This window comes from Tamandua tetradactyla, chromosome 10, assembly GCF_023851605.1.
Source record: "Tamandua tetradactyla isolate mTamTet1 chromosome 10, mTamTet1.pri, whole genome shotgun sequence".
Taxonomy (NCBI): domain Eukaryota; kingdom Metazoa; phylum Chordata; class Mammalia; order Pilosa; family Myrmecophagidae; genus Tamandua; species Tamandua tetradactyla.
The window spans coordinates 1,443,115-1,515,203 of NC_135336.1; the positions used below are offsets into that span (position 1 = coordinate 1,443,115).

A 72,089-nucleotide genomic window follows, 5' to 3' on the forward strand; every position below is an offset into this window, starting at 1 on the left:
ATATATTTCTGTGATCATATTTCCTTGAAGAAATTGCTTCAAGATATTTTGACTCTAGTTACCTACCTGATACCTATCAGGAAAGACAGACATCAGGAAGGATGAAATAAACATGATTTTGTTCATCCTAGAAACTCTAACCTATTTCTGAATTTTTGGAATTACAGAAAAATTGAAAATTTATCTCTACTCTTTCTCAAATTTGACCTTTTAGTTTTGTATAGGAATGCTTTCAAATGCATATTTCCATGTTGAAGGTAATCTAAACTATATATATGACATGTACACAAATGCCACCTCATAAACTTTTTATCAAATAATGGCATGTTGTATTAGGGAATCATTATGATTATTACATTCATATTGGTACCAGGAAGTACTACTATAGATGATATTCTCTAATAAGAAAGGAGCAAGTAGAAGTTCATAAGTAAATGAAATATCTTAGTCAAATGAAGGCAAAATGTCATTACCTCACTCCAAAAGATTCCCAAAAATTTTTTGGGTGATATAAAAAATATTTGAGTCTTAAAGAGGATATTTGTCAGAGCTGTCAGTACCATATTCAGAACTGCAATTTTGCTTCATATACCTCTAAATTAGCATTCACAATCTTCTAAATTTAAGTCTTAAAGTTCTGTTTTTAAGATTTTTTAATTTAGTCCTATAATGAATATATTTAAGTATAATTCATTCTTAAGTAAACAAGATAAAAATTTTAATTACTGTTTCCTGATACTCCTTCAAGCTTGATACAGTACAAGACAGTCTATCTGTCTCAATAATTAAGATAATAAAAATATTTGTGTCTTAAAGGGGATATTTTCTGCTTTAACACATTGTTATATAAGAAGCATTAAATCAGAAATAATTGCATCAACAGTGGATTTCAAGATTCTTCATTTTAATTTAAAATGTGGTTGTACTTTACTCCAACTGCAGAATCATTTGTTTGTATGCATTCATAAAAATATTTACAGGTAAAAACCTTCTAAAGCATGGACATTTTCAGAGTAAATTACACTGTAAGATCTGATCATGGAGTTCCAGTGGTTATTGGCAAAGACTGGCCTTTTGAAAGAATAATGCGAAAAGGGCAGAAAGGAAACCACCAGGGGCATTGCAAATAAGGGAAGGAAAGGAGGCCTGAAGGAAAGGAGGGAAGGAAAGGACTAGGAGGTCCTACCTAGTCTCTGATTAGGTAGGACCCCAGAGACCTCACAAATGATATAAGACATTTATTATAAAATCCATTGTGATTTATTTATATGGTGAGGTCTGCCATTTTCAGGTATCCCATCTCTGAATTCATGTCTGAGGGTTCAGGCCCCAAGAAGAATCACAGGATGTTTGAAAGAATCATCAGATGTTTGAAAAAATAGGGTTGCATTTTGTTTAAGGAATTGTGGTAACCATAATTTCTAATAACCGCAATAAGCATATAATTAAATGTCCCAAGAAAGTGACAACTATGTTTAGGGCTCAAAGAGATACCACAAGGGCTTTTCTCCACACCCCACTATACCATGAGACAATGGGAGTGGATCAGACTGTAGCACTGGAGCTAGATTGTCAGTGTTTGAAGAACTTGGACTCAGCTAAAGAATTATATCTGGTCTTCTATCCTAAATATTCCCTGGGCCCAAACTTTAGCTTTTAGTAGAAAAGTACCAGGTACATCTGGATGAAAATTTATGTGTGAATAAAAATATCACATCAGGTCAATTCTTAGCAGAGGCTACACATTAATGAGAATATTTTAAATCTTGTACCAGGAGAAAGCTAAATTTATGATAACTTAAAGTATTCTGAGCCTGTTAGTATCCTTTATCCCTAAACAGTCTTTTGGATACAAATAGTTTTGGAAATGTTTACAGTTAGAAGGTATCAAATCCCACTCAGGATCCATAATTTCACATTTCTTAACAATTAAAGAAAAGCATAATAAGGGGAGCCAATTTTTCCCAACTGGAAAATATTTGTACTTTACTATATTTTTAATTTTGAACTTTTCCACAAAAAGCAAGATCATAGATATTTATACAAATATTTAAGTTTTTGTAGTCTGCTCCTAAGTCATCTTCTTTCTAACACCTGTAAGAACCTAGCTAATTTATTTGACTCATATACTTTTGTTTCTTTTTGTCTGTTTGTTTTCTTTTCATTATTATCTTTGGCCTATATATATAGGCCAAAGATAATATTTGTTTTTTTGCATGGGCAGGCACCAGGAATCAAACCTGTGTCTTTGACATGGCAGGCAAGAACTTGGCCTACTGAGCCACTGTGACCCACCCAGGCTCATATATTTTTGTCATGAGTTGAGTTAAGAACATAGATATACAGAGGTAGCTGAGTGAATAACTTGAAATCTGGTTCTTATTTTTAAATATTCTGCATGATATCTACTGCCAAAAACTTGTTAAAATAATTAATAAGTAAGCTTACATTTCTATTTATAGGACCAGCCCTTTTTGGGGGGTATTTTTTGGTGATGTTTTAAACCTGGGACATATCAAGGGCTTTGAATTTTGTACAAAAGTGTGTGTGTATTTTACATTGAAATTATTATTGGGATAACAGTGGATTCACATGCATTTGCAAAAAATGATACAGAGATATATATCCTATGTTTACCTTGCTTAGTTTCTTCCAATATTTTACAAAATGATGATATAATATCAAATGAAGAACATTGATACTGACACAATCTACTAATTTTACTAATATTTTCCAATTTTTATTTGTACTTACTCATGTGAATATACTTAGTTATATACAATTTTTTAAAAATATTTTTATTGACAAATCTCCACACATATACTGTCCATACATAGTGTTCAATCAATGGCTCACAAATCATCACATAACTGCATATTCATCACCATGCTCATTTTTAGAACATTTGCATCACTCTAGAAAATGTAATAAGAAGAAAAAATAAAAAACTTATACATTCCATACCCCTTACCTCACTCTCTTGCATCTCTTTTATAACCAAATCTTTTTACCTGCCCCTTGCAACCACTAATCTGTGTCCCATTCTTCTATTATTTCATAACTGGAATCAAACATATCTTAACTTTGATGATTGGCCTTTTTTCCTCCAGTAAAATGCCTTATAGATTCACCCAATTTGTTGCATGTATAAATAATTTGTTCCTTCTTTTTGGTGGGGTATGAATGTGTATATTTTTATTAGAGAATTTGTAGATAAAAAATGCATAAATTAGAGAATGATATTTAACTCCCCCACACACAGATTTTCCTATTGTGAACATTTTGCATTAGTGTATTAGCTTTATTACAGCTGATAAAACAGTATTATTGTAAATCTATTATTACCTATATTCTGTAGTTTATGGAGTTCCAAGTTTGCATTTTATAAGGCTATGCTGGTTTTCTTAATTTTTATTCTTGTGCTCTAAAATTTTCTTATGTAACCACTTTCAACTATATAAATCAATGATGATAATTCCATTCAAAATGCTGCACTACTATTACCATTATTTTTCATATAGATTTTCCATCAACTCAAAAAGAAATGATAGACCAATTAAGCATTACCTACCATTATCTAGCCCATTTCATCCCAGTCCCTGGTAACTTGTATGCTAGTTTCTGATATCAAATTTACTCATTCTAATTGTTCCATGCCAGAAATATCATACAAAATTTGTCCTTTTGTGTCTGGCTTATTTCACTCAACATAATGCCATCAATTTTCATCCATGTTGTCACATGTATCAAAACTACATTCTTTTTTTTGTGACTGAATAATATTCCATTGTATGTATACAGTGTAGAGAGCACATTTTGTTTATCCCCCATTTGTATATTGATTATCATGTGGGTTGTTTCCATATTTTGGCAATTGTAAATAATGTCACTCTGAACAACTGGATAAAAATATCTGGCCAAGTCCTTGTATTCAATTCTTTTGGGTACATACCTACAACTGGTAATACCAGGTAATATGGTAATTCTGACTCAATCTTGCCACTCTCTACATGGATCATTGTTTTCTATCTACTGTTGCAATTTATATTGCCTTGAAAATGTCCAGAGTTTCACTGTGTATTTTCTTTACCCAGAAGAGTCATCACATGAAGTTTTCCTTCTGAAAATTTTCATCAATTATCAGTGCTTTTCATTTTCATTAATCTTGTTAATTAATACTTTGGGTCACAACAAAATTCATAATCAGAAGGAAATCAGATTATCTGCTTATAGAATCCTTCTCTGACTGCAGAATATAAAATAATCTCCAGAAATAATCACACCACTTCTTTTCCATTAACTGCTCTATTGATCTCTTGCAGACCTTTTTGTTTAACTGATTTAAAATTGTCTCATTTCCAACCATTTCTGTTTGGGTGATAAAAACAAAACATGTATAAAGCACTTCGTGGATCCTCTGATGAGCAATGTATATTTAGATGTTGCCACATAATTTCATTACCAGATAATGATTGCTACTATGCAGACATCAACCACTAATATTCTCTGTTGCAAGTATAAGAAGTAAGTGGACATGAACTTGGCAGGTGAGGAAAGAATTTGTGTCACATATCTATGAAATGGCTATGGAGAATGTGGCAATGGCTTTACAGTAGTTTCAGTAGAAAACATGGGTAATAACAGTGATGTGCCAAACTCAAAATTACCTTTGCTAAATCTCTGTGGAATATTCATGTATACATTTTACTATAGCATCACAATATTAACTATATTAATAGTTATGCAATATTACAATATTAATTTTAATGTATATGATATCACAGTTTTGTTTGTGAATTTGTTTCATTTTTGTATTCCTCTGTCTTATAAGTTACTGATAACTCCTTATGTTTATAAACATATATATTTGAGAAACATTGTGCTGTAAACCATCATATTCAAACAAGGATTCATGAGATTTTTTTCCTTTAAAAGTGTTCTATAAAATATTGAAAACTAAGAAAATCTCTTTTACACTTTGTAAAATAAAAGTAAGTGTATTAGGGTGGTGCAACGATGGCTCAGTGGGAGAATTCCTGCCTGCCATGCTGGAGACCCCAGTTCAATTCCTTGTGCCTTCCCATGTGTATTAGTTAGGGTTCTCTAGAGAAACAGAATCAACAGGGAACACTTGCAAATATGAAATTTATGAAAGTGTCTCACATGACCGTAGGAATGCAGAGTCCAAAATTCACAGGGCAGGCTGCGAAGCCGATGACTCCAATGGATGGCCTGGATGAACTCCACAGGAGACGCTCACCAGCCAAAGCAGGAATGCAACCTGTCTCCTCTGAGTCCTCCTTAAAAGGCTTCCCATGATTGGATTTAGCATCACAAAGTGCAGAAGACACTCCCCTTTGGCTGATTACAAATGGAATCAGCTGTGGATGTAGCTGACGTGATCATGACCTAATCCTATGAAATGTCCTCATTGCAACAGACAGGCCAGCGCTTGCCCAATCAGATGAACAGGTACCACAACTTGGCCAAGTTGACACCTGTCCCTAACCATGACAGTCCACCCCTTGTCAACTTGGCACATATATATATATATCACCTTAGACCATACTAAATTTCCAAATGAAAACAAATAAGCACACATTTTTTCTTTTACCTGACAATACTCAACTGTCCTGCATATAACTGGAAACACATTAAATCTCTCCAGAATAGCGTGCAAATCCTTGGGCAACATTCATTCTTAAACTTGATATCTTACAACTTAAATAGTATAACACAAACAAAACAGCATTACAATCCTCATTTCTGTAACTGATCACATGGTCGAAGTTCATATTTATCACTACCTTCTTCCACTACCCATTCCATGTTCCCTTTCCCCTCAGCAAGCACTTCAGCTGGCCGTGGTTCTTTGCCTGGTGGGGTGACCCAAACCTTCATTCCTGAAGTCTCAGAGCCATTAGTGGTCCTGCCTGAATTGTGTTGTTGCAGTTTTCCATTGATTTTAATCACAGGGCATGGTAGTACTAATAGACGCCCCAGGGGATCTCCTATATTCCAAGAAAACTCTTCTTTGCCTCCATTATGTAGTTGTAGTCCTACTTCCTTCTGATAGTCAGGGTCAATTACCCCAGGCAATAATATAATCCCCTTCTTGGTGTGTTGATCCAGAGGCATAAGTAGCCCAAAGTGGCCAGGTGGCAATCTTAACTTCCAGTTCAGTGGTATCACTGTTGTTTCTCCTGGAGAAAGCACACCCCATTTTGGAACTAAAACCTGTAGACCAGCAGAACTCAGGGTAGCAGGGACAGGAAGCAAAAATTTTCCTAGTGGATCACTAGGAGTAATAGTGAGTGGCACCACACCCATTTCCACCCCTTGGTTCCTGGACCCATGGATCCTGGCTATGGGAGAAACAGCACCATACAGTGGACGCTGATTCAGAGCATACACAGCTTCCTGGAGAACATTACCCCAGCCTTTCAAGTTTTTGCCACCTAGTTGGCACCGTAATTGAGTTTTCAAAAGGCCATTCCACTGTTCTATCAATCCAGCAGCTTCTGGATAATGGGGAACATGGTAAGACCAGAGAATTCCATGAGCATGTGCCCATTCTCGCACTTCATTTGCTGTGAAGTGTGTTCCTTGATCCGAAGCAATGCTATGTGGAATACCATGACGATGGATAAGGCATTCTGTAAGCCCACGGATAGTAGTTTTGGCAGAAGCATTGCGTGCAGGGAAAGCAAACCCATATCCAGAGTATGTGTCTATTCCAGTTAGAACAAATTGCTGCCCCTTCCATGAAGGGAGTGGTCCAATGTAATCAACCTGCCACCATGTAGCTGGCTGGTCACCTCGGGGAATGGTGCCATATCGGGGGCTGAGTGTGGGTCTCTGCTGCTGGCAGATTGGGCACTCAGCCGTGGCTATAGCCAGGTCAGCCTTGGTGAGTGGAAGTCCATGTTGCTGAGCCCATGCATAACCTCCATCCCTACCACCATGACCACTTTGTTCATGAGCCAATTGGGCAATGACAGGAGTTGCTGGGGAAAGAGGCTGACTGGTATCCATAGAATGGGTCATCTTATCCACTTGATTATTAAAATCTTCCTCTGCTGAAGTCACCCTCTGCTGTGCATTCACATGGGACACAAATATCTTCATGTTTTTAGCCCACTCAGAAAGGTCTATCCACATACTTCTTCCCCAGACCTCTTTGTCACCAATTTTCCAATTATGGTCTTTCCAAGTCCCTGACCATCCAGCCAAACCATTAGCAACAGCCCATGAGTCAGTATACAAATGCATCTCTGGCCAGTTTTCCTTCCAAGCAAAATGAACAACCAGGTGCACTGCTCAAAGTTCTGCCCACTGGGAGGATTTCCCCTCACCACTGTCCTTCAAGGACACCCCAGAAAGGGGTTGTAATGCTGCAGCTGTCCACTTTCGGGTGGTACCTGCATATCGTGCTGAACCATCTGTAAACCAGGCCCGAGTTTTCTCTTCCTCAGTTAATTCACTGTAAGGAACACCCCAAGAGGCCATAGTGCTGGTCTGGGAAAGAGAAGGTAATGTGGCAGCAGGAGTGGAAACCATGGGCATTTGGGCCACTTCTTCATGTAACTTACTTGTGCCTTCAGGACCTGCTCTGGCTCTATCTCGTATATACCATTTCCACTTTACAATAGAGTGCTGCTGTGCACGCCCAACTTTATGGCTTGGTGGATCAGACAACACCCAACTCATGATAGGCAACTCAGGTCTCATGGTAACTTGGTGGCCCATGGTTAAGCGTTCAGTCTCTACTAAGGCCCAGTAGCAGGCCAAAAGCTGTTTCTCAAAAGGAGAGTAGTTATCTGCAGCAGATGGTAAGGCTTTGCTCCAAAATCCTAAGGGTCTGTGTTGTGATTCTCTTACAGGGGCCTTCCAAAGGCTCCAGACAGCATCTCTATTTGCCACTGACACTTCCAGCACCATTGGATCTGCTGGATCATATGGCCCAAGTGGCAGAGCAGCTTGCACAGCAGCCTGGACCTGTCGCAGAGCCTCCTCTTGTTCAGGTCCCCACTCAAAATTAGCAGCTTTTCTGGTCACTTGATAAATGGGCCGGAGTAGCACACCCAAATGAGGAATATGTTGTCGCCAAAATCCAAAAAGACCAACTAGGCGTTGTGCCTCTTTTTTGGTTGTGGGAGGGGCCAGATGCAGCAATTTATCCTTCACCTTAGAAGGGATATCTCGACATGCCTCACACCACTGGAAACCTAGAAATTTTACTGAGGTGGAAGGCCCCTGTATTTTTGTTGGATTTATCTCCCATCCTCTGACACGCAAATGCCTTACCAGTAAATCTAGAGTAGTTGCTACTTCTTGCTCACTAGGTCCAATCAACATGATATCATCAATATAATGGACCAGTGTGATGTCTTGTGGGAGGCAGAAATGATCAAGGTCTCTGCGAACAAGATTATGACATAGGGCTGGAGAGTTGATATACCCCTGAGGTAGGACAGTGAAAGTATATTGCTGACCTTGCCAGCTGAAAGCAAACTGTTTCTGGTGGTCCTTACTAATAGCTATTGAGAAAAAAGCATTTGCCAGATCAATAGCTGCATACCAGGTACCAGGGGATGTATCGATTTGCTCAAGCAATGATACTACATCTGGAACAGCAGCTGCAATTGGAATTACCACCAGGTTGAGTTTACAATAATCCACTGTCATTCTCCAAGACCCATCTGTTTTCTGCACAGGCCAAATAGGAAAGTAGAATGGGGATGTGGTGGGAATCGCCACCCCTGCATCTTTCAAGTCCTTAAGAGTGGCAGTAATCTCTGCAATCCCTCCAGGAATACGGTATTGCTTTTGATTTACTATTTTGCTTGGTAGGGGCAGTTCTAGTGGCTTCCACTTGGCCTTTCCCACCATAATAGTCCTCACTGCACGAGTTAGAGAACCAACGTGGGGATTCTGCCAGTTGCTCAGTATGTCTATGCCAATTATACATTCCAGAACTGGGGAAATTACTACAGGATGGGTCCGGGGGCCCACTGTACCCACTGTGAGATGGACCTGAGCTAAAACTCCATTGATCACCTGTCCTCCATAAGCCCCCACTCTGACTGGTGGTCCAGAGTGATGTTTTGGGTCCCCTGGACTTAATGTCACTTCTGAACCAGTGTCTAATAATCCCCGAAACATCTGATCATTTCCTTTTCCCCAATGCACAGTTACCCTGGTAAAAGGCCCTTCAGTCTCCTTGGGGAAGACTTAGAGGAAGGTTAACAGTATAAATTTGTGGCAGTGTAACAGGTTTCTCCCCCATAGGGACCTGGCCTCCCCTTCATTCAAGGGGCTCAGGGTCTGTAAACTGTTTCAAGTCTGGAAATTGGTTAAGGGGCCGTGACTCTGTGTTTTTTAAATTCAGGTTAGCCTTCTGTTCCCTTGACGTAGAATTCTTTTGTTTATATAGCTCCAACAAGAATTTAGTAGGCTGCCCTTCTATTGTATTTCTAGGCACCCCATGATTTACTAGCCAATGCCACAAATCTCTGCGTGTCATATAATTTTGATGCCTCCTTTGAGTTTGTTGTCTATTATAATACTCACGTCTACCCTGTCTTTGGTGATTAAGTGCTGCCACCTGGCTTCTGCCAACTCGGGATCCTGTCATCCCCATTGTGTTTAAGGATTCCAGCTCAGTGACAGCAGTTCCTACAGTAATATCTGACCTACAGAGAAGTGCAACCACAGAGCTCTTGAGGGATGATGGTGCTAGTCTCACAAATTTATTTCTCACTGTTCTGGTAAAAGGTGCATCCTCTGGTCATTCCTGGGGTGTAAGAGCAGGCTTTGCATGATAAATCCACTCTAACATCCCAATCTCTCTAAGCCTCTGGATCCCCTCATCTACATTATACCAGGGCAGTTCTGGCATTTCAACCTCAGGTAATGTTGGCCACCTTTTGATCCACGTTTCAACCAACCACCCAAACAAGCTGTTAACACCTTTTCTAACTGCTCGAGCTATAACATTGAATGCAGAATCTCTGCTTAGTGGGCCCATATCAATAAATTCAGCCTGATCCAGCCTTATATTCCTCCCACCATTATCCCACACTCTTAAAATCCATTGTCACACATATTCCCCTGATTTCTGTCTATATAAATTGGAAAACTCACACAGTTCTTTTGGAGTATAACGTACCTCCTCATGTGTGATACTTTGTACCTCACCTTTAGGGGCCTGTTGGGACTTTAGTCTAGTTATAGGTCTAGAAGAAATGAGGGGTGGTGGGGGTGGGTCATGAAAAGAATTAGAAATATCTTCCAAGCCATTTGCTTCAGGGCTTTCACTTGCAGTTTCATCTGGTGAAACAGGATTAATAACTCTAGGGCTAATCCCTTCAGGAGGAGGTTGGGTGGCCAATTCCTAAGGCAGGCTGGAGGTGGGGTGGCTATGTCCTCAGGGCAGACTATTACAGGGTTATCTAAAGAAGGCTCAGCATGGTCTAGGGTTTCAACCTCACCCCCAACATCATTATCAATCCATATGTCACCATCCCATTTTTCAGGGTCCCACTCCTTTCCAATCAATGCCCTCACTTTAACGGCAGACACCATGCAAGACTGAGATTTCAGTTTACGTTGTAAAGTTGCTACTCTAACAATAAGATTCTGAGTCTTATTTTCAGAGATCTCAAGTCTACAGCTACAGGAAATAAAATTTTCCTTCAGGATACTCATAGAAACCTCTACATCTTTCAGACGGCACTTAAGCTTCTTGTTTGAAGCCTTAAGCCCATCCCTTTCACCCTTTAATGTAGACAGTGTATCTAACAACAACCAACCAACATCTCTATAACTCTTATTTCTACAAAACTCTGTAAAGGTGTCAAAAACATTATCCCCCAGAGTCTGGCTTCGTACAAGTGAAGCATTAGGAGAATCGAATGATGATATTTTGACTATCTCCTTTGACAACTCAGTCCATGGATTGGGAGTGTCATTCTGATTATGGGAATCAGAGTCCTTAGTGTCTCTGAGCCCAGTCAGAGTAGAAAACCATTCATAAAAACCCATTTTTAAGATTCTGTTCCTTAAGAACCACTCCTTGTACCAATATGTATTAGTTAGGGTTCTCTAGAGAAACAGAATCAACAGGGAACACTTGCAAATATAAAATTTATGAAAGTGTCTCATGCGACCGTAGGAATGCAGAGTCCAAAATGCACAGGGCAGGCTGCGAAGCCGATGACTCCAATGGATGGCCTGGATGAACTCCACAGGAGAGGCTCACCAGCCAAAGCAGGAATGGAACCTGTCTCCTCTGAGTCCTCCTTAAAAGGCTTCCCATGATTGGATTTAGCATCACTAATTGCAGAAGACACTCCCCTTTGGCTGATTACAAGTGGAATCAGCTGTGGATGTAGCTGACGTGATCATGACCTAATCCTATGAAATGTCCTCATTGCAACAGACAGGCCAGTGCTTGCCCAATCAGATGAACAGGTACCACAACTTGGCCAAGTTGACACCTGTCCCTAACCATGACACCTTGCAAAAAAAAACAAAAACAAAACAAAAAACCTAAAACAGTAAGTATAATAGAAAACCCATTTCGTTATTAAACTGTGCATGCACATAGGAAAATAATAATGAAATGCAAGGCTTAAAGTTTATGTTAATATTTTGGGAGTGGGCAGATTTTCTAGACCAGTAAATTAGGATTGCCTTCACCCCAGTAATCACTGAAATGTTTTGAAATCATCTGTAAAAGAGGTTTTCTTCAGCCAAAGAATAAATTTTCCTATGGTAATTTTTGTTTTTGAGGACTGTTCAGGTTTCTCATATACCAACTAGGGTAAGCATGAAGAGAATCTAAAATACTCAAGATTCTTGTCCCTAGTATTCACACCAATGCAATTACCTTCCCTTGAATAAGGGTGGGACTGTGCTTTTCATCTAACCAATAGAATAAAGTAAATTTAGGGGTCACTTTTATAAGTTTATTACCTAAAATCATAATTTTTGTCTTGCTCACAGTCTCCATGACTTGCTGGCTTTGATGAAGGAAACTGCCAGGCTGTGAGCTGCCCTTTAGAGATACAAACATAACAAGAATCTGGGGGTGGTCTCTAGCCAACACCCACTAAGAACTGAGGTCATCAATCCAACAACATAGAGTAAAATGAATTTTGACAAAACCACATGAGCTTGGGAGCAGATGATTTTCCAATTGAGCCTTAAGATTTGATCACAGATATGGTTGACACCTTGATTATAGCCTTCTGACAGACCATAGAGACATAGAGCCACCCAATGCTTCATGGAATTGAGTTGTGTCCATGCCCCTGACCCACAGAAACTGTGAGATAATATAAGAATAGTTTCAAGCTACTGAATTTGTAGTATTTTTATATAACAATAGATAACTAGTAATGTACATATTTAGGCTTGCTCTATCATTTCATATTCCCACCAAATTACTAATCTCATATTCTGGTTTATATTCCAGGAATTTCTTCATTTTGCCAAAATAAGAAGACTATGCAAGGAAGTTCATCTGTGGGTATTAACAGATTCCAACTTGTCCTACAAATCTGAAGATCTTATCACTATCTGAAGTTATTCATGCTGAATGAGGGAATATGTGAGCTTTTCTCCTCATCTATCTAATTTGATGTACTTTAAACTCTAATGCTATACATTATTATGGTCAATAAAACTATATCATTAGCAAAAAATATGCAAAATATTCAGAAAGGAATTTCAACTTTGAATGTGACTGTGCCAATTTGAAAGGATGTATGTTCCCTAGAATAGCCATGTTTTAATCCTAATTCCATTTTGTAAAGGCAGCTGTTTCTTCTAATTGCTATTCAGTATGTATGTTTGAAACGCTAATTAGATCACCTCCCTGGAGATGTGACTCAATCAAGAGTGGTTGTTAAGTGGATTAGGTAGAGCTGTTCCTCCACGCATTCAGGTGGGTCTTGATTAGTTTACTGGAATCCTATAAAGAAGAAACATTTTGGAGAATGTGAGAGATTCTGAGAGAGCAGAATGGCATAGCCACAAGAAGCAGAGAGTCCACCAGTCAGTGACCTTTGAAGATAAAGAAAAATGTCTCCTGGAGAACTTTGTGAAACAGGAAGCCAGGAGAGAAAGCTAGCAGATGATGCCATGTTTACCACATTCCCTTCCAGCTGAGAGAGACACTCTAACTGCGTTCACCATGTGCCTTTCCACTTGAGAGAAAAATCCTGAACTTCATCAGCTTTCTTAAATCAAGCTAGCAAACTAGAACAGTGACCTACAATAATGAAAATCCAAGTACCATCTTATGAATACAATATTTTACATAAAGAGGAGTGTGATCTCATACATGTTTGAGTTATTTATTATTTTAAAGTACTATTCGGAAGCTATAAAAGAAAGACCCAATGATAGAGTTGTTTAAAACATAGGAAGTTTATAGTTGGATGTGGCAGACTCACATAAATGGTCCAGGTGGACAGGGCAGTATATCTCTCCTCTTTATTCATGGATGCAGCTTCCTTTCTTACATCTTCCTGGTCCTGCCTAATGCTTTCATATTAAATGAGCAATCCATGCTTTAGCTCATTGTTGGAATTACCTGGGAGCTTGTCATAAATGCAGAAATCCGGATTGCCCCAGAACTAATGAATCATAATTAGAAATTTAACCCTAGGTTACTCATATGCAGACCATAATTAGTAAAGAATTTTCACAGGGCTGTTATTTACAGTTGTGACACCACCAGCCTGGTTTCAAGTAACAAGAAAAAGAAATAACCTTGAAGGAATACACATTCCACAGTGTAGATTTAATGTTGGAAGTCATGCATATGCCTTCTGCCTACACTAAATCAACAAGAACTTACATAATTTAACTTGGTAGCAAAGAGGGATGCGGTATTTTGAAATTTATACATGCATGCTCATGCTGCTAGGTTCCTCTGTCAGAGACTTCTAGAAATTCCCTAACAAGTGGGCTTTGATGATGTTTTCCATTAATGGAACGAGTTCAAAGTGAACATCGAGAAAAAACATTTGAGTTTGAAGCTCACCAAATAGATATATGGGAGAATCCAGAAATTTGCTTGCAGGATTTCCATCTCATGGTTGCTCCACCCAGGAGCTCTGCATGGAGTGCCATGGACTCAGGTAATACTCTTCTGCTGCTGAAGAGGGACATGAATTTTAGTGGGCATCTAGCATCCTCTGACTCCAGCATCTGACATCAAGAACACCCACAGATGCATTTTTTCCTCAAAATTCATTTCAGTTTGCCATATTTTTACTGTCAACTAATATTCTGTTGTTTTCTTCTGAGCTAGATCCTAGTTGATTATGCTATTTGAAACAAGTTTAGTAGGAAATACAGGACTTTTGTGAGTTCACAAATCTTGAAGAGTTTGAATACATGTTTCTCAAACTAGGGATACTCTCTCACTTATGAGAATGTTTAAATTTGTAATTTTTACATTATTTATTTGTCAAGCCCCTTTTGAATATGATTCTCATGCCTGAACATTCTATTTCATTGTACTTCTGGATCTAAGGTCCCTAATAGGTAGAATTCCAAACATTCTCAACCTCTTGCAAAAAAATTCCATTTATCTGCTGTTTTCCTGGTTCTCCTTGGGTACCACTTCCACTTATATCAATGACACTTTCTGTTATCATTTTCATGCCAAAGGAAATGGAATAGAAGTTTCCATTATGATAGTTTCTCATTGCTACTTAATCTCAGACAAACTATACCACCTTCAGCCCTTCTTTGTCAATCATATACTGTATACCAGGTCATTCCACTTCATTCCTTGAAGTTGTTGACTCCTGTATTACTGTAACTCCAATATATTTCTGTCATAATTATTGACTATTTTAACATCCACAAAGATTATACTTCCAATATTGCAGTCTTAATTTACTGATTACACAATAACCTTCCAAGAACATTTAATCTATCTTAGATGCTCACTAACATAGTCATATGCTAGACCTTATCATTACCTTTCTAAGATCTCAACTGTATGCTCACTAATCTCCAACCACACCTCTATTTCTAGTTGGAGCTCAAGTCTAACAATTCCTAGATGCCACTGTGATAATAAAACCATTGATTCTGCCAAATTCTTACAGGACAAGAAGCATGCTTTTGCTCAGACACTGCACAAATTTTTCCCTGTGTCTTAATTATTCTTAGTTCAGTTATCTGTCTAGCTTAAAGCCTCATTTTGTTTGCCTTATAATTGAATTGTGTCTTTTCAATATGCTTTCCCTGTAAATCTTACAGAATTGCGTCCCTCATTCACTAACGTTTTGCACCCCTATTAAGTTGTGACTAAAAATGCTCTCATTGTGAACTTAAAATCCAAATAAAATAGAGAAATCAACTGGGTGAAGAAATCAGATTCCAGCAGTTGTGATCAAAACTGAAAATAATAAGACTCCAGAGACACAAGCACTTAGATGAGGTGATTTGAATTTAAATTCAGTGACCACTTTTATCTTGGGGCATTTGCTATTCTGGGCAAGAACAGAAGGCTGAGAATTTGGGTTCTGGAAAGGGAGAAGATATCAGCAGAGACTTTAGAGAAGTTTTGGAGAGCCTTATTCATGCAGTGTTGTATTCCCTCATGACATTTCAATGATTTTAGGGTTTGATTGGGGTGGAAAACTAAAATCTTATGAGGTAAATCTCTGAAATACAGAGATGATTTTTTAACAATATCACAAAACAATGACTTTCTTGTTAGACTAGTGAGGATGAGAGGTCCAGAAGAAACTATCAGGTTCTCAGTTGCAAGAGCTGGGGGTGAACAAAAGATAGACTGTTATCAATGTTGTAACCCAGCCTTGATTTGTAAAATATTAATTTTGATTATCTGCTTAGAAGTAAGAAATGTGAAGTCTATTTGGAGCATAATATTTTTAAGTGAATGATGACAATGATATGGCATATATCTGTGGTTGGCAGATAAAGAACGCTAAGATTAAAACTTATTATCTTAATGGTATATATGATAGAAAAGAGTGAAAATCAATTTCTTAAATTTTCTTCTAACTCTCTGAAGACAACATAAACTCAGAATTTAAAAGGAAGAAAATAGTAAGGAGAATAAATCATGAAATAGAAAACAAACATGAAGAGAAAATGTACAAAGCCAAGACTTGATTCCCTGAATAACTGCATAAAATTGATAAATACCTACCAATAGTGAGTATATACACAGGGAGAAACACAAACTACCCATATCAGTAAGGGAAAGTGAACACGACTTTCTTCCAAATACATATTGAACGGAAAGGTGTTTTTGACAAATTTACATAAAAAATTTTACAGTTTAGAATAAATAGATGAGTATAATGATAAATAATTTTTCTGCAAACAGAAGTAAGAGTAAAGAGAATATCTGAACCAATGGTACGTGAACCTCATCTATGCTGATTACATCTGTAGTCAGCTAGGAGGCATGCCTGCTGCAATGAATCATGTTTGATTTAATTGGCTGGTGCTTAAATGAGAGAGCTCCACGTAGCACAGCCCAAGCAGCTCATTGAGTTATTTTGCTTTGTTAGAGTTTCCAAAATGCAATATACCAGAAATGGGTTGGCTTTTACCATGGGGATTCATTAACTTACAATTTACAATTTTAAGCCTGTGACAATATTAACTTGAGACATGAAAAGAAAAATACCTGGACTCTGAAGGCAAGCTGTCAGTATCTGGGTTTCCTCTGACACATAGTAAACACATGGTAATATCTGCTGCTCCTTCTTTCCCATGTTTTATTGCTTCAGCTTCTGGCTTCTCCATCTCTGACTTTTTCTCTCAGTTTCTCTGGGTTCTTGTCTGAATTTCATCTCTTTTAAAGGACTTCAGTAAAATGCTGAATACCCACCTGGGGCAATGCCTCAATTGAAATCACCTAACCAAAGGTCTCATCTATTACCGGTCTCTAATCAAAGGAATGGATTAAAAGAACATAATATTTTCTGGGGCACATGACTGTTTCAAACCACCACACTCCACCTTCTAGACTCCCAAAAAACCCTGCTCCAAGGAAAAGTGAGAGAACGGGCAGGAGGGCAAATGAAACAGCAATGATTGAGTGCAAGTGATCTGGGAGAGTCTTCTGTGGCATATACAAAGGACGTGGTTGCAAAACTGAAGAACTAAGAAATAGAGAACTGGAGACCATTGGGCTGGTGCAAACAGCCTAATGCAGAAGCCCAAAGCCCTCAGGAGTGCATAGATAGGGAAACAGGGACTAAGAAGTAAGCCAAGCCACATTCCTTGAATGCACTACCTTCACCAGTGCAGGCTGGCAACCTGCAACCTACTGCACACCCCACACACCTGAACACTTTCATTCGCCTCCATTCCCCACACTCCAAATGCCCACACCACACCAACTGCTCATATGCACACTGACCCCATACCTTCACCCCAAGTACAGCCTAACTCATCTCCCCTGCACCCCTCTTGACCACTACCTCCACCTCCATGCTCCCTGCAGGCTGTCACCAAATCATAAAGGCTGCCAATGCTTACATCAATACCTAGGCTTTACCCACTCCTGCCCATACATACAGTCACACAGCCCTACACCCCCTGAGCTCTGCACATGGGTACACCAGTCTATGGCATTCCTAAACCTGCATATGCACACAGCCACTAGTCACACCCCTCAGCTCTAGAAAAGTGTAGATTTGTGCAGAAAGGTCAACTCTGCTCCCAGCCCATGCAGGCATAATGCCAAACACTGCCATAGCTCTGCACATGCACACAAAGGGCCCCATGCCCTAAGACCAGTGCCTACCAAGGGTGCAAGGACTCCTGCACCCACACAGCCACATCCTTCTCCCATAGCTGGGCAGTGACATTCAGAGAAACCAGCATATATCCACAAACTGCACCTAACCTACGCTGCAATGCATCACCATACTTTTGTGACCAATCCCATGACATGCATCCTGCTACACATCCATCCTGTAAACATAAGACTTTAGACTACTGAAGGAATTCAACTTAAAAAGTAAATAAATCAAGATATTTATATGTATATATCTATTAAATAAAATTAATGTGATGGCTAATGATATAAAAGAGATCAACAAGACACTAGAAGAGAATAAAGTGGATTTGAAAGAATAAATAAAAAATAGCAGATATCACAGAGGTTAAAGATTCTGTACACCAAGTAAAAACATACTAGAGACACACAATAGATTTGAAGAGGCAAAAGAAAGAATACATGAACGAGAGGAAAAGACAATTGATTTTGAACACTCAGAACAGCAAAGAGCAAAAAAAAAGAAAAGAAAAGATGGAAAAATTTGAATTGGATCTCAGGGAAATGATGGACAAAACAAAGTGCACAAATATAAGAATCATTGGTGTCTCAGAAGAAGAAAAAAAGAGTAAAGGGCTATGAGTATTAGTTGAGGATATAATGGGGCGAAACTTCCCAATCCTCATAAAGGACATACTTTTTAAGTCAAAGAAGCTCAATAAACTCCAAGCAGAATAAATCCAAATAGGACTTCCCAAGAAATATATTAATCAGTCAGTCAAATTTTGAAGAGGAGCAGAAATTTGGAAAGTGGCAAGAGAAAAATAGTTTACTACATACAAGGGAAATTAACATAAGACTGAGTTCAGACTACACAACTGGCACCATGGAAGTGAGAAGGCAGTGGTATGATGTATTTAAGATGCTGAAATAGAAATACTTCCAGCCAAGAATTCTGTACTGAGTCAACATGTTCTTTAAAAGTGACAGAGAGATTAAGATTTTCACAGAGAAACAAATCATGAAAGAATTTGTCACCAAGAGACTGGCCTTGCAAGAAATACTAAAGGTAGTTCTTCCTGTTGAAACTTGATATGTGAATTAGACCTAAAGGACACATAGAGGTCGTTGCACCCCAACACACCAGGATATACATTCTTCTCTTGTGTTCATGGAACATTTTCCAGGATAGAACACATGCTATGGCACAAAACAAGTCTCTATTAATTGAAAAACATTGAAATTATTCAAAGTAATTTCACTGATCACAGTGGAATGAAGATAGATCTCAATAACCATTAAAAAATGAGAACATTCACAAACATATGGAGATTAAATAAAATATTTTTAAACAACCATTGAGTCAAAGAAAAATTTGCTAGAGAAATCAGTAGAGATTTCATTTCATTTATCTGGAGACAAATGAAAATGAGAATACAAATTATGAGAACTTATGGTATACAGCAAAGGCTGTGCTGAGAGGAAAATTTATTGCCCTAAATGCCTATATTACAAAATAAGAAGGAGCAAAAATTGAGAACTTAGCTGCTAACCTGGAGGAACTTGAGAAAGAACAGCAAAGTAACTTCAAAGCAAATAGAACAGAAATAACAAAGACCACAGCAGAGTTAAATTAATGAGAGATCAAAGGAACAATAGAAAGAATCAATAAAACCAAAAGTGAGTTCTAAGAGAAAATTAATAAAATTGATGGGCCACTAGTAAGACTGACAAAGAAAAAAAAGAGAGAGGATGTAAGTAAACAAAATCAGAAATGAGAAAGGGTGCATTACTACAGACCCTGAGGAAATAAAGGAAATCATAAGATACTATGAACAACTATATGTCAACAAACTAGTAACTTAAATAAAATGGGTAAATTCCTGGGAACACACAACAAAGTTCCACTGACTCAGGAAGAATTAGAAGATCTGAACAAACCAATTGCAAGTAAAAACAGTCAATCAATCATCAAAGATCTGTGTAGAGGGTAGCCCATGGTGGCTCAGCAGACAGAGTTCTCACTTGCCATGCAGGAGAACCAAGTTCAATTCCCAGTGCCTGCACAGGCAAAAAAAAGTCTCTGTAGAAAGAAAAGCCTAGGGTCAGATAGCTTCACAGGGGAATTTTATCACACATTCTAAGAAGAACTAGCACCAATCTTGCTCAAAACTTTCCAAAAAATTGAGGGAAAAGGAACACTACTTAACTCATTTTATGAAGCTATTATAATTTTAATAATAAAACTGGGTAAAGATGCTATAAGAAAAGAAAACTACAGGCCAGTCTCCCTAATGAACATAGTTGCAAAAATTCTCAACAAAATATTAGCATATTGAATCTAACATAACATTAAAAGAATTATACACTGTGACCAAGAGGTGATTATACCAGGAATGCAAGGATAGTTCTATGCAGGAAAATCAGTTAATGTAATACTGCACATTAACAAATTGAAAGGGAAAAATCACATGATCATCTCATTTGATGCTGAAAAAGCATTCAACAAAATTCAGCATCCTTTTCTGATAAACACACCTCAAAAGAGAGCGATAAAAAGTAACTTCCTCAATATGATAAAATGCATATATGAAGAACTGATAGTCAGCTTAATACTCAATGAGAGAGATGGAAAACTATCCCCCTAAGATCAGGAATGAGCAAATAATGGGATAAGGATTCCCACTATCACCACTATTATTCAACATTGTGCTAGAAGTTCTAATTAGAGCAATCAGGCATAACAAAGAAATAAAAGGCATCCAAAATGGAAAGGAAGAAGTAAAACTTTCATCATTTTCAGTTGACATGATACTATACTTAGAAAATCCTGAGAAATCTACAGTAAAGTTACTTGAGCTAATAAACACATTCAGGAAGGTGGCAGGATATAAAGTTGTGCAAAAATCAGTAATGTTTCCATACACAAGCAATGACATAACTGAGAAGTCAGTTATGGAAAAAAATTCCATTCAAAATAGCACTACAAGCAACTAAGGAAGTACTTAAGAATGAACTTAACTGGGGATGTAAAGGAATTGTACACAGAAAGCTACCTAACAATGTTAGAAGAAATCAAAGAAGATCTAAATAGGTGGAAAGTCAATCCCTGCTCATGGATAAGAAGGTTAAATATAGTTAAGATGTTAATTCTACCCAAACTGAGCTACAGATTCAATGCAGTACCAATGAAAATTTCAAACACCTACTTTGAAGTCTTGAAAAAGCTAGCTATGACATTCATTTGGAAGGGAAAGAGACATGGAATAGCTAAAAACATCCTAATAAAAAGGAATTAAAGGAAGTATTGACAATTCCTGACTTTAAAGCTTATTGTAAAGCCACAGTGGTCAAAACACTAGGGTACTGGCACGAAGATAGAAGCATTGACCAATAGAATTGAATTGAGAGTGCTGAAATAGAGCACCATTTCTCTGGTCAACTTATTTTTCACAAGGTTCCAAAGCCCACTGAACTGTGACAATATAGTCTTTTCAACAAATGGACATGGGAGAGTTGGAAATCAATGGCCAAAGAAGAAAGAGGACCCTTACCTTAAACCATATACAAAACATAACTCAAAATGGATGAATCACCTAAATAGAAGATCTGGCACCATAAAAATTCTAGAAGAAATTATAGAGAAACATCTTCAATACCTAGTAATAGAGGTAGCTGCCTAAAGGTTACATCCAAAGCACAAGCAACAAAAGAAAAAACAGATAAATGGAATTCCTCTCAATGAAATGTTTCTGCACCTCAAAAGACTTTGTTAGAAAGGTTACAAGGCAGCTGACTCAATAGGAGAAAATATTTTGAAATCAAATATCAGACAAAGGTTTTATTTCCTGTATAAATAAAGAGATCATGCAATGCAACAAAAGAACAAACAACCCAATTATAAGATGGGCTAAAGTTATGAATAGGCATTTTTTCTGAAGAGCAAATACAGAAGACAGTTTGGTGGTTCCTTACAAACTTAATATCAAGTTGCTCCATGACCCAGCAATAACACTACTTCATATATAACCTAGAGGGCTGAAAGAAATGACACAAACAGACATTTGCACACTGATCTTCATAGCAGCATTATTCATGATCACTGAAAGATGGAAACAAGCCAAATGCATCAACAAGATGAGTAGATTATCAAAATATAGTATATACTTATGATGGAATATTATGCAGCAGTAAAACAAAATGTCCTCATTAAAGTCTTGAGGGCATAATGTTGAGTGAAAAAAGCTGGATAAAAATGGACAGATGCTATATGACTCCACTTCGATGGCCATGGTTAAAGTAAAATCAGAGGCTTATAATACTGAATATAGGGGACTTAGAGATATATAGAACCTAGAGATGGGTGAACAGTTAGGTAATGAGGTAGAACTCCAATGTAAGGGAATAGACAGAAGTGAATGTGGTTCTCTATTGAGTCTAAAAGTAATATTACCATATTGAAGGTGAACAAGATTGAAGGGGGTTGTATTGACCTATGTGTCCCACTGATTAACACTAGAAATATAAATTAGTTCTTGTAAGGTCTACTTCAAAAATATGATTCATGTACAAAAAATGTTTAAGTTCAGGGTACAGGAGAAAAATTGTTATTGCTGTTTAAGAAGAAAGCATCAGTAATACCACAGCAAGAGCAGAGGGTAAATAATGGGTGGAGGGACTAGGTTTAAAGGAGGTTTAGATTTCCTAATTGGGAGATTTTGATCATTCATTATCTTTCTCTGAGGAACAATGAAATGATCTAAACTTGAGAACATTGATAGATTGTGGACTTTGGGCATTATACATGATGTGCAATGAATGCAGGTGTCTGAAGGATGTATTGACTGAGAAGCAGATTTGCAAACACTGGTGTATACATATGGTGGAATATTGTACTGCTACAAAAAAAAGAATGAAGTTGTGAGGAATGTGACAATGTGAATAAATTTGTACATTTGGTGAGGCAAAATAAGTCAGAAATGAAAGCACAATTATTGAATGATTTCATTAAGAAAATGCTGATAGGAAAACAGAGGCCTAGATTGTAAACTCTTATAGCAGAGACATTGAGTCCAAAGGGATAATTGTTATTTCTGGATTTTGAGAGGCTGTTGTATATAACCTGGCATTTAGAGATAAGTATGAAGCCAATCAGGTCAGTGTTAAAGTAATTCCGAACACAGGGGCAAAGAAGACACTGTCTATATTTTAGAACCACACATACTCTTTGAGATCAAAGGAAGAAAGTTTTATTTTGTGTAGAACCTAAATTTTCTGTAGCATATGATCCAATTCAACCCATCTGTATAGCTCATTTGAACAATTGAAAGAGGTCATTTAATACTGTATAGCTTATTATAATGCCCGGATACATCCTACAATATATTAAGCCCATAATCAAAAAGTATTGCCAAGTCCCTTGAGGGGTGAGAGAAAAATATATAGAACTATTAAACTTTACCATCTGGGAATCCCCTGACACATGTCAAATTTCAGGGACACCCAAATCTATATGCCAAGCCCTTGATCTTGAGGCTTACTCTTGTGTAAGGAGAAGCTCAGGCTATCTATAGTTATCCTAAGAGTTACTTCTGGACGTCCAATTTTGTTGGTCAATCTCTTTAAGCCCAACTCTACAGGTGAAATCATTGCTCTCCCCCACTATGTGGGACATGACATCCAGGAGTGAAAGTCTCCCTGGTGGTATGGGAGATGACTCCCAAGTGTGAGTCCAGCCCTTGCACTGGGGGACCAACAATTCCATCCTGACCAAAAGGGGGAAAAGAAGTATAACTAGTAAAGTATTAGTAGCAGAGAAATTTCAAATAGAGTCAAGAGGCTACTCTGGAGGTTGCTCTTATGCAAACCTCAGTTATACATTGCTACCTATTATAACTTGCCAAATCCCAACCAAAACCATTCCTGCCAATCCTAAAGATCACCCATGGCAATATATAAAATTCTACAAAGTTTTCATGCACTAGAGTAACTTTCCAGAAACCTACAATTTCCAGATGTGTCCTGGGACCTGTTAAGTCCTGAAACCTAGAGGGCCCATCCTCTGCAGAATATCAGCTAGTTCCATCTTCCTATCCCATTATTATTGACAGCTCCTTCCAGCATGAAAAAGTTAGAAAGGGCAGTCCACAGTGGCTCAACAGACAGAGTTCTTAGCTGTCATTCCAGAGATTGGGTTTGATCCCTGGTGCCTACCAATTGTACAAAAAAAAAAGTTAGAATGGCCATAATCCATAAAGTGGCTTTCACTTCATTTGATAACCACCATAACCCACTGTTACTTTTCAAATATCACATAAAGTGATGACTTATGTCAAGGTACTGACAGTATTAATGGCTTCCTTCTTTAAATGTTTACGATTCTAACTTTTTTTTTTGTACAATTTTTCCACATTTCACAGAAGCTGAATGCCCTTTCCTCTCCTATCACCTCAACTCCCTTTCTACCTGTAGAAAATTCAGGAATTGAGCCTGAGTGGTTGAGTACAAGTGTAACTCTTGCCTGTTGAATGCTTAAGCAGAAACATCTGTAGAAAAAGTGGAAAGAAAGATGAAGGCAAGGAATTAAGGGTTCTGAAAGTCATGGAAAGTATCCCAGGCAGAAAGAAGTTAGAGTGTTTCATAGCTGAAATAAGCAGAAGGAAACAATAGACAATAACAAATAAGGAAGAAAGAAAAATTATAAAGATAAGTGATTATTTTGCCCAGGGGAGATTAAGAACTTTATTTTCCTTATATTTCAGGACTCACTTTCTTCTCTGATCATATTTGCTGGAAGAAATGAAGCTTTAAGATATTTCTCTGCTGTGTATCTGGAGCAGCATAGTTTCCTCCTCTTTTCTGTTTGTTTCAGGTATCAGGAAGGATGATATAAACATATTTATATTTCTAATATAAACTCTAGCTTATTTTCTGATTTTTTAGAATTACTGAAGAATCAAAAATTCATCTCTGTTTCTCAAATTTCAATCTTTTAGTTTTATATTAGAATATTTCAAAATGTTTATTTCTATTTCAAAGGTAATTGAATTTATATATTGCATACATATACACCACCTTGCAACCTCATAATCAAGCAATGGCAGGGCATATCAGGATTTTATTGTGCTGGGCAGCAGCAATACTATACGTGATATTGGCTAATGAGAAAAGAAAAAGATAAAATTCATAGGCAGAAGAAGAATTTTAGTTTACTGAAGGTAAAATCTCACCACATAGCCCCAAAGGATTCTCAATAGTTTAGATATTGTATAAAAACTAATGATATAATATTTAAATTTTTAAGAGGACATCGGCCAAAGCTGCCAATATTACATCACAGCTGCCAATTTTGCTTCATATCCCCTTCAAATGAAATGTCCCCTTTACAATTTTCCTAATATTATGTCTTAGTTCTATGTTTCTTAACATTTGAATCTAGTCTCATAAAGAATTTTTTAAGTGTAATGGTTCTTCTTTTTTTTTTGGCATGGGCAGGCACCAGGAATTAAACCTGGTCTCCAGCATGGCAGGTGAAAATTCTGCCAATGAGCCACCATCACATTGCCCTATAATTTGTTCTTACATAAGTAATACATTATCAAAACCAAACTTCAATTTTTGTTTCCCAGTGATCCTTCAAACATAATACAATAGAAGAGAGTCTATATTTGTCCTGGAATAAAATCTCAGAAAGCTTCATGAATTTTCTTCAACCTGACATTTCGCATCTACCATGTTAAGTCAAAGTTTCTGTTTTAATGCTTTGCTTTATAAAAAATGTTAAATTATGAATAATTGTGTCATAGGGGATTTCAAGATTATTTATTTTAATTTAAAATGTTTGTACATTACTCCAACTGTAGAATTATTTGTTTGCACAAATAAAAGAAACATTTTGGGGTAAAACAACTTCTAAAATTATATTTTATCTCTAAACATGGAAAATTTCAGAGGGAATTACATCTATGAGATGTGATAATGTAGTTCCAGTGGTGATGTGCAAGGCCTGAGCTTTTGAAACTGAAATAGGGAAAGTGAAGTAAAGGAACTACCAGAAGCATATTAAATGAGAGAAGGAAAGGAGACCTGAAATTCAACCTCTGATTTTGTACAACCCTAGTGATATTATAAACCATCCAAGACATCTATTATGAAATCCCTTTTGACCTATATGGTCAGAGGAATTACTTGCAGTTACCTCACCTCTCCATTCATGTCAGAGTCTTTGTGCACAGAAAGACCCACAATTCCCTTGAAAAAAATCACAAGGTTTAAAAAATATTTTTCTTAATGTTTAAAGAGTTTTAGTACCTATTACTGCACATAACCTCAATAACCATGTAAATAAGGGTTTTTTTTAGGAACCAAAAGTATGACAACTATCTGTAGGCTTCACTGGAATCCTTTGGGGTCTCTCTTTACAACCCATTATACCATGAGTCAGAAAGAGGATCAGACTGTAGCAATGGAACTAGACTGTGAGTGTTTGAAGAAGTTGGACTGAGCAAGGAATTACAACTGGTCTTCTAAGCTAAATGTTCCCTGGGATGGCAGTTTACCATGCAGTAGGAAAGTAGTAGATATATTTGACTGAAAATATATATGTTAATCAAAAATTTAATCATTCAATTCTGAACAAAGGCTATTCTGTAATGAGATGATTTCAAGCCCTGTAATAGAAGGAAGATAAATCTATGATGATATCAAGTATTCTCAGTTATTTAGAATACTTTAGCCTTAAATAGTCTCTTGGATGCAAATAGCTATGAAAAGGCTTACAATTAGAAGGTACCAAATCTCACTCAGATCCTATAATTTCATATTTCTCTCATTTTTATAACAATAAAAGAACAGCATATAAAGGGGAGAGATTTTTCCCAAAATGAGATACATTTGTACTCAATTGTATTTTTCAGATCCAGCTTTTCCATAAAAGACAAAATGCTCCATCTTTAGATGAATATTTAATTTTATAATCTGCTTCCAAGACATATATTTCCTCACCTCTGTAAGATTCCAGCAAATTTGTTTAGCTCATGTATTTTTAGAATGATCTGACTGAAGGAAATATGTACGTAGGGGAATAATTTGAAATCCCATATTAATTATTGAATATTCTGTACAATATCATTTGACAAAAACTTTTTAAAATAATAAATAAGGTGAAGTTCCTACATATAGGATCAGACTTTACAAAATGATGATTTAACATCAAACCAAGGTATTGACATTGACAGAATATACTAATATAACCAATATTCCCCATTTTTTCTTGTACTTATGTGATTATATTTAGTTATATGCAGTTTTGCCACATTTTGTGAGTTTATCACAGTCACAGTAGTGCACAGTTCTAACATCACAGGAGTACCTCCTATTTCTCTTTCATATTCAAACATACATACCAAGCCCCTGTAACAAATAATCTGTGTGCATTTCTACACTTGTTATTTCAAAACTTTTATGTAATTGGAAGCATACAGTAAAGGAACTTTGATGATTGGCCTTTATCTATCAGCATAATGCCTTGGGGATTCACCCAAGTTATTGAATTACCAATAGTTTCTTCCTTCTTTATAAGGGGAAGGTAAATATTGATATTTTTGTTATGGAAGTAGGTTTCCAGAAAAGCTATGCATGAAATAGAGTGTCTGATATATCCTCTCAAATTAACAGATAATGAACACATTGCATTAGTGGAGTAGCTTTGTTATAATCGACAAAACAATATTATAACAATTCTAATATTACCTATAATCCATAATTTACATTAGGCTTCCCTGCTTTCATTGTATGGATTATGGTTATTTCATTTTAACTTTAAAAACATATTCTTAACTAAAAATTTCCTCATATAACTACTTACAAATAATTAACTCAGTGCTGATAATTTCATTCCTAATGTTGTGGTACTGCTGTGAACTTCTATTACCCAAATTTTCTATCACCTCAAACAGAAACTTTGTATGATTTGAACCCATTCTCTACCTCTGACTCAGCCCCTGATAAACTGTATTCTAGTTTCTGACTCTAAGAATTTGCTTATTCTACTTATTTCATAGCAGCAAGATCATACAATATTTGTCATTTTGTGTCTGGCTTGTTTCACACAACATGGTGTGTTCCAGGTTAATGCAATTAGAACTACATTCCTTTCTGTGGCTGAACAATATTCTTTGAATTTATATTGCACATTTTGTTTATCCATTCATATATTGATGGACATTTGGGTTGGTTCCATATTTTGACAGTTGTCAATAATGCCTATGAATATCTATGTGCAAATATCCATCTGAGTCCCTGCATTAAATTCCTTTAGTATATACCTACAAATTGTATTGCCAGGTCTAACAGAAATTCTGACCCAATCTAGCCATTCTACTTAGATCATTATTTTTATGTACTTTGGTCTTTAATAGTTCCTTGAAAATTCTGAGGCAGATATTCTCAGGTTTCCCTGTGTATTTTCTCTATCCAGAAGATTCAATATATGAAGGCTTCCTTCTGATCATTTTCATCAATTATCAGTGCTTGTTATTATCATCAATTTTATTGATGAATACATTTGATCACTTTTCATAAGAAATCAAAACAAAATTCAAAATCAGCTTGAGAGGTTATATGCTTGTAGAATCCCTCTGAATTCAGAATATGCAGTACTGTAGCAGAAATAATCACAGAACTTCTTTTCCATTAATTGGTCTAAGGATAATTCTTTGATATTTTTGTTTAATTTTATTCTTAGTGAATGTTTTGTCTTCCCCCTAATGGTCAAAATTTGGCTATTTCAAAGCTAAAACAGTGAATTCTATAATCATTCAACAGAAACCTAATAAGTGCCAAGCATAAATAAAACAAAAATACTTCCCCACAGAATTTCAGTCTAGAGGGAAAAATATAAAGCAACAAAGGTAGACAGGAAGAGAGATGAGTAGATACAAAGGCACTGAGTTGAGAAAGGCCTTGTCTATCTCTTGGGACATGTGAAAATAATAATATTGCAGGAACATATTGAAAAAGGGGTTAAAGGGCTCAACATATGGTTGGAGATGTAGCAACATTAACCAGATAAATGAAGGAATTTTAGGACAAGGTTAAGGTTTTGCAAAGGCAATTGGAAACCAAAGGAAGAGTTTAAAACAGGAGAATATCATAACTGCTAAATACCATAAATCATAAATCATGTTAATATATTCAATGATTCTCCTGGCTTCTATCAGAAAATGGACAGTTTTATTTCTCCTAAAATTTTAACAGTATATTTTCTCTTTGAGGGAAACACTTGATGTTTTCAGCATGACAGTTACTTGCCAACCTAAGAATCTAGCTTCATCCAAAGTCTCCTCATGACATTTTTCACTCCCACATTCCTCAGAGTATATATCATGCGGTTTAACATGGGTTCTACAATGGTGAAGGTCATGACCATTACCTTGTTTATGGGGTAAGTGGCCACAGGCCTCATGTACCTGAAGATATATGGCACAAAGGATAAGGAAACAATGGTGAGGTGAGAGCCACGGGTGGAGAGTGCTTCGTGCTGACCTTCAGAGGGGTCAGAGGGTGACCATGTAGGTGGCAATGAGCATAAAGAAAATCATCACATATTACACCACCATTGACGATTACAGGAGGCACAGGGTGTGGGTATCCATGCAGGTCACTTTCAATGATGGAAACAAATCACATATAGAGTGATCAATGACATTGGGGCCACAGACTGGTATTTGGTACATAAAGAAAAGTTATTTCATTGTGCGCATAGTTCCACCTGCACAGGCTGCTCCCAGCAGGACACAACACACCCAGGGACTCATAATGGTCTGATAGTGCAGGGGCTCACAGATGACCACGTTGTGGTCATAGACCATAATAACAAGAAGATGATTCCCACACCAACAAAGAAATGTTCTGCAAAGAGCTGAGTCATGCAACCTTCAAGAGAGATGGTTGTCCTTTCTGAGAGGGAGCCCACAACCATCTTGGGGACAATGATGGAAGTGTAGGTAACATCCATGAAGGAGAAGGAAGTGAGGAAAAATATACATAGGTGAACTCAGACTGTGACTTACTTGTGATCATGGTTACCACAATGAGTAGGTTTCCCATCACTGTGGCCACATACATGATTAGAAACACAACTGCCAATATTTTCCACAGTTCTGGATTCTTTGTAATACCCCAAGAATGAATTCTGTCCCATTGTTTTGATTTTCCATTTTTTCTAATATGACATGATATGAGTTGATAACACATAATAATATATGACTTATAATAGTGCTTATTTGGCTATATTTGTTTCTAGAAACTCAGTAATTTCTAAATTTTATTCATTAATTCATCCAATATCCAAGCCTTTACCTTTAAGTATTTGTTAAGCTTAAAAGACCAATAATTCACAATGCATTTTCTCCTCTTTTCTTCAAATGATTTATTCCATGTGAAATAGTTTTTCTTCTTCCTTCTCCCTTTATGAATGTTATTATTAATAGGTAACTTTATTGAGTATCTACCAGGATCCAGGCACCAGTGACCCTATGATTAGCTCTATTTTACAGATGAAGGAACTGAGTCTCATAGAGTTTAATACACTTAACAAAGCTTGCATAGCTGGTAGGTAATGAAGACAGAACACGGACAATATTGTCTGTCTCCAGAATAAGTGCCCTAAATATCAATCATGCTTCTCCAGTAGTTAAGTTATGAGTTTATTATTTACCAATCACTGTGCTAAGAATGTTACAATTGTCCCATTTTATCTTCAAAACCATTTGGTGAAGTTGGCTCATTTTCCAACATTCTTCAAACAATACAGTATTTATTCAACAAAGCATTAGTTATTTTACAATTTTGTGCTATACTTCTACTAAATGGTCAAAATACACCTGAAACTAATGATTATATTATTGCTGATTAATATGTTCCTCAATGATGAAGATTATTGATCATGATAAGCTGGAAAAGACCCAGATCTTCAGTATAACTGAACCTGAATCAACCAAAGTTATTTCTTTCAGTTGCCATCATTCCCTAAATAGATGTAGAATACAGGAGCAAAATAATTACAACTATTAAGCAGTTAGCTTTTAAGTTCACTGTGTTGGTGGTCATGGTGTTAAGCATGATACCTGTTTTATCTCATGTAGTACTTATGATCACTTATAAATTAAAAACAACTATCCTTCACATTTTAAAGAAGAGAAAACAGGCCTAGAGAAGTCAAATGCCTTGTTTAATATTATACAGCTAGTGTGTTGGGGTACTGGTACTTTGATTGCACAGTGCAGAGTCTTAACTACCCTGTGGTACACCTGGAGAGAAGAACAGTCTACATGGTGTTTCAGAGAAGTTTCTACTGCAACAAAGATGAGAATCTACAATGAAAACTCAGTTTAAATTGCCGGTGGCTTTTATGTGAGGCTGGCTCTCATATGGTAGGAACTTTGCAAAGAGTGTAGCTTCCAGTTGACTTTTGGATTGTACCACTCTTTGAGTGCAGAGAGATCACACTTGCTTTTCACCAACCCCAACCTTCAGCTGCACCCTTACATAAAGTGGAGAAAGACCAGAGAAGATTATGGAAGTGTCATGATATTCATATATCTCACCCATCCTAGCCCTAGCACTGAAGTGTTTCTTGCAGAGGCAGTTGAAAGAATAGGAAAAGAAATGTGAGGTAGATTTGTTTCAGGATTGTGTCACTTAGTCTGTTATTTGGGCATGTTACCATCATCTCTGTTCTTCAGCTTCCTCATCTTCAGAGTGAGTATGACTCACTAGAAGAATGGTACCCTGAGACCATCAGCTCTCTTCAAACACAAAAAGTTTTTATTTGCATTATTTATTTATGCCTCTGCATAAGATTTCCTTGGGGGGGTGGTTCATTTCCTAGTAGAAAACAGAAAAAGAAAAATAGTTTGATATCTGCAGCTCTGGATGGTATCTAATGCCCTACCAGTCCTTAAGTGTTGGACCTTAGAATGAGTTCTTATTGACACAAGACCAAATTAAATATTTCCATCTGATATTCCACTCTTCTCACCAGCCCCACCCCTCCTTACACATTCAACTGCATTTCTCTGTTCTTTTTTTATTTATTCCACTGTCTATGCCACCTGCTTCCAACCACACTCACACCCAGTTTCATTCCATGGAAACCTTTTTACTGGAATCACATACAGCAAACTCACCTCAAATTCACAGACATGCAACTTGATTGCTTTGTTATATCATCTTTCCAAAACCTTCATTCATATATATTAAATATGGATTGCATGGTGTATTAATTAAACCGTTAAAATAAATAATAGTAGGGGGCAAAAGGATATAGGATATTTCAAGCTTTTGAATTTTTATTTCTATTTGTGGATTAATGAAAATGTTATATAATTGATCGTGAAGATGAAAGTTCATCTGTGTGAAGACACTCTGAGCCACTGATTGTATAATTTGGATGGACCATATGGCATCTGAATATATCTCAATAAAATTGCATTTATAAAATAAGGAAAAAAGAACAGTTTGTGCAGTTATTTCATGAATATGAGCAAATGCAGTTTGTTCTTAGATTAAGAAAGGAAAGAAAAAATGGAAAGTAAAATTAGGTGTATGCATTTGTAGATCAATTACTTCAGGTACAATTTCAACAAAAATCACACAATTTTAAGCATTAGATGCATTCCTATAGTCAGGTGAACTTTTATAAATGTATAAATCAATGTAATCACCACCACAATCAAAATGTAGATTATTTCCATCATGCTAAAAGAGAATCTTCCTGCCATTTGCAGCCACTCACTTTTTGCAGTTTTGACAATCACTTCTTCTATTCACAGTAAGTAATCATTTTTTATTGCTCACTTTGAATAATGAGCAAACATAAAACAACTCTGGAAATTATTTTCCTACCAGGTGACATAAATATCTTTCTATCTAATTCTGTAATTCTCATTTGTCTAGTAGTGTTGAAAAAATTGAAGAAAGATGTGTTTGAGATGAGCAACATCCAAAAAATAACACCCTAGTAACTGTGATCAGCTCAAGGCAAAAATGAGAACTTTCTCCAAGGACACTTGACATAAATCCTTGCTTTAAGCCCTAATTATGCATAATCCATAATAGAGTGACCTAACAGTTGGAATATTTGGAGTGCCACATCAAAATAAACTTGACCCTGAAGTAATGTAATTCATAGTACCTTATTCTCAACTCGTAAGCAAGAAACCCCTGAGCTGGATGCAAATTTGAATGAATGAAATAGTTCTACTCCCAATTCCACCCACATCAGGGCCTGCCCTCCCCAAATATATACTGTGGAGACTTCAGGCAAGGATCATTGGCTTAGGGTTTACTGTCTGTTTCCTTTTACCTCTTTTTACTCCAGTGCCTTGTCTAATTAGGGACTGAGTTTCATAATTCTTTCTCATCTCTAAATCTTATATTTGTGCCATCTCACTCTTTTCTTCCTTTTCTTTTTCCCCAAATCACTCTTCTTTTTCATGTAACCCACATTAGAAGAGCTCAAATATTAGGCCAAAAGCTTAAGCTTCATTTTTAACTTTGCATTTGTTTAGGAAATTACAGAAATTTTAATAAACATATTTGATTAAAATAATTTACATTATGACACTTAGGATCAACAACCATTATTCTAATTAACATTAGTAGAAAACTAGGGGAATTTAATAAACTTGTCAAAGTTCCAGAATTTATGGGATCATGTTAGAATTAAATGATATTACATTCATTTTTCATGATTCCAGGTTTTGTTTTACCAGTCTTTGGTAAGTTTGATGTCTCTCCCTTCCTAGGAGATTGATAGTATCTTTCTCTTGAGCAGGGTATATAGGTGAAGTGGGGGCAGAGATTTGGTGACATGAGTGCCATCTCACTGAAATGGAAGATGCCCATCAGGGTAGAGAAGAAGAGAGGAGTATTCTGTAGATGAAACCTGTGTTTGGACAGTCTTGCCTGGAATTAATTGGCCCTGTGCTTTGTTTTGCTTCTAACTGTGAAATAGCTCATTGAGCAAATCCTTCAGGGATAGAAGAGAAAGGGTGTCTTTCTTGGCCCTCTGGAGTCTGAAAAGAAGTTCTGAACATTTGTGAACTTTTGTGGAATCCCTATATATATGCAGTGAAGAAGAAGAAATGTTTAATTCATCTGTTCTGTAAGGGAGTATTTTGGGGTAATAAAGCTGGTAGTAGAGATGTGTCTATCAAAGAATACTCGCAATATCATCTATTTTTTCTAGAGATTTCTGAAAGAAAACATACCAAACTTACTTTTTCCTATCAGCATCACAGATTCTTTCATCAGATCTAACTCAGGTTTTCTAGAAAGGGTGTCCACTCTATAGCTCCTGAAACATAAGTCAATAGTGACTCTTTCTGAAGTATAATTTGTTTCTTGCAAATGTAGTTAACATGGTTTATCCTCTAAGTAAACCAGCATTGAAAAAGAGAAAACTATGAGCTCTCTAAGGATGACATCTTTTTGGCATACAGGAAGAAAGGTAAGTTTATAAGAGCAATTGTTTCCTCTTTGTTGCCTCTTTAATTTTTAACTTAAATTTTAATTTAAGAAAAGGTTTCAGAGAAGTTGCCATCACCTAGCTCCTGAGGAATCTGAAATTTCTGGGAAAATTTCTCGCTGTGTTGTGATGATACCGATGTTTCAGAAACCCACAACTTTCACTTGCCTTTGCTTGATTCAAAAGTGTTTCAAACCAATTTTGATTTAAAAAGAGAGGAAAGGAAAGGAGAAAGGGGTACAACATTTGAAAGGTGCAGATTCCTTATTTGCTAAGGTTAAGGTCAGGAAAAGGAGAGACATCCATCTGGTGTGAAGGTCCTACTGTCACACATGTATGAGGCCAAAAGCACTCAAAGAATTATTTTCCAATAATGGTTCTTTCTCAGCTTTACACTCTGTGTTTTTTCTTGTTCCATATCCTGATTATTGTCTTTTTTGACTCTTGCTTACAGTGACAGCTTTTTCCATCTGGCTCTGACTCCTTCCATCATTCTCTAACCACTATCCTCACTAATACTTTTCAAATATACATTTAATATGCTGATTTTTATCCATGTACTGACCACAACAAAGGCTTCCTTCTTTGTCTGTTTATATAATTGATTTTGTTTTACTTCTGTCTATATGGTTGGAGTATGATGTCTTGAATGGCAGGGTGGGGTGGGTGTTTAAAGGAAATGGCCATGGTTCATGAAGGCTTGAATTGTGGTCCTGGAAAAACTGTCATGACTCATTGCCAACTGTCTCCACAATAGCCTGAGAATGAACAAAAGTATAGTGTAGGCTCAAATGAATAAAAATGCTAAAGCAAAAGTGAATGGTTATAATTAGGGATCATATTATTTTCTTAAACAAACTTTTTGTTGCTGAACAGTGGTTGGCTGTAGGAAGAGAGTTGTTTTGGGAAATTTAGGAAGGCTTCTCTGAGAAGTTGCAGAATGAACTGGGTACTGTTTCTAGAGGCAGAAATGGATATTTGAGTCTATAGCAGATGAAAAGACAGTCAGCTACTGTGAACTGTATTGAACTGTGAACTAATTCAAGAATTGATACTGAGTGTACTCAAGTGTAAGTTTTGGCTAGCATATGCTTAAGAAAAACACCTGACAGAAAAATGAAAAGAAAGTGATGACAAGGAATTAAGGGCTTTGACAGTCATGGTCAAGATCCCAAACATTAAAGAGAAAGAGGAGAGAAAGGGAGAAATGAAAATAGAGAATCACTGAATGAATTTTTAGTCTTCTTTCCTGTTTAGAAACTTATAATAGGTATCTCAAAAAAGGCTTCTGAGGATCCATCACAAGAATTCCCAGTGATTATTTGTGAAAATGAGATTCATGAAACTTCAAGTTAAATTTCTGATATGCATGGATTAATAATTTCCACAATAAAAGAAATATAGCATGGCATCCAAAGTTCTATTTTTCTTCCACTAAATTAAGTGACACATTCTATTTAAAACTTAATAAGTACTAAATACTGTATGAAAACAATTATTATGTTCTATGCTTTAGGAAAAATAAAATGATGCTCTTAAAGCTGAAGGGAGAGTTTCTTTTGTTGAGTCCACTCATTTTTCAAATAATGCATTCAAGCTTAGATATAAACTAATTTGACTAATTTCAGTAGTCTTATTAAAGAGAGACAAGGCAATTAAACTCTTGGTCTCCTTATATTTTATGCCATTCCATGGAGATTGAGAGTGAGCACTTCTCATTCTTCATTATGAAAGGAACTGTCAAATCTAGAGACAGTAATAAGTCAGTCTTGGAGTGACTGCGGGACCACTTTTCATATTGTTGGAGCTGCAAAAGCCACATTGGCCTCTAATTCCATGGAACTAAAAGACAGATGTCTTCATAGGGGCCTGACATCTTGTGGAGGCACATTATTACAGAAAATTTAAAAAGAGAAATTGTACTAAATTTTATGAAGAAAATGGTAGCTAAATTCCATTTTTAAAATCTGCCTGCTTTTTATTTTTAGGTGTCAGTGAAATCTTAATAAAAGCTGCTTTCCCATTTTTGTGCCTGTATAATTTCTATATTGCCAATAGAAAAACATCAACAGTTTAAAACCTGGTTTTATAAAATTTTCCTAGAAAGAAAGCTTATTTTCCCAAGCTTTTCTACCACAACTCTTTAGTCTTGTGGAACTAGAGTTTTCACATTGATCTTCATGATATGGCATGTTCTGTAGTATTTCCATTAAACTTTTCATGTTAGTTTTCACATTCAAATATCCTTATTTTTCTACTCTTTGCATATCTGTTTCTCAAACTTTTGAAACCAAAGAAATGTTATTTTCCCCTATTATTTACCACTGGTATTGACAACATTCTGCAATGGTTATTCTTTTTTAATTCTTTTTTCTTTATTAAAAACCTTTTAAAAAATTCCTTCCTAGCTTCTGATCACCTTAAGAAAGCTAGTAATTCATGAGTGGCATGATTTTAGCTACTCAGCAAAGGAAATTAATTTCTAATATAGTTCTGCACCTTTATTATGGGTACCTGGACTATTTGAATTCATGTTTTCATAAATTTAAAAGACCACTTGGAAACTCAGCAGGAACCACTCATTGCAGGAACTGGGTACCTGGATTTTCTATATGTTTCACACATTCTAATTATTTAACCTTCAGAGTAACCCTGAAATATAGAGGGTTTCATTATTTTTGAATAATGAAAGTTAATAAAATAAAGTCCAGAGATATCAAAAGACTATTTGAACATCACACTACTGAAGGACAATGAAGCATGGTTGACTCTTGGCAGTGTGGCTTCAGACTCTATGCACTGATCAGTGTGTCCACAAGCTCTCATCAAAGATTTGAATGTTTACATTTCAGAGAACCTGGTCTGGAAACTGACTCTATCCCATTAAAGTTATAGCTTATCTCTGACACAACTTTAATTTCTTACTGACCATTATCTACTTTAGGAATTTGTACTCCTCTCTATGCAGATGGTTTGTCCTCTCACATGCTGCCTCACAGCATAATGATTTTTTCTATATTAGTTTTAAAACTCATGTTAAGATGTCAAGAAGATTGTTTTTTTCACCATTCCTAACAATTACTACAGCTCATTTTGATGCAACATATGAAACAAACAAGTATCATGGAAATATGTAAGAAAACAGAACAAATATTATAATTCTGTATAACATGAAACAATGGACTAAGTAGCAATGGGAAAATTGACAGATTGGACTGTATATATCATGCAACCAATGACAGTAAAAGAATTAAAACCACATAAAAAGTAATGCCATAATAATAAAAAAAGTAAAGACTAGGGTATACATATTGTTTGTTATTAGCCGGATTTTTGTTTCCTCATTTAATCTGCACAGTAACCCTGGTTATTTTTAATGTAACCTGAACAATATTACATCTAGTAAATAGTGTAACTAGGATTTGAATTTAGATAACCTGGGTCCAGTAACTGAACACTTAATGAAGATACACAATAACTATTTTGCTAAATAGTATCTATCTTTGGTGTAGTTATGGGATCAATAAACATGTACTGATATAAGATAAATCATTCTCAGAAGGGAAATATTTTCTGAAATAAATGTATAAAAGTATTAAATTTGTAATAAATATGAAATAAATATGTACATATAATTTTATTATTCTTAATCTAGTAAGATAATGGGATATCACAAGGCCTATCTTTGTATGGTCATCAATTTTTCCAAATATCATCAATATTGAAACATTGGCCTGGTTTGTAGGTAAAAAATTAAAGAGATATATATATATACATATACACAAAATGCTTACAGAGAATTTATGGAGGATGTACAAGAAATACAATAGTTATATTTAGAATATAGAATTGTCAATTCAAAAAACTGAAAGAAAGCTTTCTATTATTCTTCTCACTCTTTTACTTACTTGAATATTTCATCATAATCACATAATATTTTATAATAAATATATATTGAATAAAAGTATACAATATGTAAAAGAGTTTTTATAATATACCAATAACAATAAAAATTAGGCAACAGGGGCAATGATATTGGATTTGGTAAATTATCCCAAAGTTGTTTGTAGAATTGTTATTTATGAGAGTGAAAATTGAAAGAACTTACATGTCTCTGGGGACATTGGTCAAATGTAGATTATAAAAATATATGCATATCATCCTATTTAAGTGATAGATATAGAAACTATCACAACATAACAGGAGTGTTTATGATAATTCTAAATGAAAATCAGAATATAAATGGGATCATATGATGATTTCAAATGCAAAAACTATGAACATAGCCTTGAAATAAAATAGTAAAAATTGTATGTTGGAATAATGAATTTATTTCTACAAATATTTTAGAAGAAAGAGCTTGGGGAATTCAGAGTTATTATGTATATATGTGAGCAAAACACAACTTGTTACAGAAATATTAGAAATTGAGGACCAGTTCAAATTCAATTACAGAGTGACTCAATATTCTCTCTTTAGGCTGAGTAATAGGGTAGTTTCTAAAGTAAGATAGAGAGTAGTTTAGTTTCCCTTCTGAAGTCAACTTCAACATGTTACCCAGATATTTGTTTTATCATGATAACTGAAAAAACTGACCTCTTGAAACATAGGTAAAACTTATCCAAATAGTTATTTGTAAAGCACATTCTACCCAAGATGAAAAAAGGTAGGTTTTAGTAGACACAGAAATAAGTGAACTTAACTGAACTATTTTTTTTCAGGAGGGATTTGTGACATTATTAGTGCTTAATTTTACTGGAAAAGGGACCAGTTTAAATCACATACATGCACTTCATGATAGATACAATATAAGTGTGGGTATCTGGGCATATGTACATGTACAAAATTTTTTTTATAAATTCTTAAGACTGAAAATATGATAGGGTAGATATTTCCACACAGTTTTCATATAAAGGCCAAATTCCAAAATGATTAACTCTTGATCAAAGAAAGAACAAACTCTGTATTTTTTATTCTTGGTAGTAATCAAATTTTGTGAAAGATATTTTCTTTTGGCACTCAAATTCATTTACTTTAGTTTAATAAAATGAGGTCCTGAATCAGTAGATACATTTATAAGAGGCCTTGTCATTTTTAGGTTTACAGAGATTCCTGGGGAATTCTGATACACACCAGAATATTTTGAATTAATAGTGTGTAGTAGAACAGTATAAAGGAATTCAGAGTTCAACCCACTGATCTTCCCAAGATGTCACTTCTTTTTTTTCTCTGCAGATTAAATCTTTGTCAACTGTGTTCTATTTATAGCTGCTGATAAGGTGATGAATAAGAGTGTGGCAGAATTCATTCTGTTGGGGTTGACCCAGGACGCTGGAATGCAGAAAGCAATATTTGTAGTCTTCTTCATTCTATACCTTGCAACTTTGGTGGGAAACTTTCTCATTATGATAACTATTAAGGTAAGCCGGACACTGAAGAATACCATGTATTTCTTTCTGTTCTACCTGTCCTTGTCAGATGCTTGTTTCTCTACAACCACAGCCCCCAGGTTGATTGTTGATGCTCTTATACAGAAAAATATCATTTCCTACAATGAGTGCTTGACTCAGGTCTTTGCATTCCATTTCTTTGGGTCCATGGAGGTCTTTGTGCTTGTTATCATGTCTGTTGACCGTTATGTGGCCATTTGTAAGCCCCTGAGATATGCAACTATCATGAGTCAGCGTGTCTGTGTTGTGTTGGTGATTTTGGCTTGGATGGGATCTTTTATCCATTCTTTAGGACAGATTTTCCTGATTTTAAGAGTGCCCTTCTGTGACTCCAATGTCATTGATCACTATTTCTGTGACTTGCAGCCCTTGTTGAAACTTGCCTGTATGGACACTTATGTTCTAAATTTGATATTTGTGTCTACTAGTGGTGCTATATGCATGGTGAGTTTCATAATCCTGTTTATCTCATATGTACTGATTTTATATTCCCTGAGAAATCACAGTGCAGAAGGAAGGTGGAAAGCTCTCTCAACCTGTACATCCCATTTTATTGTGGTTGTAATATTTTTTGTGCCATGTATATTCATATACACACGACCACCAACCACATTTCCAGTGGACAAGATGGTGACAGTGTTTTATTCAATTGTGACACCCATGCTTAACCCTCTGATCTATACATTGAGAAATGCAGAAGTGAAAATTGCAGTGAAAAGTTTATGGTGTAGCAAGTGAAAAATTCAGCTGGTGAATAAATTATGGAGAATCTAGTTTATATTTCCTTAACATTTTACTTTATGTCATATAGGTAGGAAAGATAAAATATCTTAACAAGAAATAATTAACAATCTGTGCATGCCTCAAAATCAGTTTGAACACTTTGATGACTCAAATGAATTCTATCAACATTTGGGTATATTTGTATGGTAATTTAGCTTTATGTTCATAAGTTTATTCAAAAGAAGTATTTTGATTAACAACAACTGATTCAACATGTATGTATATGTGCCTAACAAATGCTTTATCTAGATTTTATTCTAGTCCCTTATATAAGTTGTCAACATGAGCTAGTCTTGAAGAGACTGGAAACTGAAAAAATAAAGTTGTTCTGCTGCCTACCTGAGGAATAGAATATATGGCCCTAGAAGATACTACTTTGGAAATTTTGCCTGAATCTGCCTTACTGGGGATCCTACATGCATGACATTAAACCTTCAGAAACATTTGGAAGATCCAATGCAATCTGAAAAAGCTTAACCATCGTGTGGGTGGTGATGGACAGGCCTTACATCTTGATGTCTGAACCAGTATCAGCCACTCAAGTGCCCTCCGATTCTTTCACATGGCTCTTCACAAAGGGCTGAGGAAAGAAAAAGTGAGAGTATTTGTCAGCTGAGACAAGGAGAAGGAAGACTAAAAAACAGTTAATGAGGAAGAAAGAAAATTGTTAAACAGTGACAATTTTACCAAGGTAGAATAGGAGTTTTATCTTCTTTATATTTCAGGACTTACATTATGTCTATGATATGTTCTTATTTTCTGGAAGAAATGAGGTTTCAAAATATTTCTACTGTAGGTAACTCCCTGATACCTACCTAAAAGGTATCAGGAGATATGCAATAAACAGATTTTTGTCCCCTATAGAAACTCTAATTTTATTTCTGATTTTTTGAAATTACAGAAGAATTGAAAATTCATCTCTAATGTTTCACAAACTTTGACCTTTTAGATTTATGTTGGAATGTTTTAAAATGTATGTTTCCATTTTGAAGGTAACCTAAACTATATGTATTACACCCCACACATTCATGCAAACACAAACACAACTTCATTTCCTCAGAATCAAATAATCACATGCTATGTAAGGATTTATATTATTATTTACAATCATATTGGAACCAGAAAGTGCTACTGTAACTGATAGTGGCTAGTGAGAAAAGAACAAGATGAATTTCATGAGTAAATGAAACATTTAAGTGACTTGATGTCAAAATATTATTACCTCACTCTGAAAGACCCCTAGTAATTAAGATACTGTATAGAAAGCTGGTGATATCATAAATATTTGTCTTAAATAGGACATTTGCAAGAGCTGTCAGTGCCATATTCATAGCTGACAATTTTGTTTTGTTTGCCTCCAAATGAACATTCACAACTTTCCAAATGTAAGACTTAAAGTTCTATTTCTAGAACACTTGAATCTAGTCCCATAACAAATATATTTCAATATTATTGTTTCTTTAGGAAGCCACACATAATCAAAGCAAAGCTTTAATTTTTGATTCCTGGTTCTCCTTCAACCATAATACAGTAGAAGATAGTCCTTATCTACCTCTGAATAAAAGATCAGAATGCTTAATTATTTAAGTGAGTCTAGTCAAAATTTCAGTTTCAACACATTGTTATATAAGAAACATTAAATAATAAATAGTTGTATCAACAGTGGATCTCAAGATATTTATTTTAATTTAAAATGTGATTGTATATTACTACAACTGTAGAATCATGTGTTTTCACACTTAGAAGAAACATTTGGGGTAAAAGCCTTCTAAACATGGAAATTTTTAGTGGGAATTACACTATGAGATCTGATAATGGAGCTCCAGTGGTGTTGGGCAAAGAGTAGCCTTTTGAAAGTGTAATGGGTAACGAGCAGAAAGGGAACCACCAGAAGCCTAGTAAATAAGGGAAGGGAAGGAGGCCTGAAAATCAGTGTCTGATTGGTTAGTACACTAGAGACCTCTTAAATGGTCCAAGGTTTCCATTTATTAAAAAAAAAAACCCTTCATGTCCGAGGATCTGGTCCCCAAAAAAGAATCACACTATACTTGAAATATTCAACACAAGATTAAATATAAGGTTGTGTAGTGTTTTAAGGAATTATAGTACTACTACTACAAATAACAACAGTAACCATGTAACTAAGGGGCAATTTGGGTCCCAAGAAGGTGCCAACTAGCTACAGTGCTCAGTAGGAAAATATAGAGGTCTCTCTTCACACTCCATGAGTCAGAGAGACAGGGTCAGACTTTAGCACTAGAGGTAGAGTGCCAATGTTTGAAGAAATTGGAGTCAGCTAAGGAATTACATCTAGTCTTCTACCTTAAATATTCCCTGGGCCCACAGTTTAGCCTGACATAGAAATGTACCAGATGCCTTTGGATGAAATTACATGTGTTAATCAGAAATATCATATTAGGTCAATGCTGAGAAAAGGCCAGCCAATAATGAGATTATTTTAAGGATTTTAATAAGAAGAAACTAAATCCATGATCATTCCACGTATTCTGAGCCATTTATAATCCTTTATCCTTAAACAGTCTTTTGGATACAAACAGCTGTGGAAATGTTTCCAGTTAGTAGGTACCAAATAACACTCAGATCCAATAAATTCACATTTCTTTCTTTTTAAAATCATAATATAAAAGTATATAAAGAGGAGACTTTTTTTCCCAAGTTGAGGTACATTTGGCCTCAATTGTTTTCTCATCTCCAACTTTCCCCCAAGAAACAAAATAATAAATACTTACATGAGTATTTAAGATTTTGTAACCTGCCTCCCAGACACTTCTTTCCTAAACTTTGTAAGTTCCAGGTTTATTTCTTTGGCTCATGTATTTTTGGAGTGGGTTGAGGTAAGAAAATAGGTATATAGAGGCAGCCAGGTGAATAACTTGAAATCTGGTTCTAATTGTTAAACATTCTGTATAATCCCATCTGCCAAAAGCTTGTTAAAATTATGAATATTTAAGGCAACATTTCTCCATATGAGACCAGACATTTTGGGTATATTTGTGGTGATGTTCTAAACCTGAGAAATATCAAGGGCTTTGAATTTTGCATGTGTGTGTGTGTGTGTGTGTAGTGTAAATTGAAGAATCACTCTTATTACATAAGATTATTCCATAAGATTATTATTTTTGTCTTGCTCACAGTCTCTATGCTTTGCTGGCTTTGATGAAGCAAGCTGCAAGGCTATAAGCTGTCTTTGGACATACAAATATAGCAAGAAACCAAGTACAGCCTCCAGCCAATACCCAGTAAAAACTGAGGCCACTAGTCCAACAATTTGTAACGAACTGAATTTTGTCAACAACCACACAAGCTTGGGAGCAAATCCTTCTCCAGTTGAGCCTTGAGGTGTGATCACATTACTGGCTGACACCTTGATTGTAGCCTTGTGACAGGCCAAAGAGGCACCCATTGCTTCATGGATTTGAGTTGTGTCCATTTTCCTGATACACAAAATCTGTGATATAATGTAAGATTAGTTTCAAGTCACTAAATTTGTAATAATTTGAAATGCAGCAACAGATAACTACTAATATACATAACTGAGCCTCCTCTCTCACTACACAATCCCACCAATTACTAAACTCATGCTTTGGTTTATATTCCAGACACTTTTTTATTTTATCAAAGTGAGACACATCATGCAAGGAAGTCCATCTCTGGACATTAACAGACTCCAAATTGCCTTACAAATCTGAAGATCAGGTCCTTATCTGTAGCTTTTTAATGAGGAGTTAGGGAATAACTGATCTTTTCTCCTTATATATCTAATTTGATGAAACTTCAGACTCCAGTGCTATACATTATTGTGGTCAAGAAAAAAGTATTATTAGTGGAAAATATGCATAGTATTCAGAAAGGAATTTCATCTTTTTATGTGACTATAACAATGAAAAATCCAAGTACAAGCCCAGGAATATAATCTTATTATATAAAAAGGAGAGAGGTTTCATGCATGTTTGACTATTTATTATTTTAGAGTACTATAAGGAATCTATAAAAGAATGACAGAGTGGTTTAAAATATAGGAAGTTATTTGAATATGAAAGACTGATGTAAATGGTCCAGATGGACATGGAAAAATGTATCTCCCCTCTTCTTCATTCATGGATTCAGGTTCTTTTCTAACGATTTCTTAGTCCTGCCTAATGCTTTCATATTCAACATCTGATCCATGAACTAGCATCACTGACTTTACCTGGGAGCTTATCATAAATACAGAATTCTGGGTTTTCCCCAGAACTAATGAATCATAATTTGAATTTTAAACCTAGGTTATTCATATGTAGACCACTGTTTTTAAAGAATTTTCAAAGGGCCCTGTTATATACAATGGTGATACCACCTGCCTGGTTTCAGGTGGCAAGAGAAAGAAATAACCTTGCAGGAATATATATTCCACATTTTACATTTTGGCAGAAATATCCCTCCTACCTACAGCCTACCCACAAGAACTTACAGAGTTAAATATAGCAGCAAAGAGGACTGGGATATTTTGAGGAAAAAATGCATGTGTGCATGTTCCTGGTACAAGTTTCCTCTGTTGGAGAGTGTTAGAAATCCACTAGCATGTGCGCTTTGATGATTTTTCCATTAATGAAATTAGTTCAAAAAGACCAGCAAAAGTTTTGAGCATCAGAACATTCTTGAGCATCAAAACACTTGACTTTGAAGTTCATCAAAATAGATATACGGGGGAAATTTATAAATGTACAAAATTGCCTGCCATATTTGCATCTTATTGTTGTTCACCCAGGAGTTCTACTTGGGAAGCCATGGACTTGGGTTAATTTTAGCACTGCTGAGGAGGGATATGAATTTTAATGGATATCTAGCATTCTTTGACCTAGACATCTAGCAGCAGAACATCTACAGATGGGTATTTTATTCAAAATTCATTTCAATTAGACAAATACTTAGTGTTTCAGTTTGTTAGCTGCCAGAATGCAACACACCAGAAACAGGTTGGCTTTTAATAAAAGGGGATTTATTTTGTTGGTTCTTCAGAGGAAAGACAGCTAACTTTCCACTGAGGTTCTTTCTTACGTGGAAGGCACAAGATGGTCTCTGCTGGTCTTCTCTTCAGGCCCCTGGGTTCCAACAACTTTCCCTGAGGTGACTTCTTTCTGCATCTCCAAAGGCCTGGGCTGAGCTGCTAGTGCTGAGATGAGGAATGCTGAGCTGCTTAGCAGTGCTACATTGCGATCTCTCATTTAAGCACCAGCCAATTAAGTCAAATGCCACTCATTGCAGCAGACACACCTCCTAGCTGACTGCAGATGTAATTAGCAACAGATGAGATTTACCTACCATTGGCTTGTGTCCGCAGCAACAGAACTAGGTATGTTCATCTGGCCAAGTTGACAACTGAATCTAACACACTTAGTAACTCCTTATTATGTGCCAACAATTTTATCTTTGTCTTTTGAGCTCACATCCTAGTTCACTATGCTATTTTTAAAAGTCTAGTAGCAAATACCAGACTTTTGTGAGTTCCCAAGAGTTGAAGAGTTTGAATGAATATTTCTGAAACTAGAGACTGCTCTTTCATTTACAAGAATGTTTAAATTTGTAATTTTTTCTGATACTGCTCTGTAAAGCCACTTTTGATCTCACTCTCATCCTTGCACATTCTCTTTCATTATACTTATGAATCTCAGGTCAATAATAAGTAGAATTCCATACATTCTCAACATTTTGTGTGAACATTCCATTTATTTGCTGCTTTTCTTGTTCTCCTGTCTGGATACTGCCTCCACTTAAATTGGTCATGTTTTCTCTCTTAAAGTTCTCATGTCAAAGGGCCTGGAGAAGAGTTTTTGTTATGAGTGTTTTTCATTGCTACCTAATTTCAGTTAAACTACACAACTTTAAGCCATTCTTTGTCAGTAATCTACTGTTTACCAGGTCATTCCACTTCATTCATTTGAAGTTTTGACTATTGGATTATTGTAACTCCAACACATCCCTGCCATAAGTCTTGGTGATTTTAACATCCATAAAGATTATCTTTCAAATATGCTGCCATATTAATTTACTGATTACCCAATTCTATTCCAAGAATCTTTAATATATCTTAGATACTCAGTCCCATAGTCATAATCTAGATATTGTCACCCTTCCACAATCTAAATTTCATACCCACTGATCTACAACCCCATCTTCCGTATACATGTACTATAGTCCAACTCTAACAACTCCTAGATGTCATTGTGACAATCAAACTATTGATCCTACCAAATTTTATATGGCAATAAACATGCACTTGCCTAGGAAACTGCACAGGCTGCTCTCTTTGCCTTTATTATTCTTCTTTCAGTTATCCATCTCACTTAAAATCTCACTTCACCTCATTTATAATTGAATTGCAACTTTTCCATATGCTTTTCCTGGAAACCTTACAGAATTGCAATCATTACTCACTAACACTTGTGCCCCTGATTATTCCATCCCTGCTTAATTTTTCTCTCTAGCGTTTATCATTACCCTACATGTCATAAAGTTTAATCATTTATTTTGTTTAATATGTATGTAACACATGATTGTAATTCATATGAGAACATATATGTGTGTGTGTGTGTTTAAGAAACTTTACTGTATATCCCCATAGGGCTTGGCTCATAGAAAGTAGACAGTAATTTTGTTGAATTGTAAATGAATCATACTAAATATACAAAAATAGACTTTTAGAGCCTGATTGGGGTGTGAAGCTAAAACCTTATGAGATAAATTTCTGAAATGCAAAGATAACATTTTTTAAAGTCTCATGAAAGATTGATTATTCTGTGAGGGGTCCAGAAGAACCCATCTGGCTTTTAGTTAAAAGAGCTGTGGATGAACAAAAGAGTTTAATGAGGCCTGTAACCCAGTGTTTCCTCATTAACTATTTAATTTTATTAAAATGATCATGTATCACTCTATCTGCTTAATAGTGGAAAATATGAAGCCTATTTAGAGGATAATAATTTGAAGTGATTGATAAAAATGACATGGCATATACTGGTGGTTGGCAGATAAATTATAGCTGAGGTGACAACTTTTCTTAGTGGTATAAAGAAAATAGTAAAAAGCAGAAAGCAAAGAAATAGAAAACAAAAATGAAGAGAAAACATAAAAAAGTTGAAATCTGGTTCTTAGATTAACTGCACAAAATGGTAAAACCTATCAAGACTGGGCAAGATAGAACATAGGGAGAAGCACAAACTACCAATATCAGAAAGGAGAAGGTGGACATCATTTTATTCCCAGCATCTATCAAAAAGGAAGATGATATTAACAAACTAACATCAATAAATTTGTAAGTTTGTTAATATCATCTTCCTTCTATAAGAAATGAATGAATATATTGATAAATAATATGTTACCCAACAGGGACAAGAGTAAATATAATGCCCAAGTCTTCCATTATTTTGTTGTTTTCTTGCTCTCAACACTGGATGCTGGTGTTTGCTAAAGAGAAGCTATTATCTCTCCCACAGTCCTTAAGCTGTCTTGCCAATAGTCATGGACATGATTATTTTGTTATGTCTAGTAATGCAGTTACATTAATTATTGAAATACTTCACATCAAGACAATATCAGGCTATATGGCTTCAGGAGTCATTTCTCTCAGTCATTTAAAGAGAAATAAACCAACCTCATTTCAGATTTTCTAGAGAAAAAAATAAAAGAAGAAAGGCTTCCTAGCAAAACCTCCATATCCAAAAAATCCAATAGATGATTCAAATGAGCTTAGTCACTGAAACTTGATAGCTTCATTAGTTATCACAGCAAGATAAATTTAAATCTTGTGGAATCCCATTGAATAAATGTATCTACTCACAGGATAATTCAAGTGAAAAAGACAGTGAAAATTATTGATTAGGAGGTAGAGCAACTGTAACCCTATTCGTTGCTTATAGAGATTAAATTAATACATTTACCTATGAAAGTGTTTGGGGATTGCCTAATAAAGCTGAATATTCACATAGCCCATGATCCAGAAAATTGATTTAGGAAGGCTCTTTGGGATTATGTTATGAAGACAAGGATCTGCATATCTCATGACCCAGCAAATTTGTTGCTACTTGTTGAGAAATATATATGAAATATATATGCTACTATTGAGAAGTATATATGAAAAGCTCACATAAGGAAAAACTGGAAAAAACAATAAATTATGTTATGATCATACACTAAATATTATACAGCATTGAAGCTTCATAAACTACATCTATAAAATAACATGGAAATAATTGCACAAAGTGTATTGTAAGTGAAAGAAGCTGTAGACAAAATGAATGCAAGACTTGACTTCAATTATATGAATGTCAGAGAGAAAAATAAGCCATGGGTTTAAGAATCAGTACAGTAGTTACCATTCAGGAGGCAAAACACATATTAGCACTTTAGGATACTTGCTGTAATATATTTTAATCTTGGTTCTACTTACCTGGCAGTGTTCACTTTATGTGTGTTACACTTATCTGCATTGTTTTCTATGTGCATTTTCTATACATATGTAGGAAATTATTTGGGTTTGCTAAAGCTGCCAAAATTCAATATAACAGGAGTAGCATGTCTTTTGAAGCAAGGATTTATTAACTTAGAATTTACAGTTCTTAGGATGTGAAAATGTCCTATGAAAATGCCCAAATCAAAAGGCATCTAAAAGGCAATATTTTGAAAGTAGGCTATCTGCCTCTGGGGTTCCTTGGACACATAACAAGGCAAAAAGTGAAGTTTGCTGCTCCTTTTCTCCATATTTCATCTCAGATTCTCTTGTTGTTTCTCTGAAAATTCATCCCCCAAGGCAAATTAGTGTTCAATGAATAGCTTAAATCCAAATGGTCTCTTTGCCTGATAAATAGCTAGCAGAAAATAAGCTCTGGGTTCTGGTTCTCTCTTGGGAGAGAGGCTTCCTTGCTTTCTCACTTTGTATCAAAGGTTTTTTCTTCTCACATTGATTCTTTGCAGGGCAAAGAATAACTGCTGTATGTGGTGTCACCCACAAATGGTGCCCTGTGTGAAAAAAAACATGGAATAAGACTTCATCTATGGATGTAGAGGTTTCAGCTATGGATATAACACCAGGTGTGGAAGATCAGTATGTGTAATGGATGAAAATCATAGCTGCAGCATAGAAACAAAAGCCATTCATCCAAGGTAAGGGACAGCAGCACTCACTTGAGATAGTTGCCCACATACTTAGTTCAGGCAAGGAATTTCCTTTTCACAACCCATTCTTAGCAAGATAGGGATGGGGCTTTCCAAGGAACAAACTACATATATTAAAAGACTTCTAAAGTTATTAAAAGCAGCAGAATGTTCAGTAAAGAGGGACAGCTTCTATCATTGTTACAAATAATCAAACTCACTGACCCTGTTTCCCTGATAGAGAGACCTTAGATTTGGAGTTCTGGGAACAAGTAGACAGGGCTTTAAAAGAAAAATATTGGTGGGGGAGAAAACCCAAACATTCATTCTTGTGATGTGGGGACTTGGAAAAACTGCTTATGTCTTCTACACACTCCATCCCATCCCATGGCTCCCTCTGAGAAGACAGAGTCAAAGCTACCTCCTGCTCCACTTCCTATTGAGGAAAATTCAACAACCCCCAACTCTCCTGATTTTCCTCGAAAATCTAGAAGAGCCACAACCAGCCATGAAAAAATAACTAAAGAAAGCCATGGCTTCAGGATATAATCAAGCTCTTCCTACAATTATTTAACATGGGCAACCTCAGCATGAATCCCTTACTTATGTAGTATTTTTTATGACTAAAAAGAAGTGTTAACAGAAATGAACTCCAAAGCTCCTTTACAAAAAGGATCATAGAATCTGTTGTGCACAATTATCATATCTGCTCATAGAATTCAAAAATTCTTGTTAAAACATTGTAACTCCTGCTTAATAGTCCATTGTGACCTTGACATGAAATTTTTTAAATGTGATCTCCAACTGGAAGGACTTTCTCTCTCCCCAGAAGGAGATGTATTTTAATAAAGTTATCTAGGTCCCAGAAATTTCCTCTCAGTCCCTAGCCAATTCCAAGAGGACCATCTTGGGCCAGGTCATGTAAGTTAATTGGAATCTGGCCATAGTATAAATTGGACATCAGTAAAAAATACTCTAAGAATAAAATTTTAAATTTCAATAGCATCTTATAATGAAAATCATTTTGTAAAAAGTCACTAAAGAAATGAGGTGCCTCATATTTGAGCATTTTAAAAACTATATAGTGACCACAAAACTATGAAAAGGTACAATTATTTTAAAAATTATTTATTAATTAAAAAAATAAGAACAAGCAAAAACATTAAAATATAATCCCATTCTACATATATATTCAGTAATTCTCAATATCATCACATAGTTTCATACTCATTTCTTAGAATATTTGCATCAATTCAGAGAAAGAAATAAAAAGACAAAAGACAAACAAAAAAGAATTAAAATGATTACAGAAAAAAAGATTACACATACCATACTTCTTACCCCTCACTTTCATTTATCATTAGCATTTCTAACTAAATTTATTTTAACATTTGTTCCCCCTATTATTTATTTTTATTCCATATGTTCTACTCATCTGTTGACATGGTAGATAAAAGGAGCATCAGACACAAGGTTTTCACAATCACACAGTCACATTGTGAAAGCTATATCATTATTCAATCATCATCAAGAAACATGGCTACTAGAACACAGCTGTATATTTTCAGGCAATTCCCTCCAGTCTCTCCACTACATCTTGATTAACAAGGTGATATCTACTTAATGAGTAACAGTAACCTCCAGGATAACCTCTCAACTCTGTTTGGAATCTCTCAGCCATTGACACTTTTTGTCTCATTTCACTCTTCCCAAAAGGTGTAATTTTTTAAAAAGTAAATATAATATCTATATGTGCCATCAATTCTTGTTAAAAATTGTATACTAGTATTTCAAATATGAATTGACTAAGGCATTTTAATTTTTTAAATTATTCTTTTATTTTGATAATAATTATGTGTGATAAATGTTTGCTTAAAATCATTTTGATATGAAGGATATAAAGGATACATTTTTTTAAAATGAAAAAGAGAGTAGTTTTGTACTAAAATAAAATGAATGGCTGTTACAGAATGGGTAATGTTTAGGACAAAGCATGAATAGATATAATAAGTTGCCAAAGGTTTGTGGAAAAGGAAATTATGGTTCAAAGTTAAAAAAGACATGAGTCTATCTACAAAATTTTTGAAAACCTTAGTATCAAATAATATACTGGTGTAAGTCAAAAATTTGGTTTTCTCTCTGTTAAATAACAATTTTTTCTTGGACTTTTAGTCTGTTCTAAAGAAAATTTATAAAAGTATTTTCTAGATAATCAGTGTAGAAAGCATTAAATCTGTGTTTTATCTAAATAACCTCTTTCACTTTATATTAACTTTATCATGTCCTTTGCTATGTAAGAAAAATGAATCATCTCACTGTTTAAAAAGGTTAAGTCATAAAGATCCCCAACTTCCTATTCAATTATTTTTATTTCCCACTACTTCAACCCCTATAGGATTATTAGGCTAATTGCTCCCTCATTTGGATTATTTAAAATAAATCCTTTTACTACAAACTTCCATACAAAGCTTAAAAATATTGCAGTGCCAAGGACCTGATAAGCAAATTGTACAGAATCAGCCATATATTTGTCAATACCTTAAAGCTATGGGAAAATATTTGTTAACCCAATGGAATTTAACCACCCAGATGACACCTTTTCTCTAGGTGCCATTGCTCATATATTCCTCCTCTACCCTTACAGCGGCTAACTAACAAGTCTGTTTGGGTGGAGCGTGGCCACCAAAAGGGGAGAAGTTAATTCAAGCTTAACTGCTTGTTAAGGAACAACTCAAAGCTGGGCCTATAGAATGATTGAAAAGCCCCTGGAATACTCCTATTTTTGTAATTCCAAAGAAATTTGGATAATGGAGATCATTATCTGATTATGGCAAATCAATGCTATATTACAACCTATGGGTTCCATTCAATGGGGACTCCCTAATCTGCTATGATACCGACAGACTTTCCATTAGTCATAATGTATTTAAAAGATTCCTTTTTTACTATTCTTTTGCATCCCCCCGACAAAGAGTGATTTGCTCTCTCCATTTCAGTACTAAATAACCATAAGCTTATAGAAAGATATCAATGGAAAATGTTGCCACAAGGAAAAAAAATACTTTTTTTCATACCAAGTAGCACAGCACTTGATATGAAAATTTGCTTTGGGAATTTTGAGTCACATCTCAAAATGAAAGCACTCATTGAGCTGAACTGGTGTAACTGAGAAATTAAGATTTGAGGGATGATTTTGATTAGTGAATCATCATATAAACATTCCTTTTTGCTTTCTGGAATGTTGGAGTAAACAGGGAAATACCTGAGATCTCTGAATTGTAGGCTGCCTTGATATCTGAAATGAGTGTAAAAAGCCCTTATCCTGTACCTTTGTAATTGTAAAAGCTGGTCATCCTTTTGTAAAGCAAAGGCCCTAATGCTAATGAAGTTGGCCATTAACTACTTCCTTTTGCTTATAACTTTAGTATTGAACTGATAGCTCTGATTCCCCTCCTAACTTATGTTATCTGAAGTAACCTCATTTTCCCTTGCCAAAATCCTTAAAGAACTTGAATCCTCTAAACTTGGGGAGACAGATTTTGGGCCATTGAGTTGTCTCTTCTCCTGCTACATATGTAGTAATAAACTCTTTCTCCTTGAAGTCCCCATATCTCAGAAATTGCTTATTGAGCACATCAGGCAGAAGAATCTCTGACCTTTGTCCACTAACACTAGCTGTGTCTATTTTAGCTCTGCAAAAAAAAAAATTAAATAAAAAAGCTAATGAAGTGCTTCTCAGTACTAGAGCTCTTTCCATGACAGAAAACAAATTTCTAGTTTACCTGGCAGTGGTTGCTTCTATTTCGGTACAAGTATTGGGTATCTTCTTTATTTTCATCTTAATTATAAAACTCCCATTTGGGCTAGCAGAGCAACGTGTCCTTTGGACTTCCTTATTGCTTTTATCATTTCTGCTATTGTGATATCTGTTATTGCAGCTACTTACCTTGGCAGCACTAGCTAAATCTGTTCAGAATGCTCATGCAATCAAATTATGACCAATGTTGCGGGGGGTCAGGGGCAATGAATCAGGCCCTAGCAAGAAAAAGGTATATGGAGTCACAAAATACAGGGCAGAAATTTCCCAAGAGTTAAAAATTGAACAATAATCATTGTTAAGAAACTAAAAGAATGGGATGTATTGTGCAAAAGCTAATGGCATTTCCCTGCTTCTGTAGATAAGCTTGCTTGCTTACAGCTGTAAACCAAGATGTGGCTCTAAAAAGATAATGCCCCTTTCCTGCTTCTGTGGATAAGCTTGTGGTTTTTGCCTTTATAAGCCCCCCCTTGAGAACCTCTATGGGCTGCTCTCTAAATCTTCCTTCTTGGGGGTTTCTGAGGCAGTAGCTGGCCAGCTAATAAAGACTCCAAATTGGCTTGCAGATTTCTTTGAATTGTGTGGTCTCTCTTTTGATGTGCTCCACAGCAACAGCTTCACCTTTGCCTCCATCAACATCAAGAGCAATAATAAAGAAAAAGGGGGGAGATATGAGGAAGATATGGTTAAAGAATTCATAAGCTTGTTCTGTGTTTGCCTGTCCTCAAGCAGTGGAATAACACTGTGCCTAATTGTTTGTCAAACTAAAAACAGCTTAAGATGTTTGTCTATTTTGTTGTGTCATTTGCATATTTGTCTGCTTTGCTTATCTGTGGCATTTGCCTATCTAGAACATATTCTCCTACTCATGGAAAATTCCTGACTTGTTCTTAAAATAAAAGATACCTCCTGAAAGCAAATAGGTGTACAATGGATACCTTACTTACAAATGGCCCCCTTACCTGACAAATAGCTAGCAGAAAATAAAATCAAGCCTCTGGTTCTCTATTGGGACATGGAATCCCTAGCTGTCTGAGTTTGTGTCAAAGATGTTTTCTTCTCATGCCAATTCTTTGTTGGACAAAGAATAACTGCTATAGGTGATGTCACTGACAGATCTCTTTTGAAGGACTCCAGTAAATAGTTTAAGTCCAATCTTGGGGCAATGCATCAATTAAAATAATCTAGTGAAATGTTCCACCTATAATAGATCTGCTCCCAGATGTATGGATTAAAAGGGAATGCCCTTTTCTGGATTATATAACAGCTTCAAACCACCACACAAGTCCATGAAAAGTTGTTATTAAATAAATACAATTTAATCCATAAAAGCCCCTTCTAGATCGTCCAGACAACCATTTAAACACATATTTGTTACTCCTCCTTACTATCATGATGGCACATATAATGTTTCTCTAATTATGGGAGAAAAAAAGACAAGTTATGGTCTGGACAACTGCTAGTATCATTGGTATCAAATGATATAGAGATGGTATCACTTTGTGATAAACTGATTTCTCAGTATTTCAGAGGGATCAAATTAGAAAAGTAGAGAAATGCTAAGAAATATCAGCATCTTTATGCAAATTTCAATACCATTTTCATAATGTTTGATTTTACCCCACAGGTAAACACCAATTACAATAAATATAATTAATTTTAACTCACAAGTACTGTACTACTGTTAGTGAATATAAAATATTCCCTTAGTTATATGAATTGTAAACCTGAGGAATTTATGCTTATATTTTCTGTTTGATACAATTAGTAAAATTATCATATATATACATGCATATAGAGAGAGAGAGAGAAAAAGAGAGAGAGATTGGAAATCAGAGTTTTAAAGGAACTTTCTTGAATGGTGTAAAAATTACTCAGCTTTTTTGACTCTTTAGTCTCTATGTTAAGAAATAGCAGTTTGTACCATTATTTCATGTACATAAGCATAGAAAAGTTAACAATGAAATTTAGGCCTTGAAGGTTTGAGTGCTTTCAGGACTGTGGGTTACAGGAAAGAGAAAAGCATGATTTGGGGGAAAAGAAAAAGAAAAGAGTGAGTTGGCACAATTATAAGAAGTTAGAGAAGAGAAGAAAAACTCAGACCTTGCTTGGGCAGGGCCCTGAAGTAAAAAGAAGCTAAAAGCATTAGACAAACACCAAACTAACCCCATGATCCTTGCCCTGAGTCTCCAAGGTAAAACTTTGGAGGGATATGCCTTGATGAGGGTAGAATTCAGAGTGGATCTATTGCATTAATTCACACTTTGCATCCAGCTGAAATAGGTTTCTTGTTTATAGTTTGAGAATAACTGACTATACATTGAACCACATCACAGTCAAGTGATTTTGGCAAGTGCACTAAAAATGCTGTAGATTTTACATCAGTCTATTCTGGTTCATATGTATAGTTAAGGCTAAAGGAGGTGTTCTAGTTTGCTAGCTTCTGGAATGCAAAACACCAGAGATGGATTGACTTTCAATAAAAGGGGATTTATTTCATTAATGTATAGTTCTTCAGAGGAAAGGCAGCTAACTTTCAACTGAAGTTCTTTCTTACACGGGAAGGCACGGGGTGATCTCTGCTGGCCTTCTCTCCAGGCTTCTGGGATCCAACAACTTTCCCTTGGGTGATTGCTTTCTGCATATCCAAAGGCCTGGGCTGAGTTGCAAAAGTTGAGATAAGGTATGCTGAGCTGCTTGAGCTGTGGTACATTAAGTGCTCTCATTTAAGCACCAACCAGTTAAATCAAACATCATTCATTACAGGAGGCACACCTCCTAACCGACTACAGATGTAATCAGCCAGATGAGGTTCACATGCCATTGGCTCATGTCCACAGCAATAGATCAAGGCACTGTCACCCAGCCAAGTTGACACCTGAATCTAACTGCCACTTGTTCACCCCTTGTCAACTTGGCAACTACATGCATCACCTTAAACAATATTAAGGTGCAAAAACTTCTCTTCTAGTTGTGGACCTATGAATCTCAAAACAAGTTATCTGGTGCCAATATACAAAAGAGGACAGTCACAGGATACAGCTTTCTATTTCCATAAGGAGAAATTGAAAGGAGCACAAGAGTCACAAGACCCAAACAATTCTGAAAACCTACAGGGCAACCTCCATTGGATTTCAAGGTCTGGAAGTCATTTACCCTTCGGCTTTAGAAAGTGGCAGTCCCACACTCTCCAAGGGCCTATGCAGTGGCCTGCCTTTTTACAAATCAACCTTGGGGGACATTGAGGAGACCGCCCTTTGCTTGCTCCACCCTCTCCAAGAATCAGGGCCACACCTGGGCTCTCTACCACTTCTGTGGCACGTGCTCAACCTTTCCAGGTGGTGGCAGCCAGGCTCATCCCAGTCCCCAAGGAGTGTGCTATACCTTCCTAAAGGTCTGAGGCAGAACAACTCTTCTACTGCAATGAGATGGGAGACTCATCCTCTGCCCTCAGGGCAAACTCATCCTCTCCATGTATATGGGTGGGTCCACTCTCCTGGCCAAGGTTTCCTGGATTTAGACTTGAACTTCCATGGTTCTCACTCTGCAAACTCCAATTTGTCCCTTTGTGTCCCCCTTTGTCCAGATTGGCTGTGATTCCATTTACACCAATGGTCTCTTCAAGCACTCCAGAACTTCTCCATCTTTCCATTCACAGTTCCTCCAAAATCTTCCCCTTATCCATCCAAAGAAACTGGTCCAACATAACTGGTATTTGCAAACTGCAGCAGCATCCCACTTCTCCAGTATCAAATATGTTCTAGTTTGCTAGTTTCCATAATGCAACACACCAGGGATGGATTGACTTCCAATAAAAGGGGGTTTATTTTGTTAGCGTATAGTTCTTCAGAGGGATAGCAGCTAACTTTCAACTGAGGTTCTTTCTTATGTGGAAAGGTACAGGGTGATCTCTGCTGGCCTTCTCTCCAGGCCTCTAGGACCCACTAATTTTCCCTGGGGTGATTCCTTTCTGCATCTCCAAAGGACTGGGCTGAGCTGTGAGTGCTGATATGAGGTATACTGAGCTACTTGGGCTGGGCTATATTAAGCTTTTTCATTTAAGCACCAGCCAATTAAATCAAATATCAGTCATTGCATCAGGCATGCCTCCTAGCTGACTGTAGATATAATCAGCAACAGATGAGTTTCACACACCATTGGCTCATGCCCACAGCAATAGATCTAGGCCAAATTGACATACACACCTGGCCAAATTGACACCTGAATCTAACTACCACAGAAGGTATTGATATATGACATCCTTGGAGAAAATCCTCATTTTTGCTTGGAGATGGCCACAGTTACTATGTGCTATTCATTGGATGTTGTTAAACACAGCCACTTCTTTCTTCAAATTCTTTTGAGGCTAGGAGGCACATGAGAGCTACAGAATTAGCTACAAAAACACAACGGTCACAGTTGTAGGAAAATAACTACACTGAGTTGCTTTCTTTTCCCTCAAAATTCAATTAGAAAAAAATATTATTTGCTTGTGAATGGAAGAAATGATTGTAAAAATGGTAAAAAGTGATTAGCTGCAAGGTGCCATGATATAATTTTTGGCCTAATGAAAATAGTCTTTATCTCAAGTGTGGTGATGATTACATGGGTTTATACATTTGTAGAAGTTCATTTTTAAAAAGTACATTTAACTGTACCCCTGAAAATTATGCAATTTTTTGTTTAAATTATACCTAAAGAAGTAGATTTACAGGTACACATGTATAATTTTCCACCCCATTCTTATATCTTCTTTCCTTTATTTACCAAATAAGCAAATGCAAAATGTTTTAGAAATTATGGAAATTTTAATGAACAGATTTAATTATAATTACTCCTATTATAGTATGTGTTATCGACATCATAAGGATCATTATGATTAATAACAATTATTCTAATTAACAACAACAATTGTAGGAAATGAGGGGAAGTTAATAAACTTGCTGAAGTCCCAGAACTGAAATGATAGTGCCAGAATTCAATGACATCATGTCTATTCAACAAGACTTAGTGTTTTGCCTTACAAAGCTTTTCACCACTTTTAGTAGCCTACACATCAGACATGAATTTGAAAGTATACCTTTCCCTAGAGCAAGATATGTGGGTGCAGTGGGGGCAGAGATGTGGTGATATGATAGCTTGCTCACTGGAATGGAAGATGTCCCTCAGAATAGGGGGAGAGGGGAGAAGTGTCCTAAGTATGAAATCTGTCTTTTTATGGTCTTGACTGGGAATAATTTGCTCCTGGTTTGCTGTGATCTTGACTATCTGTATGAAGTTGCTTGTTGAGCAAATCCTTCAGGGATGGGGGTGCAGGTGTAAGTTTTGGACCTGTGGAGTATGAATGTCAGTTCTGAGTATTTGTGAACATTTGAGACATCCCTATAAACATCTGATGGAAGAAAAAGAAATATTTAATTTATCTTTTCTGCCAGGGAATGTATTGCTGTAACAGGCTTTGGAGATAATATTTGGAAAATTATATTTTTATTTTATAAATATGTAAAAACTGAAAAGCAAACTTTACTCTCCATCTACCAGTATCATAGATTCTTTTAATAGTGCTTAATTCAGGACCTCTAAGAACGGTTGACTTTCTCTAGATGTCTTCCCTCACCATAGCCCCTAAAACATAATGCAATTGTGACTCTTTCTGCTATTTGCTTGTTGGAAATGCACTGCACATGATTTATCTTCAATGTAAACCAGAACTGAAAATGAAAACATTATAGTTCCTTCTTGGATGTCATCTCTTTAAAAAGAAAGGTAAGTTCATAAGCACAGCTATTTTAGGTTTTCCTTTTCTTAATACAAATTTAAGAAAAGGTTTTAGGGCAGTTTCCACCAAGTAGTTACATCTCCTGAGGAATCTGAAATACTGGGACAACTTATCCCAGTGATATAGATATTCTAGTGTTTCTGGAGCACTCAAAATTTGCAGACCTTTCCTTGATGCACATGGGTCTCAGATCACTTTTGATTTAAAAAGGATTAAAAGGAATGTGACAAAGTGTAGTAATAAAAACTTGCATATTCTTTACTTACAAATGATCAGATAAGGAAAGGGAGGGGGTGTGTAATTGAACACTAATGTTGGGTGTCCAGAATGCACAACACATGCATATGGCAAAAAGAAATCAAAGTACTTTGACTCCTGACTTGGTTCTTTGATAGCCTTTGCACTCTGTGCATTTCTCTATCACATCCCCTGATCTTTATCTTCTCTGGCTCTTGATCAAAGTGGCACTTTAACTTCTGGCTCTGACTCCTTACCTCATTCTCTAATCACCAGCTATCACTATTACTTTAAAAATATAAATATAAAATGGTGATTTGTGTCTAGGTAGTGACTATATTGATGGCTTCCTTCTTTCCCTCTTTATGATTCTTGGTTTTCTGTTAGTTCTGTCTCAATGGTTAGAGTTGAATGTGCTGCATGGTAGTGTGGTTTGGGGTACTGGGGTGTTACCATGTAATTGAAAGCGTTGAATTGTGGTCCTGGAACCACTGTGATACCTATCAACAAATTCAACCTCTCACTGCAGGTTGAAGTGCACAAAAGAGAAAAACATTGACTGGCTTTACTTACTTCCATTTGTACTGCAGAATCAAATGAAAAATGACACAAAAGCAAAAATGAAAGGCTACAATTAGGTACTAAGTTATCTAATTAAACACATTTTTTAATTGTTGAACTGTGTTTGGCCAGTAACAAGGGAGTTGTTTGAGGAAATCTAGGAAGGTTTTCCTCTGAGGTGTTGCAGTACAGAGTATTCTTTATGCAGTTAGAAATGAAGAGTTGAGGCTATAGCAAGAGAAAAGGGCATTTAGCTGCTGTGAGATGAAAAAATTCAGTGATTGAGAGTGGGCTTACTTGAATACAAGTCTAAAGTCTTGACTGGTATGTGCATAAGCAGATCCATCTGTAGGAAAAGTGGAAAGGAAGATAAATACAAGGAATTAGTGTTTTGAAAGTCAGATTCCATATCCTAGGACCTAGATTTTAAATTCGCTTTTCCTCTTTATGGTCTGGCAAAGGCATGAAAAAAGAGAGGGAAGAAAGAGTGAGAAGCAGGAATCACTGAATTTGTGCTGTTCCTCCTGTTTTGCTATTTAGAATATATATCACATTAAAGCCTATGAAGATTCACTAAAAGAATTACCTGATTGGTCCATTGTGACAGTGTCATTCATGAAATTTCAGTCTGAGCTTCTGGGTATGCATGAGTCAACAATTCTCAAAATAAAAGCAAACATAATTATCTCATCAAAGTGCTATTTTTATTTGACTACATCAAATGACAATTTATATAAAATTTTATAAGCACTGTGTGAAATGAATTATTATGTTCTGTTTCAGAAATATAAAAATTATTTTGTTAAATATATATATAAAGTTAAAGGGAGATATTTTTCTCTAATCTATCAGATTTACATACACAGTAATTTCAAGAGTTATACTTGTGATATGTATAAGTTTTTTATTTTCTATTTTTTAATTTCTTTTTCAGGAGTGAGGCAAATGTCCAAAAATATGATCATGGTGAGATCAGGGTCAAGATGGGAGCTTAACAATGTGCACATTTTAGTTTGTCCTCTAAAACAATTACTAAATAACCAGAAATAGTACAGAACAGCTCCTGGGGCCATGTCAGTGACCAGACACACAGCATACCCCAGTCTGGACCAGCTGGACAAGCTGTGAGTCCCCCCAGAACCAGAGAGTCTGCCAAAGTTAAAGGTACAGCATCATCTTACACTGGTGGGACCTGCAGACAGACAAGCACCACATACTGGGCAGGACAAGAAAGGCAGAGTCCAGAGACTTCACAGGAATGTCTTTCAACCTGCTGGGTCTCACCCTCAGGGAAAACTTATGCAGGTGACTCTTTCCTCCTGATAGGAGGACAGTTTTGTCTGGGAAAATATGGCTGGTGTCTATAATACCTAAGCAGACCCTCCTAAGGATGGGAGTGGGAAGGCACCATACAAGCAGGGCAAGAAATAAGAAAACAAGAACTGAAAAATTCTCCTCTGTTAAAGAAAATTTAAGCTAAAGGTCCAGATAAAGCTGAACTGAATGCCAAAGAACAGATAGACAACAAATTCATCTGGCAAGGAAACCCTAGGTAAAAGAAGTGAAACCAATCTCCAGAATAAACTAAATAAGGTAATTAATTGCCTAGACACCAGCAAAAAATAACAAATCACACTAGGAAAATTGACGATATGACCGAGTCAAAAGAACAAACCAAAAATTCAAATGACATACAAGAGCTGAAACAATTAATTCAGAATATACAAACAGACATGGAAAACCTCATCAAAAACCAAATCAATGAATTTAGGGAGGATATAAAGAAGGCAAAGAATGAACAAAAAGAAGAAATCAAAAGTCTGAAAAAACAAATCACAGAACTTATGGGAATGAAAGGCAAGGTAGAAGAGATAAAAAAAACAATGAAAACCTACAATGGTAGATTTCAAGAGACAGAACATAGGATTAGTGAACTGGAGGATGGAACATCTGAAATTCAGCAAGAAAAAGAAAATATAGGGGAAAAAATGGAAAAATATGAGCAGGGACTCAAGGAATTGGACGACAATATGAAGCGCATGAATATATGTGTTGTGGGTATCCCAGAAGGAGAAGAGAAGGGAAAAGGAGGAGAAAAACTAATGGAGGAAATTATCACTGAAAATTTCCCAACTCTTATGAAAGACTTAAAATAAAAGATCCAAGAAGTTCAGCATAACCCAAAGAGAATAGACCCAAAAATAGATGCACTCCAAGACATTTACTAATCAGAATGTTGGAGGTCAAAGAGAAAGAGAGAATCTTGAAAGCAGGAAGAGAAAAGCAATCCATCACATACAAGGGAAGCCCAGTAACACTATGTGTAGATTTCTCAACAGAAATGATGAAGGCAAGAAGACAGTGGGATGATATATTTAAATTACTAAAAGAGAAAAACTGCCAACCAAGAATTCTATATCCAGCAAAATTGTTCTTCAAAAATGAGGGAGAAATTAAAACATTTTCAGACAAAAAGTCACCAAGAGAATTTGTGATCAAGAGATCAGCTCTGCAAGAAATACTAAAGGGAGCACTAGAGACAGATATGAAAAGACAGAAGAGAGAGGTGTGGAGAAGACTGTAGAATGGAAGACTATAAGTAAAGGTAAAAGGAAGGAAAATTAGATATGATATATAAAATCCAGAAGGCAAAATAGTAGAAGTACTACCCATGCAGTAATAACACTGAATGTTAATGGATTACACTCCCCAGTCAAAAGGCATAGTCTGGCAGAATGGATTACAAAACAGGCCCCATCTATATGCTGTCTCCACTCAAAGGACATGAGGGCAAGGACACAAATGGACATTTGCACATCAATGTTTATAGCAGCACTATTTACAATTACCAAGAAATGGAAGCAGCCAAAATGTCCATCAACAGATGGTTGGCTAAACAAACTGTGGCATATACATAAGATAGAATATTATGCAGCTGTAAGACAGAATAAAGTTATTAAGTATGTAACATCATGAATGGACCTTAAGGACATTATGCTAAGTGTGATTATCCAGAAACAAAAGGACAAATATTGTATGGTCTCACTGATATGAACTGACATTTGTGAATAAACTTGGAATATTTTGTTGGTAACAGAGACCATCAGGAGATAGAGACAGGGTAAGATATTGGGTAATTGGAGCTGAAGGGATATAGACTGTGCAACAGGATTGAATACAAAAACTCAGAAATGGACAGCACAATATTACCTAACTGAAATGCCATTATGTTAAAACACTGAAAGAAGCTGCATGTGAGAATGTTAGAGGGAGGCTGACAGGAGCATAAATGAAATCAGAAAGATAGATGTTAAAGATTGAGATGGTATAATCTAGGAATGCCTAGAGTGTATAATAATAGTGACTAAATGTACAAAATTTAAAAACGTTTTTGCATGAGGAAGAACAAAGGAATGTCATTACTGCAGGGTGCTGAAAATGGTTGGTAATTAATACTTTAAAATCTCACCTTATGTGTGAGACTAAAGCAAAAAATGTTTATTTCTTACAAAATTTATGTTTTGACTAGTACATCTCCTAATATAACTTATGTAGATAGTTGGTTGAACACCCTAAATACATGGAACTTTGGGGAGGACACGAGATTCTGTTGGTTTGTCCAGAGTGATGCCCTGATGAATCCCAGAGTGATATGATCAGTGTATGGAAAAGTATTTGCAAAGTTCCCTTCAGGGAATGGTGAGAATGGGGGAAAATTCAACTTTCCCAAGTTGAATTCTTGATATTCGCACAAGCAGTGTGGACAACCAAAGCTATAGGCTGAGCCCCCAGTCTTGGGATTTGTTCATATGAAACTTAACCCCACAAAGGATAGGTCAATCCTACTTAAAATTAGGCCTAAGAGTCATCCCCAAGAGAACCTCTTTTGTTGCTCAGATGTGGCCTCTCTCTCCAGCCAACACAGCAAGCAAACTCACCACCCTCCCCCTGTCTAAGTGGGACATGACTCCCAGAGGTGTGGATCTTCCTGGCAATGTGGGACATAAATCCCAGAATAAGATGAGATTCAGCATCAAGGGATTGAGAAAACCATCTCGACCAAAAGGAGGAAGAGTGAAATGAGACAAAATGTGAATGGCTGAGAGATTCCAAACAGAGTCCAGAGGTTATCCTGGAGGTTATTCTTATGCATCAAGTAGATACCATCTTGTTATTCAAGATGTAATGGAGATGCTGGAGGGAAGTGCCTGAAAATGTAGAGCTGTGTTCCAGTAGCCGTGTTTCTTGATGATAATTGCATAATGATATAGCTTTCACAATGTGTATGATTGTGAAAACCTCATGTCTGACATTTCTTTTATCTACCTTGTCAACAGATGAGCAGAACATATGGAATAAAAATAATTTTACCTTGAAATGCTAGTTATCAATGAAAGGGAGGGGTAAGGAGTATGATATGTATATATTTTTTTCTCTTTTCATTTTGTTTTTCTGTTGTCTTTTTATTTCTTTTTCTGAATTGATGCAAATGTTCTCAGAAATGATCATGATGATGAATATGCAACTATGTGATGACACTGTGAATTACTGATTATATATGTAGAATGGAATGATCATGTATTAAGAATGTTTGTGTTTCTTTCCTGTAATTTCTTTTAATTTTACAAATTAATTTAAAAAATTTAAAAAAATGCTGTCCTCAGTTTCTTTCACTAATGGGAATTTTCAGTTTTTTCCATGTTTCATTGGTTTTCCCAGATGGGTGCTTATTAATCTCTGTGATTGAACCTCACAGGCCTAAGGATTTTCCTGTCGAGAAGGTGTCTGTTTTGAGAACGACTTTGGTTCATATTCTCTCCCTCGTTGCTTTGACTAATGGCTTACTATTTTTATGTCCTAATATTTTCTAAAATGCGAAGGAGGGGGGCGTGGAACTTCCTGGCAACGTGGGACAGAAATCCTAGAATGAGCTGGGACTCAGCATCAAGGGATTGAGAAAACCTTCTCGAGCAAAAGGGGGAGGAGTGAAATGAAACAAAATAAAGTGTCAATGACTGGGATTCCAAACAGAACAGAGGGGTTATCCTGGAGGTTAGTCTTATGCATTAAATAGATAGCACCTGTTTAGTTGGGTGTAATGGGGAGGATGGAGGGAACTGCCTGAAAATGTGGAGCTGTGCTCCAGTGGCCATGTCTCTCAAAGAAAATTTTAGGATGATATAGCTGTCACAGTGTGACTGTGTGGTTGTGAGAGCCTTGTAGGTTCTGATGCTCCTTTTGTCTACCTTATCATCAGACAAGTAAAACACATGGATTTAAAATAAATAAATAATACGGGGACAAATTTTAAAATAAATTTAGTAGCTTGAAATGCTGGTGATCAGTGAAGGGGAGGGGTAAGGGGTATGGTACGTAGGAATTTTTTTCTTTTTTCTTTTCATTGCTTTTTCTGAATTGATGCAGATGCTCTAAGAAATGATCATGAGGATGAATATGCAAGTATGCGATGATAGCGTGAGTTATTGATTATATAACAAGAGTGAAATGAGCATATGATAAGAATGTTTGTGCTTGCATGTGTTTATGTATCATAAATAAAAAAATAAATTAGTTAAAAAATGTTCATAAATAAAAATTATGGGGGAGTGTTTGAGAAGCTATTCTGGAGGTGACACCCAAGCAAGCCCCAGCTGGATATTTCTATTCCCCTAGGTTTGCCCCACCCCCAACAGGCATCATTCCTGCTCACCACCGTCACAGAACACATGGGGCTAATTGTGGAACTCCGCAATCTACTCTGTGACCACTCGTTGCGGTGTGCTTTGAAATCCATTGCTTTCTTTATATACATGTTACACTTCACGTTACAAAAATGAATTTTAAAAATCCAATAAAATTATGTTGGGGGAGGGGATTGTGGCTTGGTGTATTTGTTTCTAGCATGTGCTTGTTCTCCAGTTCATTCACTTGGATGCTTCTTATACTTTGTCTCCTTTTTGTTAGCTTTCATTTTTATTTTTAGTTTGTGTCCGTGTGTTTCTTAAATCTGAAGAAGGAAGAACAGATTACTGAGTTTCTTTTCTAAAATCTGTAGGGGATCTTTGTCCAAAGAACTGCTACTCCAGGATTTGATGTTGATTTGCAGTTCTGGTGATTGCTAAAGTCGGTGATTTTTGTTCCTGAAATGGAAGGTATTCTCAGTCTGGGCCTGTACTTTTCCTTCTGGTGAGACTTGTTGTTGGCTGTGGTGGATCTTTTAGATTCTTTCCTTCTCTCTCTCTCTCTCTCTCTCTCTCTCTCTCTCTCTCTCTCTCTCTCTCCTTTCTCTCTCTCATACACACACACTCTTTCTCACTTTCTCTCTCTCTCACTTTCTCTTTCTCTCTCTCCCCCACCCCCTCTCTCTCCCTCTCTCCCTCTCCCATTCCTCTCTCTCTGTTTCCGCCTCATGAGTATGACCTGTGGTTTAATACTTTTGCATGTTAAAGCTTTAAACTAAATTAAGTGAAAGATCATGGGCCCTTTTTTTGGTTACCCCTCTTTTTTTAATCTTTCATTTTGATTTATGTATGCTTATGTGTGTATGCATATCTGCATGTTTCTTGAATCTTAAGAAGGGAGCAGAGATGATCGGTCTCTTATCAGATGTTTCTGGTGCTGCCTCAGGTTTTTTTCGCTCAGGGTTTCCAATGGGACATAATACATGTCAGGCCCGAGGAAACCATGCCTCTTCCCCTGGGCATTCTTCTCAGTTCTGCCTCCTCTCATATAGCAGGAGTGATTGAAGAATCCCCCGTATCCTGGGCATCATGGCCGTGCCACGTCACACCAGGCCAACACGACATATATATATATATTTAATAATGGTTTCATGATTTTGGCGTGCATTTGAGTTTGTGTGTGTGTCAGTTGTGCTTCTTCTAACTCGGTGTGTGCTGATCTCTGCAGTTGAGCATTTCAGGCCTAAGGATTTCTATAGAACCTTGAATGTCCCCTTGGTGTGTACTGGCTCTGTAGAGAAGGTGTCTGCTTTGAGTCAACTCCCTCCCCCGGTTTCACTAGGGTTTTTTTGCTTTTATATATACAAAACAGATTAAAAACAGAGGCTTGAACAGAACTAGCAAACTCACCACCCTCCCCCAGTCTACATTGGACATGAGTTCCAGGGGTGTGGCCACGTGGGACAGAAATTCTGGAATGAGCAGAGTCTCACCATCAAGGGATTGAGAAAACCCCTAGAATGAGCTGAGACTCAGCATCAGGGGATTAAGAAAACCTTCTCGACCAACAGGGTGAAGAGTGAAATGAGACAAATTGAAGTGTTAATGGTGGATAGATTCCAAACAGAGTGGAGAGGTTATCCTGGAGGTTATTCTTACACATTAAATACATATCACTTTGTTAGTCAAGATGTAGTGGAGAGGCTGGAGGGAACTGCCTGAAAATGTGGAGTTGTGTTCCAGTAGCCATGTTTCTTGAAGATATCATTGTATAATGCTATAGCTTTTACAGTATGACTGTGTGATTCTGAAAACCTTGTGTCTGATGCTCCTTTTATCTATCTTATCAACAGATGAGTAAAATGTGTGGAATAAAGATGAAGAATAAGGGGAACAAATGTTAAAATGAATTTAGATTAAAATGTTCATGATCGGTGAAGGGGAGGATGGGGGATGTATTAGCTAGGGTTCTCTAGAGAAACAGAATCAACAGGGAACACTTGCAAATATAAAATTTATGAAAGTGTCTCACGTGACCGTAGGAACGCAGAGTCCAAAATCCACAGGGCAGGCTGCGAAGCTGATGACTCCAATGGATGGCCTGGACGAACTCCACAGGAGAGGCTCACCAGCCAAAGCAGGAATGCAACCTGTCTCCTCTGAGTCCTCCTTAAAAGGCTTCCCATGATTGGATTTAGCATCACTAATTGCAGAAGACACTCCCCTTTGGCTGATTACAAATGGAATCAGCTGTGGATGTAGCTGACGTGATCATGACCTAATCCTATGAAATGTCCTCATTGCAACAGACAGGCCAGCGCTTGCCCAATCAGATGAACAGGTACCACAACTTGGCCAAGTTGACACCTGTCCCTAACCATGACAGTCCACCCCTTGTCAACTTGGCATATATATATATATATATACATCACCTTAGACCATACTTAATTTCCAAATGAAAACAAATAAGCACACATTTTTTCTTTTACCTGACAATACTCAACTGTCCAGCATATAACTGGAAACACATTAAATCTCTCCAGAATAGGGTGCAAATCCTTGGGCAACATTCATTCTTAAACTTGATATCTTACAACTTAAATAGTATAACACAAACAAAACAGCATTATCCTCGTTTCTGTAACTGATCACGTGGTCGAAGTTCATATTTATCACTACCTTCTTCCACTACCCATTCCATGTTCCCTTTCCCCTCAGCAAGCACTTCAGCTGGCCGTGGTTCTTTGCCTGGTGGGGTGACCCAAACCTTCATTCCTGAAGTCTCAGAGCCATTAGTGGTCCTGCCTGGATTGTGTTGTTGGAGTTTTCCATTGATTTTAATCACAGGGCATGGTAGTACTAATAGACGCCCCAGGGGATCTCCTATATTCCAAGAAAACTCTTCTTTACCTCCATTATGTAGTTGCAGTCCTACTTCCTTCTGATAGTCAGGGTCAATTACCCCAGACAATAATGTAATCCCCTTCTTGGTGTGTTGATCCAGAGGCATAAGTAGCCCAAAGTGGCCAGGTGGCAACCTTAACTTCCAGTTCAGTGGTATCACTGTTGTTTCTCCTGGAGAAAGCACACCCCATTTTGGAACTAAAACCTGTAGACCAGCAGAACTCAGAGTAACAGCGACAGGAAGCAAAAATTTTCCTAGTGGATCACTAGGAGTAATAGTGAGTGGCACCACACCCATTTCCACCCCTTGGTTCCTGGACCCATGGATCCTGGCTATGGGAGAAACAGCACCATACAGTGGACGCTGATTCAGAGCATACACAGCTTCCTGGAGAACATTACCCCAGCCTTTCAAGTTTTTGCCACCTAGTTTGCACCATAATTGAGTTTTCAAAAGGCCATTCCACCGTTCTATCAATCCAGCTGCTTCTGGATGATGGGGAACATGGTAAGACCAGAGAATTCCATGAGCATGTGCCCATTCTCGCACTTCATTTGCTGTGAAGTGTGTTCCTTGATCCGAAGCAATGCTATGTGGAATACCATGACGATGGATAAGGCATTCTGTAAGCCCACGGATAGTAGTTTTGGCAGAAGCATTGCGTGCAGGGAAAGCAAACCCATATCCAGAGTATGTGTCTATTCCAGTTAGAACAAATCACTGCCCCTTCCATGAAGGGAGTGGTCCAATGTAATCAACCTGCCACCATGTAGCTGGCTGGTCACCTCGGGGAATGGTTCCATATCGGGGGCTGAGTGTGGGTCTCTGCTGCTGGCAGATTGGGCACTCAGCAGTGGCTGTAGCCAGGTCAGCCTTGGTGAGTGGAAGTCCATGTCGTTGAGCCCGTGCATAACCTCCATCCCTACCACCATGACCACTTTGTTCATGAGCCCATTGGGCAATGACAGGAGTTGCTGGGGAAAGAGGCTGACTGGTATCCATAGAACGGGTCATCTTATCCACTTGATTATTAAAATCTTCCTCTGCTGAAGTCACCCTCTGGTGTACATTCACATGGGACACAAATATCTTCATGTTTTTAGCCCACTCAGAAAGGTCTATCCACATACTTCTTCCCCAGACCTCTTTGTCACCAATTTTCCAATTATGGTCTTTCCAAGTCCCTGACCATCCAGCCAAACCATTAGCAACAGCCCATGAGTCAGTATACAAATGCACCTCTGGCCAGTTTTCCTTCCAAGCAAAATGAACAACCAGGTGCACTGCTCGAAGTTCTGCCCACTGTGAGGATTTCCCCTCACCACTGTCCTTCAAGGACACCCCAGAAAGGGGTTGTAATGCTGCAGCTGTCCACTTTCGGGTGGTACCTGCATATCGTGCTGAACCATCTGTAAACCAGGCCCGAGTTTTCTCTTCCTCAGTCAATTCACTGTAAGGAACACCCCAAGAGGCCATAGCTCTGGTCTGGGAAAGAGAAGGTAATGTGGCAGCAGGAGTGGAAACCATGGGCATTTGGGCCACTTCTTCATGTAAGTTACTTGTGCCTTCAGGACCTGCTCTGGCTCTATCTCGTATATACCATTTCCACTTTACAATAGAGTGCTGTTGTGCATGCCCAACTTTATGGCTTGGTGGATCAGACAACACCCAACTCATGATAGGCAACTCAGGTCTCATGGTAACTTGGTGGCCCATGGTTAAGCGTTCAGTCTCTACTAAGGCCCAGTAGCAGGCCAAAAGCTGTTTCTCAAAAGGAGAGTAGTTATCTGCAGCAGATGGTAAGGCTTTGCTCCAAAATCCTAAGGGTCTGCGTTGTGATTCTCCTACAGGGGCCTGCCAAAGGCTCCAGACAGCATCTCTATTTGCCACTGACACTTCCAGCACCATTGGATCTGCTGAATCATATGGCCCAAGTGGCAGAGCAGCTTGCACAGCAGCCTGGACCTGTCGCAGAGCCTCCTCTTGTTCAGGTCCCCACTCAAAATTAGCAGCTTTTTGGGTCACTCGATAAATGGGCCGGAGTAGCACACCCAAATGAGGAATATGTTGTCGCCAAAATCCAAAAAGACCCACTAGGCATTGTGCCTCTTTTTTGGTTGTGGGAGGGGCCAGATGCAGCAATTTATCCTTCACCTTAGAAGGGATATCTCAACATGTCCCACACCACTGGACACCTAGAAATTTTACTGAGGTGGAAGGCCCCTGTATTTTTGTTGGATTTATCTCCCATCCTCTGACACGCAAATGCTTTACCAGTAAATCTAGAGTAGTTGCTACTTCTTGCTCACTAGGTCCAATCAACATGATATCATCAATATAATGGACCAGTGTGATGTCTTGTGGGAGGCAGAAACGATCAAGGTCTCTGCGAACAAGATTATGACATAGGGCTGGAGAGTTGATATACCCCTGAGGTAGGACAGTGAAAGTATATTGCTGACCTTGCCAGCTGAAAGCAAACTGTTTCTGGTGGTCCTTACTAATAGCTATTGAGAAAAAAGCATTTGCCAGATCAATAGCTGCATACCAGGTACCAGGGGATGTATTGATTTGCTCAAGCAATGATACTACATCTGGAACAGCAGCTGCAATTGAAGTTACCACCTGGTTGAGTTTACGATAATCCACTGTCATTCTCCAAGACCCATCTGTTTTCTGCACAGGCCAAATAGGACAGTTGAATGGGGATGTGGTGGGAATCACCACCCCTGCATCTTTCAAGTCCTTAAGAGTGGCAGTAATCTCTGCAATCCCTCCAGGAATACGGTATTGCTTTTGATTTACTATTTTGCTTGGTAGGGGCAGTTCTAGTGGTTTCCACTTGGCCTTTACCACCATAATAGTCCTCACTGCACGAGTTAGAGAACCAACGTGGGGATTCTGCCAGTTGCTCAGTATGTCTATGCCAATTATACATTCCGGAACTGGGGAAATAACTACAGGATGGGTCCGGGGGCCCACTGGACCCACTGTGAGACGGACCTGAGCTAAAACTCCATTGATCACCTGGCCTCCATAAGCCCCCACTCTGACTGGTGGTCCAGAGTGACGTTTTGGTTCCCCTGGAATTAATGTCACTTCTGAACCAGTGTCTAATAATCCCCGAAATATCTGATCATTTCCTTTTCCCCAATGCACAGTTACCCTGGTAAAAGGCCGTCGGTCTCCTTGGGGAAGACTTAGAGGAAGGTTAACAGTATAAATTTGTGGCAGTGTAACAGGTTTCTTCCCCATAGGGACCTGGCCTCCCCTTCATTAAAGGGGCTCAGGGTCTGTAAACTGTTTCAAGTCTGGAAATTGGTTAAGGGGCCGTGACTCTGGGTTTTTGTAATTCAGGTTAGACTTCTGTTCCCTTGACCTAGAACTCTTTTGTTTATACAGCTCCA

At 36.8% G+C, this 72,089-nt stretch overlaps 1 protein-coding gene and 1 pseudogene across 2 annotated transcripts; one reads left to right on the forward strand and one right to left on the reverse strand.

Annotated features, from left to right (window-relative positions):
- Nucleotides 1–29,105: 29,105 nt before the first annotated feature.
- Nucleotides 29,106–30,009, reverse strand: LOC143647775 (olfactory receptor 4C6-like; annotated as a pseudogene).
- Nucleotides 30,010–37,492: 7,483 nt separating this feature from the next.
- On the forward strand, nucleotides 37,493–47,296 carry LOC143647776 (olfactory receptor 4C11-like). 2 transcript variants are annotated; one of them, XM_077117524.1, is made up of 3 exons: nucleotides 37,493–37,509; nucleotides 39,616–40,506; nucleotides 47,293–47,296. In XM_077117524.1, the coding sequence occupies exons 1-3, from the start codon at nucleotides 37,493–37,495 to the stop codon at nucleotides 47,294–47,296; spliced, it is 912 nt and encodes a 303-aa protein (XP_076973639.1). The 2 variants fall into 2 exon arrangements, with proteins under 2 accessions (XP_076973639.1, XP_076973638.1); XM_077117523.1 differs by lacking the exons at nucleotides 37,493–37,509; nucleotides 47,293–47,296 and having other exon boundaries at nucleotides 39,605–40,510.
- The last annotated feature ends 24,793 nt before the right edge of the window (nucleotides 47,297–72,089 follow it).